The following is a 72,089-nucleotide window of genomic DNA, read 5'->3' on the forward strand; positions in this document are numbered from 1 at the left end:
GCTTAATAGGTGTAATTCTCGCTGAAATATTAAAGAAAATGAAACCCCACATTTTTCTTTTAACGATTCAGATAGCAAGCCCTGGACGGCACCTATGCAGGGGAAGGTCATTTGACCTCTTTATAGGTGAAGAAGAGGGATAATTTGGTGGAGTTAGGGGGAGGAAACAGGCGGGGCTTGAGGAAGAGGGAAAAAATGGTGGGGGTGGCCAAAAAGTGTGCCAAAAAAGTGGGAGAGAGATGGTAAGTGTGGAAGAAAGCTCCCTCCCCTATTTAAGAATTGGATGTGATTGTCGCAGTTGTGTTGGCGGAGTGCTTGCTTGGTGGAATAGCATTTGTATGGGTATCTCCTGATTTCAGGAGAGGAGTAGGTGGAAATTTTATCTGGTGGAAAATGTGGCTGCTATGGGGTAAGCACTAGTTGGGGTTTTAATATGTTCAGTTATTTATGGTTGTAATGTAATTGTTAAAGAAATAAAATCTGCGGCCTTTGTAACCCAAATTTCAAGTTTTTATTGGGAAAGTACCTATTAGACGGGTCAAGAGCCTGCAGTTTTAAACTACTTTCCAATGCACTTCTATTATCATTATTCTCCTGGTTTTCTTTGTTAAAGAGGGAGAAATGCACTATTGGGAACTAGCTGAAAACAACAGGGAAGCAAATAACAAGAGGCTTGTATGTGCAGACAACAATAAGCATGCTAGATTCCAGTAGTGCATTACAGCCTTTGAGTTTCCTTTTCATCAAAGGAAAAAAAAGCAAATTAGATAATAGAACTAAGCTGGAAAGTTGTTTAAAAGTGCACAATATACTTTACCATCCCTGTAGTAAGCTGTGAAAGACTATATTTCAAAAGTTTGTTTCTACTATGTCTAGGAGGACTCCCCCCATCTTTCAAATAAGGGTCGACTCTCTAAATACTTGAAACAGCAAATACATCCAGTTGATATAAGGAGGGTGGTGCATATAGAACATACACCACACTCCTAGGGGGCGCTAACAATAAGCAGCAAACAGTAAGCAGATATATACAGATAATTACGAGAATATACAATAAACCTAGCACACTTATATCTCATTATTAGAGATGATATGCTCACAAGTGGACCCAGATGATATTGGTATAATCAAATAACAAAATGTCCACACAAAGAATAATCCAAAAGAAAGAAGGCAGCTCTCTGTCATAGGACGGTCATCCTGGTGTGGCGTGATCTATAAGAGAAAGAAGCACAGAGGCGCCAACATGGCCTAGTAACGTCACGGCAGTCAGATACAAAACATCAGCAGGATAGGAAATATACTCACAAGCGTAGCGCACCCAAATGGTGCTATTGTGGCAGCCTGGAACATCAAACAGTGGTCCAGCTCACTGGTGTCTCCAGCCAGATAGAGATGATCCTTGGTAAGGGCCTATCCTATGATGCAGGAAACAAAGCACCACCAGGTGCAATATCAGCAGTACTGGGACCTCTCAGCCGCCCAGTGGACTGTGGAATCCAATTTGCAGGATGCAGAAAATCACCACTTTGGAAGATAGAACTAACACACACACTCTGCCCCCAAACAGGAGCAGAATAATTGTGATAAAGCAAGTGTATATTTAAAAACTTTTATTTTAAAAACAGCGACATGTTTCTCAGCCACCACAGGCTGTTTCCTCAGGCTATGTTAAAATGTTAACAACACTTGCTTTATAAAGACAATAGAACACATAAAACTAAATCTGATAGGCTAATTAATTTCTAAAGTGTGAACACCTGTTGCACAGGTCAGCAGTTGGTAGGCATGGAAACCCCTATATACAAAGCTCTCATATGTAACACAAACCATTATGAGCAAATCCCAAATAAGAATAGATATCTCTGTATTAACCTCCATACCATTGCCATACCCAAAATAGACAATAGCAATAACCTTGTAACCCTTCAAATTAAGATTAAAAAATGGAAAACAGTAATATAACAATCATATTCTACATATAATCATATAGGTTTATACTGTCTTACAATGAAATAATCTTTCTATGGCTTAGGTGCTCTAGAGTTGCATTTTACATTTTATTTAATTTGCTCAAAATGGTTTGTGTTACATATGAGAGCTTTTTTGTTAGGGCAGAGAAATAAATGTCACACTTTAAAGGAGGGTACAATGTAGATATAATACCAATTAAGGTCTATAATACTAAAGGAAAAATATAGATCTATTGTGATATAAACATACATGTGGTCAGGCATATTATGTGATTATATGTAGAATAGAGACTATTAAAATACATGTATCCTGCTTATGTTTTTTATGTGGGTATATTATATTGTTGTACATATTGTGATTATTTTATTTTGAGGTGTATAACAAATGTTTTTATTGTGATTGTTATATTACTGTTTTCCATTTTTTAATCTTAATTTGAAGGGTTACAAGGTTATTGCTATTGTCTATTTTGGGTATGGCAATGGTATGGAGGTTAATACAGAGATATCTATTCTTATTTGGGATTTGCTCATAATGGTTTGTGTTACATATGAGAGCTTTGTATATAGGGGTTTTTATGCCTACCAACTGCTGACCTGTGCAACAGGTGTTCACACTTTAGAAATTAATTAGCCTATCAGATTTAGTTTTATGTGTTCTATTGTCTTTATAAAGCAAGTGTTGTTAACATTTTAACATAGCCTGAGGAAACAGCCTGTGGTGGCTGAGAAACATGTCGCTGTTTTTAAAATAAAAGTTTTTAAATATACACTTGCTTTATCACAATTATTCTGCTCCTGTTTGGGGGCAGAGTGTGTGTGTTAGTTCTATCTTCCAAAGTGGTGATTTTCTGCATCCTGCAAATTGGATTCCACAGTCCACTGGGCGGCTGAGAGGTCTGAGTACTGCTGATATTGCACCTAGTGGTGCTTTGTTTCCTGCATCATAGGATAGGCCCTTGCCAAGGATCATCTCTATCTGGCTGGAGACACCAGTGAGCTGGACCACTGTTTGATGTTCCAGGCTGCCACAATAGCACCATTTGGGTGCGCTACGCTTGTGAGTATATTTCCTATCCTGCTGATGTTTTGTATCCGACTGCCGTGACGTTACTAGGCCATGTTGGCGCCTCTGTGCTTCTTTCTCTTATAAATACATCCAGTTTACTTATAAATAGGCTTACCAGAAGTCCCACTTTTACTGGGATTGTCCCTGTTTGGAGGCGCTGTCCCAGTGTCCCACCCGGTTGTTCATTCTGTCCCAGTAGGGTTGCCACCTCTGGGTTTCAAATCATGTATCCGGGTTTCAGACCGCCTGAAACCCAGACACATTATTCAAAATGACTGGACTGTGACTCTCCAGCATAGTTGGATGCTGGTACTTTGTTGCATACAGCCCTGCTTAGCTTAACGTTCGTGTCCATCAAAATTTACATTTAGTAATACAGACTCAGTGAGCAGCATAGGTTTTTTAATTTTGTATTACTACTTGGTTTATTTTTCTAAGAATTTAACAACCCTCTGACCCCTGGTGACATCACCAGTGATACACGTTTAGGGGAATCATATGTGCATGACCAGGAAGTGCAGACAGGTAGGATTTTTGGCGTGAATCTTGCTTTACTTTATGCAGAATAGCATTTTGGCTGTAAACTTCTTGTGTTATGGTATAGTGTAGGCTCTTAAACAGCTTTAGCAGGAATGTGTTTCTTTTTTACTTATTACATTCAATGTTGTATTTATGCCTAATCAGTATTCAGTTCTGTTCCTTAATTAGATACATAAAACACATATTACCCTGCAGAAATTAAATTGTGTGATGTATATGCTTGTCACTATTTTATGAAATTGGTAATTATGCCTGATGTTTAGCATTATTTAGAATCTGAGATTTAGATGAATGATTTATTTGGTAATGTTGTTTATGGGTTGCCATGACAATTTAATGGTGCCTTTTTCACTAGGGGTAGTGTTACTGTCTATTTAAACTGTGTGATTGACTTGTTGTTTGACTGAGGAAGGGTAGAGTACCCACAAAACATTACGCACATAAAAGCTACTACTTTAAAAGCACCGGTAATCGCCACTTCCTTTGACCATACCCCTGACCACACCCCCACTGGCACCGCACCAGGTGGTCCCAGTTTCACCTTTAAAAATTATGGTAAGCCTACTTATAAAGACAAATCATAAGTTAAAAGTCAGTCTATTTCAAACTTCTCCCCAGATCTTCCAGACTGGTAAGTAATATGAATGTGCGTAATAAAAGCAGGACAAGTGCAATTATTTGTAGTTCCTGATTTTATTAAGAAAGTTATAATTATTAACCATCTTACCAAGCTTCTTATTACTGCCTTTTTGGGATGATTTTTTTTAATTATAATTCTCTGCCAGTTTGTTTTTAAAAGTTCTATTGGACACACAGGGAGACACTAATCCCAAACAAGGGCTCATTTCCATTTAGCCGTAATTAAGTTTACACAAGGTCACCAAACGATAAATATGCTGTCAGAAGTAATTACAGTTATCGACAGCTTCCAATGGTGTGTTATGGGAAATTAATGACGTGTCTCATAGACAGTATTAAAAGCTGTAAAGTTCTAAATTACAATTAGAAAAAAGAAGGTAGAAAAAACTTGCGGTGAAAACACTTAGATTATGCTTCACATTAAATAACAGGCAATCCAAAACCTGATACAAAATGATATAGCAAAAAGAGGGAATATATAATATGCGGCGTCCAAAATAATATTATTTCCGGCTTAAAATCTAAAAATATACAAGCAATATAAAATGAATAATATACATACTATAAAAAAGATTTAATTGATATATCAAGTAAAGTAAAAAAAATAATAAAATAAAATACCGAACCTACTGTGTTACACCATGCAATATCTGGATTAATTAGTAAGCCTCTGCGTTTTCTAATATAATAGTATCAATAATAGGTGGAAAGTTAAAGAAACACCCCAAACAACCAGTGTTTTAAAATTGTGATATTTTATTGAAATGGATTAAATCGAAAATAAAATTAATTAGTTTAATTCATGCATGAATTTAAATAATGTTACTATAAATATTACTAAAATCTCCCTATTTGAAAATCTCTGAGGGAAGTTCAAAGAAAACAGTATGCACCTTTAGAGTTCAATCATATGTTTTGAAACAGTTCCAAAGTGAAATATATGGCCACAGTCCTTAAAATTCTTTTGTATCCAAATATGTTATTTAGCGTAGTTAACCATCCAGAATTACCTTAGGTATGTAATCCTCCTTAATGGTAAAGTCTTACCGCATATCCTTCGTGTTAAAGTGAAGGTAAAGTCAAACGCTCTATTATAAACAATTAGAGATACACAAAAAAGGAAAGGAAAGATAGGGGCTATTGCAGCACTCATTCTTACTTAAGTTATTATAGAGTTAGTTAAATAAAACTATACTTTAATTGAATATATTAAAAAACAGGGGGTAAATACCCCTACCGTTTACTACACCTACTACCAAACAGTGAATAAACTAAAAACAAGCCCACAGTCACTTCTCTGTTTCCTGGCCGATAGCAGGAAACGTCGGCATCAGGTGGCTGAAGTGACTGAAATGGCAAGATTATAAGTATATGGAGCAAACGCGTTTCGGCTACGACCTAGCCTTTCTCAATGCTGTATTTTACACTGACATTTGGTAAAACCCGAGGCTACCGAATGCGCGGACTTAAATACTCATTTGAAGGCCACAGTTAGCCAATCACGTGGATTACAGGGAGAACGCCCCATTATTATCCAATGGTTGTACAAGGGAGACAACGCCTACTAACCCGACTTTGCTGTATGGCTATAGGAACTAAATGATATGCCGCGCATGCTCAGTGTTCCGCTGCTAGCGTGTAAGAAGTAATTCCATATAACAACACTGCTAAATTAGAAATACGAATTTATACATTATACGGACAATGTTTTATCCAAACAATGAAGATCTTACATTTCTAAGTAATGTTTACCATAAGCTATAAGGTTTATATTTAAAAGGTTTCCTTATATTGATTCAAAATATAACGATACTTACTGGAGTAGAAGAGTACAAAAGTTTTAGAGACTATGGAAATACTATTATTAATATATCCATAAATTTACCTGCATTATATTTACCATTGTACAAATACTGCCATACTGATATGATTTAAGATCATGATATGGATATCAAACAAAGAGTAAAGTAAGCTGTCCACTTATACCTCACTGTTGTTTTTCATATTTATAAAATCACACCCAATATGCCTGAACATGTACCGGTAATGCAGTATATATGTGATTTAGGATTATATTGTGATTACCCAATAGTCAAGGTTACAGTTCTTCTTTATGAAGTATCACTACCATTTTGAAGGATCGATTACTATGAAACCACAAAAATTACCTTATAGATGGAAGTTACTTATTTGGATTATGGTCTATATTGCATGAATGCATAAATATATATTATTTCTTCTGGGTCCCAATCTTTAAATATATAACGTTGACTCAAGATCTTTGATATACTAGATCTTGAATATACATACATTATACAACGATTGGGACAGAAGAGCAGACTAATAGTCCAAGAATGTATATGCTCATTTACATAACAGTATTCCTATAATTTTTATGAAGTGATACAAGCTCACCAAATTATAGAATTGAATACAGTGGGCTATGTTAATAACTACATGGAATAAACTTTTTGCCAGTCATAGCAGATCAGATATACACCCAGTAATTGTTATACTCATTCATGCCATGGGGCATGACAGTATTAAGATTGAAAACCCATTTGGTTTCCATCTGTAACAATTTATCCTCAGTGTTACCCCCTCTTATTCCGGGCTTCAATTTTTCAAGACCCCAACATTTTAAGGCACTGGTTTTCCCATTATGATAGCGTAGAAAATGCCTGGCAACACTAGTAATTTGTTTGGATTTGTCTACGTCTCTTTGGGCTGTTCTAATATTGCTGAGGTGTTCAGTTATGCGTGTGCCCATGCTCCTTGTAGTCATTCCAATGTAATATAAATTACAGCTACAGGATATACAGTAGATAACATTAGTACTTTGACAATTTATGTGTTGTTTAATATTCCAGGTTTTTACAAATCTGTCAACTATTTTTTGTTTTTTAACCATGTGTTGACATACTGAGCAGTGTCCATATGCAATAGAGCCTATATATGAAGCCCACAATAGTGAGGATATCCTCCTGAGAATATACCTATAATATACAATTTGATAATTCCTCCTTAGGAGCAGCATTCCCTCCCCTCACACTGTTTGTGATTTTTAATGTGTTGTAATGATTTTAACAATTCTAATAAAAGTTAAGTTTTAATCCGCCCTTCTCTGGGCTGCTTTACCTATGGTAGCATTGGACTTAAATTGATTATTTGCTGGTGAGTGCTATCTAAGTACATCCTTTCAATTGCTTCCTGCAATTGATATTTGCTACCATAGTAAAGGCCTACTAATATCAGAATCCTGCCCTCAGGGTCATTAAACTGCTGTAATAGATCAAATGATGTGTTGTGTTTAAATAGAGTACAGACACCATTATGCCTGGATGGGCCTGAGCTAAGATAATGTTTGTCATAATATTTGGATGAGAGTGTGGCATCGTGGTTTCTTTTAAAGTGAGTTTCCTGGATCATAATAATATCCAGATTCTTTTTGTGGAAGTCATGAAGCGCTATAGAATGCTTTTCAGCCGATAAGAAGCCTTTTTGGGTAGCAATAGTTATTGACTCTTCATACAAACGAGTAGACATTGCTGAAAATGTGGATATAAATACTATCTAAGAGCAAATAAGATATAAGTGCAGGAGGGGCACTGGGTTAGAAAGAGGGAGGTTTGTGATTTAGTATGGAAAAAAAAAAAAGTTAAATTTAAAAATTGACTGTGTTGGTAGGAGTCTTTTAAAAGAAGTAGTTGACTGAGAGTTGGTGGAGGCTTCTGGGCAAGCTATAGTAGTGGAGGTATAGGGAGAGGGGGAGAGGGAAAGGGAAGAGAGAGGAGGAGAAAAAAGTAAAGAAGCAAATATAATATATTAGCAAGTGGACCATTATAGAGCAAGGTTAGGTGAATGATACAACATAATATCTTGTATTGAAACTATAGAAGCATAAGTCAGTTTCTCAACTCCAAACCACTTTTTAACATACAGAAACTTGTCAATATTTCTCTAAGGGGGTTCTACTTAAAGAATGCAAAATTTTTAGACTCAGGCTAAGCAAGTTATATACATCAAAACCAAAAGAAAATTTATTAGAGAATCTCCGTGTATTCCATAGTGGCATATCATATTTAATTGTGACATATGGAGGCCTAGTTATCAACGTGTCAACTTACCTGCCTTCGCTGGCCCAATACGCCCGCCTAAGCTCGCCTACCATTGCCGCCGTGGACCTGCAAAATTTTGCCTAAGTTATCAATAAATCTGTCAAAAAGCTGCGCACCAAGTACGGGGCGATGAGCAGCAGACTGTGAGAGTTATCACTCATCCGATCTCGCTGCTCTTCGGCTTTTTTACAGCTTTATTGATAGCCTGTCACTAAGCACCCACACTAACTCTACTGTTCTACCCCCTATACCGGCGCCCCCGGAGCCCCCCGCAACTCAATAAAGTTATTAACCCCTAAACCGCCGCTCCTAGACCCCGCCGCAACTCTTATAAATGTATTAACCCCTAAACCACCACTCCCGGACACCGCTGCCACCTACATTATACCTAGTAACCCCTATCCTGCCCCCCCTATACCGCCGCCACCTATAATAAAGTTATTAACCCCTATCCTGCTGATCCCGGACCTCGCCACAACTAAATAAATAGTTTAACCCCTAAACCGCCGCTCCCGGACCCCGCCGCAACCTATATTAAACTTATTAACCCCTAATCTGCCCCCTTACACAGTCGCCACCTATAATACATTTATTAACCCCTATCCTGCCCCCCTACACCGCCGCCACTGTAATAAAATTATTAACCCCTAAACCTAAGTCTAACCCTAACCCTAACACCCCCCAACTTAAATATTAATTAAATAAATCAAAATAATATTTCTATTATTAACTAAATTAATCCTATTTAAAACTAAATACTTACCTATAAAATAAACCCTAATATAGCTACAATATAAATAATAATTATATTGTAGCTATCTTAGGATTTATTTTTATTTTACAGGTAACTTTCAATTTATTTTAACTAGGTACAATAGCTATTAAATAGCTATTAACTATTTAATAGTTTACCTAGCTAAAATAAAGAGAAATTTACCTGTAAAATAAATCCTAACCTAAGTTACAATTACACCTAAAACTACACTATACTTTAATAAATTATTTCTATTTAAAACTAAATACTTACCTGTAAAATAAACCCTAAGATAGCTACAATGTAGTCTTCATCCAAGTGGGAGCTGAAGAGGTCCATGATCCGGATGAAGTCTTCTATCAACGGCATCTTCAATCTTCTTTCTTCCGGATCCATCTTGCAGACCTCCGACGCGGAACATCCTGCTGGCCCGACGGACTAACGACGAATGATGGTTCCTTCAAGGGACGTCATCCTAGATGGCGTCCCTCGAATTCCGATTGGCTGATAGGATTCTATCAGCCAATCGGAATTAAGGTTGGAATATTCTGATTGGCTGATGGAATCAGCCAATCAGAATCAAGTTCAATCAGATTGGCTGATCCAATCAGCCAATCAGATTGAGCTCGCATTCTATTGGCTGATCGGAACAGCCAATCGATTGCGAGCTCAATCTGATTGGCTGATTGAATCAGCCAATCGGATTAAACTTGAATCTGATTGGCTGATTCCATCAGCCAATCAGAATTTTCCTACCTTAATTCCGATTGGCTGATAGAATCCTATCAGCCAATCGGAATTCAAGGGATGCCATCTTGGATGACGTCCCTTAAAGGAACCGTCATTCGTCGTTAGTCCATCGGGCCAGCAGGATGTTCTGCGTCGGAGGTCTGCAAGATGGATCCGGAAGAAAGAAGATTGAAGATGCCGTTGATAGAAGACTTCATCCGGATCATGGACCTCTTCAGCTCCCGCTTGGATGAAGTCTTCAGCCGGATCATGGACCTCTTCAGCCCCCCGCTTGGGCTTGGATCAGGACATCGGAGGAGCTCTTCTGGACAGATCGTTGAACCCGGTGAGGTGAAGACAAGGTAGGAAGATCTTCAGGGGCTTAGTGTTAGGTTTATTTAAGGGGGGTTTGGGTTAGATTAGGGGTATGTGGGTGGTGGGTTGTAATGTTGGGGGGCTTGGGTATTGTATTTTTTTTTTTACAGGCAAAAGAGCTGAACTTCTTGGGGCATGTCCCGCAAAGGGCCCTGTTCAGGGCTGGTAAGGTAAAAGAGCTTTGAACTTTAGTTATTTAGAATAGGGTAGGGCATTTTTTTATTTTGGGGGGCTTTGTTATTTTATTAGGGGACTTAGAGTAGGTGTAATTAGTTTAAAATTGTTGTAATATTTTTCTTATGTTTGTAAATATTTTTTTATTTTTTGTTTTTTTAAAAAAAAACTAACACTACCCCCCTGAAGATCATCCTACCTTGAGTTGTATTCAGCCAGCCGACCCACCGATGGAACCGAAGAGGAGATCCGGAGCGGCAGAAGTGATCCTCCAAGTGGCGCTGAAGAAGTCTTCCATCCGATGAAGTCATCATCCAGGCGGCACTGAAGAAGTCTTCCATCCGGGCGATGTCATCTTCCAAGTGGCGCTGAAGAAGTCTTCCATCCGGGCGATGTCATCCTTCTTAAGGAGCCTTCATTCGTCGTTAGTCCGTCGGGGAAGAAGGATGTTCCGCGTCGGCGGGATGAAGATGGATCCTGAAGAAGAAGATTGAAGACCCCGCTTGGAAGATGACATCGCCCAGATGGAAGACTTCTTCAGCGCCGCTTGGAAGATGACATCGCCCGGATGGAAGACTTCTTCAGCGCTGCCTGGATGATGACTTCATCGGATGGAAGACTTCTTCAGCGCCCCTTGGAGGATCACTTCTGCCGCTCCGGATCTCGTCTTCGGTTCCATCGGTGGGTCGGCTGGCTGAAGACAACTCAAGGTAGGATGATCTTCAGGGGGGTAGTGTTAGGTTTTTTAAGGGGAGTTTGGGTTAGATTAGGGGTATGTGGGTGGTGGGTTTTAATGTTGGGGGGGTTGTATTTTTCTATTACAGGCAAAAGAGATGAATTCTTTGGGGCATGCCCCGCAAAAGACCCTTTTAAGGGCTGGTAAGGTAAAAGAGCTTTGAACTTTTGTAATTTAATAACTATTCTAACTAGCTAAAATAAATACAAAGTTACCTGTAAAATAAATATAAATCCTAAAATAGCTACAATGTAATTATTATTTACATTGTAGCTATCTTAGAGTTTATTTTAAAGGTAAGTATTTAGTTTTAAATAGAAATAATTATAGTGTAGTTTTAGGTGTAATTGTAACTTAGGTTAGTTTTTATTTTACAGGTAAATTTCTCTTTATTTTCACTAGGTAAGCTATTAAATAGTTAATAACTATTTAATAGCTATTGTACCTAGTTAAAATAAATTGAAATTTGCCTGTAAAATAAATATAAATCCTAAGATAGCTACAATATAAAAATTATTTATATTGTAGCTATATTAGGGTTTATTTTAAGGGTAAGTATTTAGTTTTAAATAGGATTAATTTAGTTAATAATAGAAATATTATTTAGATTTATTTAATTAATATTTAAGTTGGGGGGTGTTATTCTACAAAATAATATTGTATCATCTATTCATTTATAAGTACCAGGATGTATATACTTCTTTATGAAATTTGTCTAAGTACAGGGAGTGCAGAATTATTAGGCAAATGAGTATTTTGACCACATCATCCTCTTTATGCATGTTGTCTTACTCCAAGCTGTATAGGCTCGAAAGCCTACTACCAATTAAGCATATTAGGTGATGTGCATCTCTGTAATGAGAAGGGGTGTGGTCTAATGACATCAACACCCTATATCAGGTGTGCATAATTATTAGGCAACTTCCTTTCCTTTGGCAAAATGGGTCAAAAGAAGGACTTGACAGGCTCAGAAAAGTGAAAAATAGTGAGATATCTTGCAGAGGGATGCAGCACTCTTAAAATTGCAAAGCTTCTGAAGCGTGATCATCGAACAATCAAGCGTTTCATTCAAAATAGTCAACAGGGTCGCAAGAAGCGTGTGGAAAAACCAAGGTGCAAAATAACTGCCCATGAACTGAGAAAAGTCAAGCGTGCAGCTGCCAAGATGCCACTTGCCACCAGTTTGGCCATATTTCAGAGCTGCAACATCACTGGAATGCCCAAAAGCACAAGGTGTGCAATACTCAGAGACATGGCCAAGGTAAGAAAGGCTGAAAGACGACTACCACTGAACAAGACACACAAGCTGAAACGTCAAGACTGGGCCAAGAAATATCTCAAGACTAATTTTTCTAAGGTTTTATGGACTGATGAAATGAGAGTGAGTCTTGATGGGCCAGATGGATGGGCCCGTGGCTGGATTGGTAAAGGGCAGAGAGCTCCAGTCCGACTCAGACGCCAGCAAGGTGGAGGTGAAGTACTGGTTTGGGCTGGTATCATCAAAGATGAGCTTGTGGGGCCTTTTCGGGTTGAGGATGGAGTCAAGCTCAACTCCCAGTCCTACTGCCAGTTTCTGGAAGACACCTTCTTCAAGCAGTGGTACAGGAAGAAGTCTGCATCCTTCAAGAAAAACATGATTTTCATGCAGGACAATGCTCCATCACACGCGTCCAAGTACTCCACAGCGTGGCTGGCAAGAAAGGGTATAAAAGAAGAAAATCTAATGACATGGCCTCCTTGTTCACCTGATCTGAACCCCATTGAGAACCTGTGGTCCATCATCAAATGTGAGATTTACAAGGAGGGACAACAGTACACCTCTCTGAACAGTGTCTGGGAGGCTGTGGTTGCTGCTGCACGCAATGTTGATGGTGAACAGATCAAAACACTGACAGAATCCATGGATGGCAGGCTTTTGAGTGTCCTTGCAAAGAAAGGTGGCTATATTGGTCACTGATTTGTTTTTGTTTTGTTTTTGAATGTCAGAAATGTATATTTGTGAATGTTGAGATGTTATATTGGTTTCACTGGTAAAAATAAATAATTGAAATGGGTATATATTTGTTTTTTGTTAAGTTGCCTAATAATTATGCACAGTAATAGTCACCTGCACACACAGATATCCCCCTAAAATAGCTAAAACTAAAAACAAACTAAAAACTACTTCCAAAAATATTCAGCTTTGATATTAATGAGTTTTTTGGGTTCATTGAGAACATGGTTGTTGTTCAATAATAAAATTAATCCTCAAAAATACAACTTGCCTAATAATTCTGCACTCCCTGTATAGTTATAAACTCTTTTATGAATTGATTACTTATTTTAGTGTTTATAATATTTAAGGTTTCTTTGATCTGCCTTACAGTTTATAATTTGTACATATCATGTTTCAATTGTCTCAGAGAATATACAACTGTCTATAATGTTTTAAACTTGAAAAGCCACAATGAAATATCTAACTGTATCCACATCTTTTATTACTATGTATTGTTTTTATTAAGGTGGTCACTATAGTGTGAGAAACATTATGTTGTATAGGCCTTGTGCAATAGCTACATATGATCACAAGAGGGAACCATTACCTCATTGTAGGTGCATTTTGGTGCCTTATAGAGGGTATTTAAATGTGTATGTGTGTTATTAATTAATATAGAGCATGAATAAGGGGCTGTGACCCCGGAACATTGCTTTCTAATAAACATTGCCTTTTAAACTATTGGAGTGCTGGAGTCCTACTTGTATATCTGATGTAACAGTAGTGTAAAAAAAAAAAAAAAAAATTTTGACTGTGAAACATCAGTCTGATTGTGTAATCTAATTGCAGTTGCCTGCCTGCCTGCCGGTGTGTGTGCCAGGCCCACTTGCCCAGTGCCACACCACTCATATCTGTTGTAACAGTAGTTTAAATTTAAAAAAAAACAAATGTTTTTGACTGTGAAACATCAGTCTGCTAGTGTAATCTAATTGCAGTGGCCTGCCTGCCAGCGTGTGTGCCAGGCCCACTTGCCCAGTACCACACCACTCATATTTGGTGTAACAGTAGTGTAAATAAAAAAAATAAAAAATTTTGACTGTGAAACATCAGTCTGCTTGTGTAATCTAATTGCAGTTGCCTGCCTGCCAGCATGTGTGCCAGGCTCACCGCGTACACTGTGCCCACTTGCCCAGTGCCCCCACTCATATCTGGTGTAACAGTAGTGTAAATTTAAAAAAAAAACTTTTTTGACTGTGAAACATCAGTCTTCTTGAGTAATCTAATTGCAGTTGCCTGCCTGCCAGCGTGTATGCCAGGATCACAGCGTATACTGTGCCCACTTGCCCTGTGCCACCTCTCATATCTGGTGTAACAGGAGTGTAAATTAAAAAAAATTTGACTGTGAAACATCAGTCTGCTAGTGTAATCTAATTGCAGTTGCCGTCCTGCAAGCGTGTGTGCCAGGCCCACTTGCCCAGTGCCTCCACTCATATCTGGTGTAACAGTAGTGTAAATTAAAAAAAAAAAAATTTTGACTGTGAAACATCAGTCTTCTTGTGTAATCTAATTGCAGTTGCCTGCCTGCCAGCGTGTATGCCAGGATCACAGCGTATACTGTGCCCACTTGCCCTGTGCCACCTCTCATATCTGGTGTAACAGGAGTGTAAATTAAAAAAAAATTTGACTGTGAAACATCAGTCTGCTAGTGTAATCTAATTGCAGTTGCCGTCCTGCAAGCGTGTGTGCCAGGCCCACTTGTCAGGTGCCACCACTCATATCTTGTTTAATAGTAGTGTAAGTGTACATTTAAAAACAAAAAAACTTTTTGGACTGTGAAACATCAGTCTGCTTTTTTGTGTCAGGCTCACAGCTTATACTGGTCCCACTTGCCCAGTGCCACCACTCATATCTTGTTTAATAGTAGTGTAAGTGTACATTTAAAAAAATAAAAGCTTTTTGGACTGTGAAACATCAGTCTGCTTTTTTGTGTCAGGCTCACAGTGTATACTGTGCCCACTTGCCCAGTGCCACCACTCATATCTTGTTTAATAGTACTGTAAGTGTACATTAAAAAAAACTTTTTGGACTGTGAAACATCAGTCTGCTTTTTTGTGTCAGGCTCACAGCGTATACTGTGCCCACTTGCCTAGTGCCACCACTCATATCTTGATTAATAATAGTGTAAGTGTACATTTAAAAACAAAAAAAAACTTTTTGGACTGTGAAACATCAGTCCGCTTTTTGTGTCAGGCTCACAGCTTATACTGGGCCCACTTGCCCAGTGCCACCACTCATATCTTGTTTAATAGTAGTGTAAGTGTACATTTAAAAAAATAAAAACTTTTTGGATTGTGAAATATCAGTCTGCTTTTTTGTGTCAGGCTCACAGCGTATACTGTGCCCACTTGCCCAGTGGCACCACTCATATCTTGTTTAATAGTAGTGTAAGTGTACATTTAAAAAAAAATGACAGGCAGAGGCAAGCCACCCCGCAGGGGCCGTCATGGTCATGGTGCTGTGATTCCCTTTGGCCCTAGAATAATGCCCAGTGTTCAGAGGCCACATCCCATGAACTTGAAAAGTTCTGAGGACATAGTTGACTTTTTAACACAGTACAACCAATCTTCTATATCTTCCGCTCCGAACCTTGACACACCATCCTCCTCCAGCTTATCTTTGGGCACCTCTCAAGTTACCACTCGCCCGCCTGCCACCACCACCAACACTAGAACCACAGCCGCTTCACTTTATCTGTCAGAGGAGTTATTTACACATCAGTTGGAAGAAATGAGTGATGCACAACCATCATTGACAGAGGATGTAGATAACAGTGATATGTCTCAGTCAGGCAGCATTACAGACATGGACGTACGGTGTGATGATGATGATGATGTTGTACCTGCTGCTGCTTCCTTTGTTGATTTGTCAGATACAAGTGAAGCGGTTGATGATGAGGATGCATCCGTGGATGTCATGTGGGTGCCCGCTAGAAGAGAAGAAGAACAGGGGGAAAGTTCAGATGGGGAGACAGAGAGGAGGAGGAGGAGACGAGTTGGAAGCAGAGGGAGGTCATCACAAGGAGCTAGTGGCACAGTCAGAGAGCATGCATCGGCACCCGGGGTCAGCCAGAGAGCATGACAATCAACGCATGCTGTTGCCACCACCAGAATGCCGTCATCGCAGAGCTCAGCAGTGTGGCATTTTTTTTGTGTGTTTTCCTCTGACAACAGCGATGCCATTTGCAACCTGTGCCAAAAGAAATTGATTTATGGGAAGTCCAACACCCACCTAGGTACATCTGCTTTGCGAAGGCACATGATCGCACATCACAAACGCCTATGGGATCAACACATGTGTAGAAGCAGCACACAAACTCAAAGCTGCAATCCTCCTCCTTGTCCATCATCTTCAGCCACGTCAACCACTGCTGTCCTCCTTGCCCCCTTTCAACCATCTGCCACTCTGTCTCTCTTCCGAAGCAGTTCCTGCTCATCTGCCCACAGTCAGGTGTCTGTCAAGGACATGTTTGAGCATAAGAAGCCAATGTCACAAAGTCACCCCCTTGCCCGGCATCTGACTGCTGGCTTGTCTGAATTCTTAGCCCGCCAGCTTTTACCATACAAGCTGGTGAAGTCTGAGGCATTCAAAAAATGTGTAGCTATTGGGAAACTGCAGTGGAAAGTACCCGGCCGAAATTTCTTTTCACAAAAGGCAATCCCCAACCTGTACTCGATTGTGCGAAAGGAAGTAATGGCATGTCTGGCACACAGTGTTCGGGCAAGGATCCATCTGACCACTGATAGCTGGTCTGCAAAGCTTGGTCAGGGCAGGTATATCACCTACACTGCGCATTGGGTAAATCTGCTGACGGCTGCCAATCATGGAATGCGTGGCTCTGCAGAGGAGACCGCCACGACTTGCAGGCAGGCCTGCTGCCAGATCCTCTACTCCTCCTACTCCATCCTCTTCCATAACCTCCTCGGCTGAGTCCTATTCTGCTGCTGCATCTTGCTCCACATCAACGGCACCCCCCCAGCTCCCCATGTACTATTTCACGTCCCGGATATGGCAGTGTCACGCCGTCTTGTGGTTGACTTTCCTGAAAGCAGAGAGTCACACCGGACCAGCACTCCTGTCCGCCCTGAACACACAGGTGTATCAGTGGCTGACTCTGCACCAACTGGAGATCGGCAAAGTGGTTTCTGACAACGGAAGTAATTTGGTGGCGGCATTGAAATTGGACCGACCGACAGGTAGCAGACTACCTTGCCTTAACTGCAGATATCGACACTCTGAGGATGAACCCCTTGACTACTGGGTGTGCAAGCTTTACCTGTGGCCTGAGCTATCCCAATTTGCGATACAACTTCTGGCCTAACCCGCTTCAAGTGTCCTGTCAGAAAGGACCTTCAGTGCAGCAGGATGTATTGTCACTGAGAAGAGAAGTCGCCTAGGTCAAAAAAGTCTAGATTACCTCACCTTTATTAAGATGAATGAGGGATGGATCCCGAAGGGACTGACATTGGGCTAAAAATGGTCCAAACGCTGCTGTATTTTATCTTCGAATGTCGGATGACTTGAGTGACTTATCCGCCACCAACTAGGGTTCAAGCCGCAATGTTTAAAGCCACTTTCTGCCTGGGAAACAAGCGTCAATTTTTTTCTGGCCGCTGCTACAGCAGTGGCTAAAACAATAGTGAATTTTTCAGGCATGTGTACATGCCAAATTTTTCTGGCCTCTGGTACTGCACTGTGGCTTCAAAAACCAAAGCAAAAAAAGCCACGTAACAGGGATTAAACTGATAGGAATAGTACTACTTAACACACCACTCCTATCTGGTGGCACATTAGATTGCACGCGCAGTGCCCCAAATTTGAAGTAGGAGGACCGACCATGCATCTTTTTCCATCTCCCGGTTCCTAAAATCCATGCCATATACACGTCCCCTGGCGCCGCAACTGCGTCTGGGAACATTACCATGGGTCTCAGACCGCACGTCTTATAATTCTCTGTCTGGGAAATTATCTATCAATCAAATCTATCTATTTATCTATCAAATATATCTATATATCTATCTTTCTTTCTATCTATCTATCTATCTATCTATCTATCTATCTATCTATCTATCTATCGTATCTATCAAATGTATCTATTGCATCTATTGATCTATCTATCTATTTTATGTATCTATCTATCTATCTATCAAATATATCTATCTCATGGCCGGACTGTTATCTAACAGCCACTTGTGTTTCGGCCAAATGTCCGTCAGCAAAATGTCCATCAGCCAAATGTCCGTCGGCTAAAAGTCCAGCCACGATTGCACGCGCAGTGACCCAAATTTGAAGTAGGAGGACAGACCAAGCATCTTTTTCCATCTCCCGCTTCCTAAAATCCATGCCATATACATGTCCCCTGACTGGGGATGTAACAGGGATTAAACGGATAAGAATAGTACTACTTAACACACCACTCATATCTGGTGGCACAGTGGATTGCACGCGCAGTGCCCCAAATTTGAAGTAGGAGGACCCACCAAGCATCTTTTTCAATCTCCCGGTTCCAAAAACCCATGCCATATACACGTCCCCTGATAGGGGACGTAACATGGATTAAACTGATAAGAATAATACTACTTAACACACCACTCATATCTGGTGACACAGTAGATTGCACGCGCAGTGCCCCAAATTTGAAGCAGGAGGACCGACAAAGCATCTTTTTCCATCTCCCCGTTCCTAAAATTGATGCCATATACATGTCCCCTGATAGGGGACGTAACAGGGATTAAACTGATAAGAATAGTACTACTTAACACACCACTCATATCTGGTGACACAGTAGATTGCATGCGCAGTGCCCCAAATTTGAAGTACGAGGACCGATCAAGCATCTTTCTCCATCTCCTGGTTCCTAAAATCTATGCCATATACACGTTCCGTGGCGCCGCAACTGCCTCTGGGAACCTTACCATGGGTCCCACACCGCACGTCTTGCAATTCTCTGTCTGGGAAATTATCTATCTATCAAATCTATCTATCTATCAAATCTATCTATCTATCGTATCTATCAAATGTATCTATTGCATCTATTGATCTATCTATCTATCTATCTATACTATATATCTATCAAATCTATGTATCTCGTGGCCGGACTGTTAGCTGACAGCCACTTGTGCTTCAGCCAAATGTCCGTTGGCCAAATGTCTGTCGGCCAAATGTCCGTCGGCTAAAAGTCCGGCCACGATTTCACGCGCAGTGCCCCAAATTTGAAGTAGGAGGACCGACCAAGGATCTTTTTCCATCTCCCGTTTCCTAAAAGTGATGCCATATACATGTCCCCTGATAGGGGACGTAACAGGGATTAAACTGATAAGAATAGTACTACTTAACACACCACTCATATCTGGTGACACAGTAGATTGCACGCGCAGTGCCCCAAATTTGAAGTACGAGGACCGATCAAGCATCGTTTTCCATCTCCTGGTTCCTAAAATCTATGCCATATACACGTTCCGTGGCACCGCAAATGCCTCTGGGAACCTTACCATGGGTCCCACACCACTCATCTTGTAATTCTCTGTCTGGAAAATTATCTATCTATCAAATCTATCTATCTATCAAATCTATCTATCTATCTATCTATCGTATCTATCAAATGTATCTATTGCATCTATTGATCTATCTATCTATCTATACTATGTATCTATCAAATCTATCTATCTCATGGCCGGACTGTTAGCTGACAGCCACTTGTGCTTCGGCCAAATGTCCGTCGGCCAAATGTCTGTCGGCCAAATGTCTGTCGGCTAAAGGTCCGGCCACAATTGCACGCGCAGTGCCCCAAATTTGAAGTAGGAGGACCGACCAAGCATCTTTTTCCATCTCCCGGTTCCTAAAATTGATGCCATATACACATCCCCTGATAGGGGACGTAACAGGGATTAAACTGATAAGAATAGTACTACTTAACACACCACTCATATCTGGTGGCACAGTAGATTGCACGCGCAGTGCCCAAAATTTGAAGTAGGAGGACCCACCAAGCATCTTTTTCCATCTCCCGGTTCCTAAAATCCATGCCATATACACATCCCCTGATAAGGGACGTAACAGGGATTAAACTGATAAGAATAGTACTACTTAACACACCACTCATATCTGGTGGCACAGTAGATTGCATGCGCAGTGCCCCAAATTTGAAGTAGGAGGACCGACCAAGCATCTTTTTTCATCTCCCGGTTCCTAAAATCCATGCCATATACACGCCCGTGGTGCCGCAAATGCCTCTGGGAACCTTACCATGGGTCACAGACCGCACGTCTTGTAATTCTCTGTCTGGGAAATTATCTATCTATGAAATCTATCTATTTATCTAGCAAATCTATCAATCTATCTATCTATCTATCTATCATCTATCGTATATCTATCAAATGTATCTATTGCATCTATTGATCTATCTATCTAATCTATGTATCTATCAATCTATCTATCACATCTATCTATCTCATGGCCGGACTGTTATCTGACAGCCACTTGTGTTTTGGCCAAATGTCCGTCGGCCAAATGTCCGTCGGTTAAAGTCCGGCCAGGATTGCACGCGCAGTGCCCAAAATTTGAAGTAGGAGGACCCACCAAGCATCTTTTTCCATCTCCCGGTTCCTAAAATCCATGTCATATACACGTCCCCTGGCACTGCAACTGCCTCTGGGAACCTTACCATGGGTCTCAGACTGCACATCTTTTAATTCTCTGTCTGGGAAATTATCTATCTATCAAATCTATCTATTTATCTATCAAATCTATCTATCATCTATCTATCTATCTATCTATCGTATCTATCAAATGTATTTATTGCATCTATTTATCTATCTATCTAATCTATGTATCTATCTATCTATCTATCTATCTATCTATCTATCTATAAAATCTATGTATATCGTGGCTGGACTGTTATCTGATAGGGGGCGTAACAGGGATTAAACTGATAAGAATAGTACTACTTAACACACCACTCATATCTGGTGGCACAGTAGATTGCACGTGCAGTGCCCAAAATTTGAAGTAGGAGGACCCACCAAGCATCTTTTTCTATCTCCCGGTTCCTAAAATCCATGCCATATACACATCCCCTGATAGGGGACGTAACAGGGATTAAACTGATAAGAATAGTACTACTTAACACACCACTCATATCTGGTGGCACAGTAGATTGCACGTGCAGTGCCCCAAATTTGAAGTAGGAGGACCGACCAAGCATCTTTTTTCATCTCCCGGTTCCTAAAATCCATGCCATATACACGCCCGTGGCGCCGCAACTTCCTCTGGGAACCTTACCATGGGTCCCAGACCGCACATCTTGTAATTCTCTGTCTGGGAAATTATCTATCTATCAAATCTATCTATTTATCTATCAAATCTATCAATCTATCTATCTATCGTATATCTATCAAATGTATCTATTGCATCTATTGATCTATGTATCTATCAATCTATCTATCACATCTATCTATCTCATGGCCGGACTGTTATCTGACAGCCACTTGTGTTTCGTCCAAATGTCCGTCGGCCAAATGTCCGTCGGCCAAATGTCCGTCGGCTAAAAGTCCGGCCACGATTGCACGCGCAGTGCCCCACATTTGAAGTAGGAGGACCGACCAAGCATCTTTTTCCATCTCCCGGTTCCTAAAACCCATGCCATATACATGTCCCCTTATTGGGGACGTAACAGGGATTAAACTGATAAGAATAGTACTACTTAACACACCACTCATACCTGGTGGCACAGTAGATTGCATGCACAGTGCCCCAAATTTGAAGTAGGAGGACCCACCATGCATCTTTTTCCATCTCTCGGTTCCTAAAATCCATGCCATATACATGTCCCCTGGCACCGCAACTGCCTCTGGGAACCTTACCATGGGTCTCAGACTGCACATCTTTTAATTCTCTGTCTGGGAAATTATCTATCTATCAAATCTATCTATTTATCTATGAAATCTATCTATCATCTATCTATCAATCTATCTATCGTATCTATCAAATGTATCTATTGCATCTATTGATCTATCTATCTAATCTATGTATCTATCTATCTATCTATCTATCAAATCTATCTATATCGTGGCTGGACTGTTATCTGACAGCCACTTGTGTTTCAGCCAAATGACCATCGGCCAAATGTCCGTCGGCTAAAAGTCCGGCCTCGATTGCATGCGCAGTGCCCCAAATTTGAAGTAGGAGGACCGACCAAGCATCTTTTTCCATCTCCCGGTTCCTAAAATCCATGCCATATACACGTCCCCTGGCGCCGCAACTGCCTCTGGGAACCTTATTATGTATCTATCTATCAAATCTATCTATCTCGTGGCAGGACTGTTTTGTGACAGCCACTTGTGTTTTGGCCAAATGTCCGTCAGACAATTGTCCGTCGGCCATGATTGCATGCACAGTGCCCCAAATTTGAAGTAGGAGGACTGACCAAGTATCTTTTTCCATCTCCCGGTTCCTAAAATCCATGCCATATACACGTCCCCTGATAGGGGATGGAACAGCGATTAAACTGATATGAATAGTACTACTTAACACACCTTATAATAACGCAGAGAGAAGCAACACAGAGAGAGGAGTCTGAAGAAGAAGTGTCAGAGGAGGAAGGTGGCTTTTAATAGGTGGAAGACCAAACACAGCAGGTGTCCCACGGGGCTTGTTGTCACCTTTCGGGGACCCTTGGTATTGTACGTGGCTGGGTGGAGGAAGAGACCTTCAATGACATCAGTGAGGACAAGGAACGGGACATGGCTAGCTTGGTATCCAACCTTGTACAAATGGGGAGTTTGTGGTTGTGCAAATGGACTGTTTGCGGTTGTTTGCGGTGCGTTAAACTGGGAGTTTGGTCTGTCACTGTGAAGCGGGCGTAACTTAGGAATCTTAGGTGATTTATGCTCTTTATGGATTAAAACCAGACTCTGCATCAACTATTTAATTTTATGTGGGAGTTTTGCCATGGATCCCCCTCCGGCATGCCACAGTCCAGGTGTTAGTACCCTTGAAACAACTTTTCCATCACTATTGTGGCCAGAAAGAGTCCCTGTCGGTTTTAAAATTTGCCTTCCTATTGAAGTCAAGGGCGGTTCGCCCGGTTCACCCGGTTCGCCCGGTTCTCCCGTTCACGAACATTTGCGGACGTTCGTGTTTGCCGTTCGCGAACGGAAAATTTTAAGTTTGTGACATCACTAGTCCCTAGCATGTTTGACATAGCTATCTTTGTTGGTACGATTTCTTTTTAATCATATAAACTGGCCTCTTATTACTGATTTAAATACCCTACTCGGATTGTTACTTTGAGCATGTAATAAAGTATTGCCTGAAATAGGCTTTCTGTATATTTTAATATCCATTTTCCCTGAATCATCCCCTTTCAAGGTCACATTCAGGTAGTTTATACTTTTAGTGCCAAACTCAACAATGAATTTTATTCTGATGTCATTTTTATTGAGACCCTCCACAAATTTATCTGCCTTAGAAGGACCCCCACGCCAAATGAAAATAAGATCATCTACATACCTTCGGTAATAGACTATGCGTTCCTTATCCGGGTAATCACCTCCAAAGATGTGGGACAGCTCCCACCAACCCATAAATAGGTTTGCGTAGGATGGGGCAAGTGTAGCTCCCATAGCAGTCCCATATCTTTGGAGGTAAAACTCTCCCTCAAAGGCAAAAAAATTGTGGGTCAACAAAAATTCCATTACACGTAAAATAAAATTACACAGGTCATGACTGAAAAGCTGTGTCTACATAGAAAATAATTAAGGGCTTCTAAGCCCTTCTCATGTTTTATTGAGGAATAAAAGGATGTAACATCTATGGTAAGCCAATTGTAGTCTCTCTCTCATGTAATCGACTCTATCTCAAGAAGTAATTGTTTGGTATCTTTCAAAAAACTTGGAAGCTGTTTAACCAGAGGCTGGAGTATTTCATCCAGCCACTGTGAGAGATGTTCAAATACTGATTTAATGCCACTAATGATTGTTCTGCCTACCACGTTTGAGAGAAATGTGTGAACCTTGGGCAGGGAATTGTAGATGGGAATCACTGGATAATCCACCAGAAGATGATCCTTGGTTTTATCATCTAAAAATCCTCCCTGAGTGTAAGTTTTGTATATTGTCTAGGGTCACTTAGTTGTCCGAGTGCCTCATTCACAAAGTAGGATCTGTCCATAACCACAACTGACCCACCCTTGTCAGCTGCCCTGATCACTAATTATTTGCGTTTTCCTAGCTTAGTGAGTGTTTGCTGTTCTTCTTTTGTAAGATTCCTTCTTTTATACTTATTTATACTGTAGGATAATTGATTTAGGTCTCGTTTGACCCATTTTTGAAACTTTTCTAGGATTTCTCCTCTAGACTGGATGGGATAAAACCTAGAAGCTCCCTTCAATGAGGGACCTTTAGTATATAAGTGGTTACTTTGATTCTGTAATGTTTCCAGGCTTTCTAGATCACATTCCTCCTGGAAACTAAGACCCCTACTAACAAAAGCTTTGTCTCCTTTAGACTGTATTAATGTAAATTTTTCCTCAATATTTTTACTTTTAAAGTGCTTCTTTAGAGTTAAAATCCTAATCAATTTATTTACATCAATCAAAGTCTGAAAGAGATTGAAGTCTTCACTCTGAACAAAATTTAAAAATAAACTTAAAACCTTCAATTCTATTTCACTAAGCAGGTGTGACGACAAATTAATAACCATATTTAGCTGTACTTTGTCTGTGACCTCCCCCTCCTTGTCAGATGGCGCCAATGGGGCTGTGTTGGCTCTTGTCAACTCCCTCTAAGGACTGTGATGCACTCTTTCACCTTGTCAAATGGTCCAATGGGTCTGTGTTGGCCCTTGTCAACTCCCTCCAGGGACTGTGATGCAATCTTTCACCTTGTCTAATGGCTCCAATAGGGCTGTGTTGACCCTTGTCAACTCCCTCCAAGGACTGTGATGCACTCTTTCACCTTGTAAAATTGCTCCAATGGGGCTGTGTTGGCCCTCTTCAACTCCCTCCAAGGACTGTGATACACTATGGCATCTGTTCAGGTGGCTCCAATGGGGCTGTGTTTGCCCTTTCAATTCCCTCCAAGGACTGTGATACACTATGGCACCTTTTCAGATGGCTCCAATGGGTCTGTGTTGGCCCTTGTCAACTCCCTCCAAGGAATGTGATGCACTCTTTCACCTTGTCAAATGGCTCCAATGGGGCTGTGTTGACCCTTGTCAACTCCCTCCAAGGACTGTGATGCACTCTTTCACCTTGTAAAATTGCTCCAATGGGGCTGTGTTGGCCCTCTTCAACTCCCTCCAAGGACTGTGATACACTATGGCACCTGTTCAGGTGGCTCCAATGGGGCTGTGTTTGCCCTTTCAACTCCCTCCAAGGACTGTGATACACTATGGCACCTTGTCAGATGGCTCCAATGGGTCTGTGTTGGCCCTTGTCAACTCCCTCCAAGGAATGTGATGCACTCTTTCACCTTGTCAAATGGCTCCAATGGGGCTGTATTGACCCTTGTCAACTCCCTCCAAGGACTGTGATGCACTCTTTCACCTTGTAAAATTGCTCCAATGGGGCTGTGTTGGCCCTCTTCAACTCCCTCCAAGGACTGTGATACACTATGGCACATCTTCAGGTGGCTCCAATGGGGCTGTGTTTGGCCTTTCAACTCCCTCCAAGGACTGTGATACACTATGGCACCTTGTCAGATGGCTCCAATGGGGCTGTGTTTACACTGTCAACTCCCTCCAAGGACTATGATGTACTCTTTCACCTTGTCAAATGGCTCTAATGGGGCTGTGTTGGCCCTTGTCAACTCCCTCCAAGGACTGTGATGTACTCTTTCACCTTGTCAAATGGCTCCAATGGGGCTGTGTTTGCCCTTGTCAACTCCCTCCAAGGACTGTGATGCACTCTTTCACATTGTAAAATTGCTCCAATGGGGCTGTGTTGGCCCTCTTCAACTCGCTCCAAGGACTGTGATACACTATGGCATCTGTTCAGGTGGCTCCAATGGGGCTGTGTTTGCCCTTTCAACTCCCTCCAAGGACTGTGATACACTATGGCACCTTGTCAGATGGCTCCAATGGGTCTGTGTTGGCCCTTGTCAACTCCCTCCAAGGAATGTGATGCACTCTTTCACCTTGTCAAATGGCTCCAATGGGGCTGTGTTGACCCTTGTCAACTCCCTCCAAGGACTGTGATGCACTCTTTCACCTTGTAAAATTGCTCCAATGGGGCTGTGTTGGCCCTCTTCAACTCCCTCCAAGGACTGTGATACACTATGGCACCTGTTCAGGTGGCTCCAATGGGGCTGTGTTTGCCCTTTCAACTCCCTCCAAGGACTGTGATACACTATGGCACCTTGTCAGATGGCTCCAATGGGTCTGTGTTGGCCCTTGTCAACTCCCTCCAAGGAATGTGATGCACTCTTTCACCTTGTCAAATGGCTCCAATGGGGCTGTATTGACCCTTGTCAACTCCCTCCAAGGACTGTGATGCACTCTTTCACCTTGTAAAATTGCTCCAATGGGGCTGTGTTGGCCCTCTTCAACTCCCTCCAAGGACTGTGATACACTATGGCACATCTTCAGGTGGCTCCAATGGGGCTGTGTTTGGCCTTTCAACTCCCTCCAAGGACTGTGATACACTATGGCACCTTGTCAGATGGCTCCAATGGGGCTGTGTTTACACTGTCAACTCCCTCCAAGGACTGTGATGTACTCTTTCACCTTGTCAAATGGCTCTAATGGGGCTGTGTTGGCCCTTGTCAACTCCCTCCAAGGACTGTGATGTACTCTTTCACCTTGTCAAATGGCTCCAATGGGGCTGTGTTTGCCCTTGTCAACTCCCTCCAAGGACTGTGATGCACTCTTTCACCTTGTCAAATGGCTCCAATGGGGCTGTGTTGCCCTTGTCAACTCCCTCCAAGAACTGTGATGCACTCTTTCACCTTGTCAGATGGCTCCAATGGGGCTGATTTATCAATATGACTTTTTGTAATGTTATCTTATTTCTTTATGTTTTATGACATAATAATAAAAAAAAAATGTCCTTAATATATTATTTGTCCTCTTTATTCATGTCATTTATTAAAATCTATATTTTATGTGGCTAATCCTTAAAGGGACATGAAACCAAAAAATGGTCTTTCATGATTCAGATATATAATACAATTGTCAATAAATTTAATATTTACATCTCTTATTTAATTTGCTTCAGATGTTGGTTGTTGTTTGTATACACGTATATATATATATATATATATATATATATATATATATATATATATATATATATATATATATATATATATATATATATACGTAATGTTAAACATAACAAGATAACTCATCCGGGAAAAGTAGCCAGGATGAAAAAAGACAGGGAATTCAGCACTCTTTTGAAAATAATCAATTTTTTACTAGCACAATATTTTTCATAGATTACAAAGGAGATGGCATATGCGGCCCTCCCCCTACCCACGCAATGCAAAGAAAGGTAGTATTTATAATGTGAAAAATCAAAATCAGTTTGCAACACAAATATATTACAAAATAATGACAGAATACTCCTCCAGAAGGAATGCAGGTGGATCTCTATCTTGGGTACACAGCTTCCTGCAGGCCTCAATGACAAATTGGATATGGCCTGTTTTTTGTAAATACATATACTTAGGGTCTTGCACAATGTAAATAGTAAACTAAAGTCAAATTAAAGGTTGCAACATAAATATAGTTAATTTACACTTGTTTTTATAAATATGTAAAGTATAGTAAAATAAATAAGTTTTTAGGTCACTATAATATAAGTATGGTTACTAGGGCCTAGATTTGGAGTTTGGCGTTAGCCATGAAAACCAGCGTTAGAGGCCCCTAACGCTGGTTTCTTACGGACTCCGGTATTAAGAGTTCAGTTACCGACACTCAAAAATCACCGAACGCTCAAATTTCTACCGACAGCTCAGACCCAGTAGTTAACATATACAAACAAAATAAACATTCACGAATCACAAAACAAATATTACACAAAGTACACTTACACTCATACAAACACTACACTATATTTATTTTTCAGATTTAATATTTTTTCAGCAAAATACAAAGGATCAAAGTTGCGAGATCTCGGGTGTTTGAAAAAAAACAACACAAATCCATTTTCCCATTGACTTACATTGACACACGGGAAAAGACCCTCATATACCTACATCTAACTAATAAGCTTATCACAAATATACACTCATCGATGCATACAAACAATATACACCACATGACATACAAAAAAAGTTATTTATTACAAAAACAACACGATTTAGTTACTTTTTCACACAAGCTCATGACGTCACTCACTTTACGAGGAAAACCAGTCTTTGAAAAAAAAAAATACCAAATTTTAGAGCCTCCATTGACTTCTATGGGGAAGACGTGCTCGTGCACGCGAAACACACATTTCCCTAACGCACGCAAATAGCATAGACCGAAAAACTCCAAATACCAGCGCTAGAAAATACATGCTTTTATGCGTTACACCCAGCTATGATAAATAGATCAAGAAATGACTATTTCCATATGGTGGACTTATGGATTGTACTTATTGAATATTCACAACACCATTAAATTGTTTCAGACTTTTATATTACATCAACTACAAATCAACATCACTAGTAACAAACATTTTTGTTCAAAATATTACATTTAAACGGACACAAAAATAAATTAAACTTTTCAGGATTCACAAACAGTACACAATGGGAAACACTTCTCATTTACCTTTATTATTGCATTTCATTTATTCAACTCATATGCTTGCAGCAACTGCATATCTACATAGGCTTAACACATGATCAGTCATGGATGCACATACATTACTTTTACCATTCACTCATACATGTGCATTCAAATGATGGGGGAAAAACACATTACATTCTCTATAGGAATCACAAAACAGAACATATGGATTTTAATGTACTTTTAACATCATGATTCCATCACAATAAACCATTAGGAATTACGTACAACAAGAACATCATTACACAAGATTACAGATGTCACTTTATGGGAAGGAACAACAATGCCAGACCGCTATATAGAAGTCAGCATATGTGGGACACAATCACAATATATACGTACATGTACATAACACGCATCACCCATCACGCAACCACAAAGCACACATTTATATTTTATTCAGCACACAATAACAATGTAGCACAATACAACAACACAATGAGGATTTCTGAACTACATAGGCAGGTTAATAATATGATGACGTCATTAGACGATTCAACCATACACATCACAGATTCACGACTGTACCGCCCCTTTCATAACTTTAACACTCAATACTACAATACAACATATACGTAAATAACAGTTTGGAACAGCATTATTAGGGAGATTTGAATGGGACAATTAATAAATATTGTCAGATCGCAAATCACTTATATATATAATACTACAGATGACAGCCGGAAGTTATTCAGTATTAGTGCCATTTGAATGGGACAATTAATAAATATTGTCAGATCGCAAATCACTTATATATATAATACTACAGATGACAGACGGAAGTTCTTCAGTATTAGTGCCATTTTAAATGGACGAGTACAATATTGACAGCTCGGCAATCACTTATATATACAATACTACAGATGGCAGACGGGAAGTTCGGAATTATTATTGCGATTTGAAAGGGATGCGTACAATATTGACAGCTCGGCAATCACTTTTATATACAATACTACAGATGACAGATGTTAATTTATCTTTTACAAACAATGTTGCAGCAACATTGATCGATCACATTCGATGCACATTATACACAACTATGCACTTTCATTCATATTAGCCTGGACGTGTGCTTGTTACTATAAGATCGCGTTTAAGAAATATTTATTACGCATATGAACAAACATTACAAACATGCACTGTATGTGTGATATTTGACACTTTCACATTGAGATTCATTGGGGGAAAACAACATTTCAGCAAACAACAAAAAAAAGCCCACTGTGAAAGCATTCGCGCCGCTCACATACAAACAACTGAATACAATCAGCAATCATTACAAACTCACTACCATTGGACCAATTGTACTATAAATCGCCCAAACAACATGGCCAAAGCATCACTTGTGATCCACATCAGATCAAGTGCATACCTTGTTACGCTGTTTTGAAAGATGGATGACGATGACATGGTAGGCGCTGCTGGTGCTGCTATTGGCGAACTAGCTGTTCGTCGAATCAGGCAGCCTCGGCGGCTCAGACTGAGACGAAGGGGTCGTCTGGTTCGAGGTCCTCCTGTCTACAGGGTGAGACCCACCTTGGAAAACATGAGCGACTTTGAGGTTTATGATAAGTATCGGCTCAATCGCGAACAGCTCATTGGCCTTTACGATCTTCTTAAACCTCATTTGGAGCCACGTATAAGAATAAGGACTGCTGTTCCCGCCATGAGTAAGATGCTAAGCTGTCTATACGTCCTGGCCTCCGGGAGTTTTCAATCCGGAGAACTGTACATGCATGGCCTGGCTCAAGGTACATTCTCTGTGGTGTTTGATAACTTTCTGGACGCCATGGTACGTATCAGTAAGCAATACATAGGATTCCCACAGAATGATGGTGATTGGAGGCGCCTGAAGCGGGAATTCTTTGATATTGCTCAATTGCCCAATGTCTTGGGAGCCATAGATTGTACCCACATTGCGCTGCGTGCTCCAATTGATGACTTGCCCTTCAGAAATCGCAAACATTTTCATAGCCTCAACGTGCAGTATGTTTGTGACGCACAGATGAGGATTATGCATGTGTGTGCGAATTTTGGAGGGGCTAGTCATGATGCCCGCATCCTCTCTCTGTCGTCCCTGTGGAGACCGTTTGAGGAAAGACAAATGTCCCCTGGTTATCTCGTTGGTGAGTATTTGTGCACAACATGGTTAATTAGTTTGACAATTGCCACTGTATTTTTAAAATGTTAGCGTAATGTTCAGCTATAGGATGCAATGTAACCATTAATTTTATTTTCCCGCTAATGTCTACTTTTAGTTCAATGCAGATATGTAGCATGTCTTACCTTAAATGCTCAGATAGAGAATGCAATGTAACCATTTAGTTTGCATTTTACACAAGGTTTGTTTTAGGAGAAATACGCACATGTAGCATGTCTTAGCTGAAATGGCAAGATATTAGCTAATGCAATTTAACCATGTCATTGTCTCTTTCCATTAATGTCTACTTTTAGTTCAATGCAGATATGTAGCATGTCTTACCTTAAATGCTCAGATAGAGAATGCAATGTAACCATTTAGTTTGCATTTTACACAAGGTTTGTTTTAGGAGAAATACGCATATGTAGCATGTCTTAGCTGAAATGGCAAGATATTAGCTAATGCAATTTAACCATGTCATTGTCTCTTTCCGCTAAAGTCTACTTTTAGTTCAATGCAGATATGTAGCATGTCTTACCTTAAATGCTCAGATAGAGAATGCAATGTAACCATTTAGTTTGCATTTTACACAAGGTTTGTTTTAGGAGAAATACGCATATGTAGCATGTCTTAGCTGAAATGGCAAGATATTAGCTAATGCAATTTAGCCATGTCATTGTCTCTTTCCGCTAATGTCTACTTTTAGTTCAGTGCAGATATCTAGCATGTCTTACCTCAAATGCTCAGATAGAGAATGCAATGTAACCATTTAGTTAGCATTTTACACAAGGTCTGGTTTAGGAGAAATACGCATATGTAGCATGTCTTAGCTGAAATGGGAAGATAGAGAATAAGATTGAACTAGATTATTCTTATCAAAAATAAACATTTGTTAGTGGATTATTGTGTACAAAAACTTTTATTGGAATCAAATTAATATTTTGAGGATTCAGTTTGAATTATGTTCTGTTCATAATTTATAGGTGATTCTGGGTACATGAGCCGGCCTTGGCTTATTACCCCCTTGCGTAGCCCGACTGATGTGTCTGAGCAGCGCTACAATAGGGCTCATAAGAGAACCAGGGTGGTGGTTGAACGAATGTTCGGGCTCCTGAAGATGAGGTTCAGGTGCCTTGACCGGTCGGGAGGAGCCCTCTAGTACAACCCAAAGAAGGTGGCTAAGGTCGTTGTAGCCTGTAGTGTCCTGCATAATATTGCACAGCGGGCTGGGATGCTGCAGGGCGTCCAGGCGCACCAAAACCTCCTCAGAGATGAGGAGGATGATCCTGTTCTAGAGGGGCCATTCCGGGACAAGGGGCTCAATGTCAGAGCAGACATCATCAACTGCCACTTTAGACGGTAAATAATAGAAGTTAGACTGGAGTATTGTCAATAGATGTGAACTCTAGGGAAATGACAAGTAAAGAATTGTGCAAACAGGTTAGGATTGTTCATCAAATGCTAAAAATTTGTTTCATTTATTAATATAGGTGATGCTCTGGGCATTGGGTCCTGTAGCGAGTCTTTGCCACCTGGTTTTTAAAGAGGACAGCAGCTGGTAAGTATAAATTTATGGACTGTTGCTGGCATGAATTGTACACAAATACATCATATGGCATACATTTTCAAAACTAGTATTTAGTTTACACATTACTTAAAATGTACATACTCAGAAAGGGATCCTCTAGCATTACTATCCTCTAGCATGACTATGGTTCAATGTCACACATTAGAGGTTCGTTCTGCTCAATATGACTCATCTTCACACTTGATAGAACATAACACAAGATGCTACACACGCTTAGTAAGCTAGTGACAGAAATTTATTCTGAAATGGGGGGTGGTAGAGGGGTACAGAACTGATTCACACACTTGTAGTAATTTTTATTAAACTTTTTCTGCCATTAGGCAGCTGACTTAATCTAAAGACTGAAAGGGAAGAATTAGAAGCCTGACAGTGAAGAATGCCCAGACTGACAGTGGAAAAAGCCAAGATTGAAATTGAAGTATACCAATGGGATCATGTCTGGCATTATCTTTCCAATCTGCTGACCTTGAAAATCATACAAAGACATGTTCACATGGTAAGTGCCAACTATTTGATAGAATAAGGCTGTGGAGGCATCCTATTGGAGACACTTAGATTATTTTCTAATTTTTAGATGGTATTTCACAGTCCTCTATTTTTGAACTGATGAATCAGACACCTATTGAAGATCAACTGTTTACCCCTGAATTGACTTTCAAAGACCATGCATTATCCAGGTTGGTGTACCAATGCATGCTAGTTAAGAATCACAGGAACAATGTTGAATATTAGTAGCTTACATACATTAGTCATATTTAGTTCATAATTAGATATTTAGGGATCACAATCAGACACTTAGATGATTTTACTTTTTTAGATGGTATTTCAGTCCTCTATTTTATGAACTGATGAATCAGACACCTATTGAAGATCAACTATTTACCCCTGAATTGACTTTCAAAGGCCATGCATTATCCAGGTTGGTGTACCAATGCATGCTAGTTAAGAATCACAGGAACAATGTTGAATATTAGTAGCTTACATACATTAGTCATATTTAGTTCATAATTAGATATTTAGGGATCACAATCAGACACTTAGATGATTTTACTTTTTTAGATGGTATTTCAGTCCTCTATTTTATGAACTGATGAATCAGACACCTATTTAAGATCAACTGTTTACTCCTGAATTGACTTTCAAAGACCATGCATTATCCAGGTTGGTGTACCAATGCATGCTAGTTAAGAATCACAGGAACAATGTTGAATATTAGTAGCTTACATACATTAGTCATATTTAGTTCATAATTAGATATTTAGGGATCACAATCAGACACTTAGATGATTTTACTTTTTTAGATGGTATTTCAGTCCTCTATTTTATGAACTGATGAATCAGACACCTATTGAAGACCAACTGTTTACCCCTGAATTGACTTTCAAAGACCATGCATTATCCAGGTTGGTGTACCAATGCATGCTAGTTAAGAATCACAGGAAGAATGTTGAATATTAGTAGCTTACATACATTAGTCATATTTAGTTCATAATTAGATATTTAGGGATCAAAATCAAACACTTAGATGATTTTACTTTTTTAGATGGTATTTCAGTCCTCTATTTTATGAACTGATGAATCAGACACCTATTGAAGATCAACTGTTTACCCCTGAATTGACTTTCAAAGACCATGCATTATCCAGGTCGGTGTACCAATGCATGCTAGTTAAGAATCACAGGAAGAATGTTGAATATTAGTAGCTTACATACATTAGTCATACTTATTTCATAATTAGATATTTAGGGATCACAATCAGAAAAAGGAATACATATTATAGTTGATATAGAGGTATTTGAATGGACATGAAATATTACATTTATGTTCAGGATACATATATATTATTGAAATGTGATATAGATTATTATGTATAATTATAAATTCAGATATTTACATTTAATTTTTATTACACAATATAATGGTGTATGTTTATTTTATTAATTTTTAAATCATAGACACAAGATGATTGTAAATGTATTTTATGAATATTTGACAACGTGTGTATTAACTTTGTTAAAAAAAAAATTTTTATTTCAGATTGTCATCTGATGACTTCCAGGAATATTTTTTTTTGTTTTAGAAACTTTTGATTTTTTAAATGGTAATAATAATCATTTTATTATTAAATACACTCTTTTGAACAGATTATAATAAATATCCATATAATCTGTCAATAAAAAACAATTTGACTCCCATGACTGGTAGTTGTCTATTTGACAAGCACATGCATAAGATCAAATAATGCATTAATTTTAGAAAATCCACTGATTCAGAGAATATTACATTAAACTATCTTTTTTAAATTAATTGGGGAGTGAGATCCATCGATGCTTTTCTTTTGAAATTCTTAGATGTTAAAATAATTTCGGATATGTAGTCAAAATTTGACATAAATTATTTTGTTTCACTTTTAAGAAGGGGAAGTGGTTCAATTACATTAAAGTGCAGTGTTGTTGAATGTAAAATTAATTTTATAAGATCTTGTATCTTCCTTAGGTATCTCAAAACATTATTTTCTAAACTTTTTAAATTTTTACATTTATAAATGGTAGGTCATTTAACTTCATATTTTTCACAAGCTAGTTATTGGATGCCAGGTTAATAGATTTAATTTTCTATTGGAGTCATTTAACTATAGTTATTAATATTATGTAGTTTTTAAAATCTTACCTCTTGGGTTAGACATCACATATCTATATAAAATTTTCATTCCCCTTTAGTTTATTTTGACAATGTTAAATCAACATTCCAAATGTTTTGGTCCTTAAAGGGACATTCACAAAGTATATTGTGTATTGATTTTTTTAAAAATTCATAAAAGAATTTAAACATATTTAGAAAGTACTATAGAATTACATTCAGTCTTTAAATATACTTCGAAAAAGATACATCAATGCACATGTCTTAGTCAATTACATAAGGCATCTATGTGCAACCAACAATCAGCATCAAAATAGCCTATGTAGATATGTATTTAATCCAAGAATATATATAATTACAATCTAATGATTGAATACCAAAACATATTAAGTTGTTCAAATATTATAATCTTATCCAAAATGCATAAATAACATATAGCTTAATGTCCCTCTAAGCTGAAGACTCCGAAATACATCCTTTACAATATATATTTCAGTCAGTGTGTAAAACAATCCGGAAGTTAATCTAAATATGCTTTACTCATGTTATACTAATTTAGCAAAAGGAAGGTGCCTAGGTTTCTGATATTTCAAGCATTATTGTGAAATGTCTCTTTAAAGGGACATGAACTCAAAATATACTTAAAGGGAGACAGTTAAAAAATTAATGATTTATACATTCTGAATGAGTATTCTATTTTAAGCAACTTTAAAAATTGTCTCATATTATGAATGTTCCTTGTGATGTTGCCATCATTACTTTAAAAATAAGGCATTAAATAGATAATTTATTTGCTTCAGTACTCTGGACAGAACTTGTTTTTTTTGGTTGGATTAATTTATCCAACAATCATCAAGGACAACCCAGGTTTTTTGCAACAATTGTCCGTAATCTAAAATATCATTATTGATTTGCAAAGAAAGATAACAAGATAATTCTTAACATTTGAGAATCGGATTAAATTATAAAGTTGCTTAACAATTCATGCTCAATCTGAATCACGAACGCTAAATTTGTTTGGACAGTGTCCCTTTAAGAGATTTAAAGAGTGTATTTACTTCTCTTCTTATCTTGACATACTTTGCTTGAAAAGCATATCGAGATAGGCTCAGTAGATGAAGATTGGTGGATGCACAGAGATGCCTTATGTGATTGGCTCAACCATGTGCATTTAAATTTCTTCTGTTGAGGATATCTAAATACAAAGATAAATTGATTTACATTTTAAAGTCTAAACAATTTTCTATCTCTACAGATCATTTGATACAATTGTTTGTTTGTAATGTCTATTTAAAAATAAAGACGCCATTGCACAATAACATATATGAGCACTTCAGACAAATACAAGCTCAAGGTTTATTTACTAATAACAAACAAACCTGTAGTTTAACATTTATTTTATTTTAAATTTATTTTTATTGAGGTCATTAGTGATGATAACAACAACACAGAAAAAAAAACTTAACAGACATCAATGTACAGGTATGATATTACATCACCATTCAAAACAATGTACATAGGCCAACTTCATAGATAAACGTTGTGTGCCCCTTACATGTAAGTAGCCATTAGGCAGGAGAGTAATAGTCTAGACAATAACAATAATGAGAAGTTTGAGTCTCTCTTTAAACTAGTCATGAGTCTCTTTAGTTACTCACTGAGGTACTTACAAGGCTAATGAGGGAAACATTTTTGAGGATGGAACCAAAAGAACATCTATAATCATGTTGAAGCTTCGAGGGCAAATATTACATATCGCAAGTCAATATTACAATAATGATTTGTGTAATAAATGGTGGTGTACAGTGCTGAGTGAGAAGTACAAGTGTCTAAGAATGAGACCTCATTTTTATATATTAGTCAGGGTTCCCTACTTTATTCAGAGGAGAGGTCACTTTTGGACCTGAAAAGTCTAATGGCAAATGAGAAGGGAAATTGGCATTTGTGAGGCCACTTTTGGGCCTTAGTAGTGATTATGGGGGGGGGGGGAAAGCAGCGGGCAAGAGCCGCTCGAAATAGGAATAGGGGAGGGGGGGCGTGGCCAGTTAGAAACAAGTATCCATTGAAGTATTAGGGTATAGCTGATGAGGAATAGCCTGACGGTTCCTTGCACCTCTTTTTCAAATTTAATCTGTAATTAATTAAGTCCTCCTAAAACTAACCGCAGTTCCCTTGGGCTTTACTAAGCTTATAATTTGAGGTGGATTAGGATTTAGAGTGGTCGCTCTGGAACCTAGGAAAGGCTAGTAAGTAATTTGATACTTAAGCAATAAAATAAGTAGATAGAGCTAAACAGTCATGAACTGAATGCATGAACGGTTAAATAGTTAACAGGTGATCAGACAATACTAAACAGCTAAGCCAATGATTTCCTATATTCAAATATGAGGATTGAGTATCTTAAAAGTATAGAGATGCTCATATATACCTCATTGCTGCTGCAGTAAACCCCCAGAGGAAGTGGTACATCATTATGGGGTCACAGGAACCATCTGCACTTATTTCTGTCTAACACTCTTATGCTAGATTATACTCAAATATATATGTATAATTAATCTATAGGGTATAAGTTGCAGAGTTGTGGGTGTGTGTTTGTTAGAAAGTGCATAAGTCGCTTGTACCTCTCATCCCTTTACTAACTGTGGGGTCTAACACGTCTAAGGTGTAATGGTTATGTTCCTATCTATATAGATCAAGGGGGCTACCTGCAAACCTCTCTATTTGTAATGCCTGATTGTGATATAGGGTAAATCTCACTGAGACCTATTTAATTATGAGGGAAGTTATTATATTAGCAATGGCATAGGGAGCTGCTGATTTAACAGTAGAGAATGTTAAAGAGATGTTAGCAAGGAGGGCAATGTGAGGGGAGCCTCCAAATGGAGTGACCAGATCAATCGGCGGGTACTGTGTTGGAATTGATCTGTAGGAGTCAGTATAGACCTATATGGAGAGCTTGAAGAAACATGGCAACCTCTAAAGTAGAATTTAAGCATTTATCCTGAAAACAACAGGAAGAAAAGTTTCATTTATATGTTAAAATTAACATAATGCACAACAACAGAATATGCCACACCAAGACTGGCCAGTTATTAGGCCATTTAAGATGCATAATATATTAACCTAGAAATACGCAGTGAGGAACAGGTATCACAGTTGTGATGCATTTAACAATAAATAGTTGGCTTTTAGACAATAGTTTCCTATAAATCTCTAGTGATCTTGAAGCTCTACAACGGAATGTACAAGTACAAAACAGAAAGTAACTAGATATTAGGTCAGGTAACATATAATATGTTGACATACAAATATGCGGTGGAAGACAGATATCACAGTTATGATAAGAACTATAGTTAAATAGATTATAGATATTTATAACTGATAGATAAGGGAACATAACCATAGACAGGTTAGTCCTGTTGTATTCAACCTGTCTCCCAGGGTACTAACTACTAAGTACTATTGTTCAATTGCAAGATGTAGTTACCGCTTATGGAGGGTCAGTATACAGTAGTGTCTATCAGGACACCCTATAGGGCTATAGACCTCTAAGCTATCTCCTGTATTATATAAAAAACAATAGAAGTATATATGCGTTAAGACCTTCAGATTACACTACTAGCCATCCACTATCAGGTTTTCAAAGGAAACATTTAAAGCAGATATCATTAGAACTAAAGTTAAATATATAGGTATTAAACAAATAGTTCTCAATTGTTGAAACAGGTTGAAATGAACTAATGCTTTAGTAAAGTCATTGTCGGACATAGCTGTCGTCATTAATGGAGCAACTGGAAAGTCAATGTCACAAAAACAACGTTCTGTGAAGGGATAAGGTATCTCAGATGATCTCACCCGATGCCAGATTTGTAGCAGCACTGCAATCGGGTCATGGTGGGAGGATTGCGAACCATCTCAGGTAAAGACCCACATTGTGTTGGAGAGCCTGATGATTGCCACTGGCGCCAGCATCGGGACCATTTGTGGAGCCGGTATTCTGTGAAGGACGGATCAGGGAGATGCATCAGAGGGCCGGCCGCATCCCCCGACACAAACCCCAGTACCCGTGCTGAATTGTCTCCAAAAAGGGCTCGTGCACACTGAGCGGTGATCGCTTCTGCTACAGCACTCCATACTAACGACAGGGAGCATGGCTGGACTTCATCTGTTATGACGACTTGGGGTAGCGGTAAGATGTGTAGGTCCGGCTCGAGCTCCACCTTCAGGGTCGGCTTTGAAGCTTAACTCGGCTTGGGTGGTTGGAGCCATGAAGAGGGGATCTATCGGATTCGGAAGTCTATCTGAGCACTCCACCTCAAACCTCAGCACAGATCTCAAGTCCTCCATTTTTGCGCAATAATCTTTTCCAAAGTCCTCTAACAGAGCAAATATTAGGCAGTGTAGCTCCTTCATAATTGCTAGTGGAACAGGTCCTTATCAATGATATTATAACTCCTCACTTGTTTCAATCCCTGTTTATGTGTTCGGGATTTAGGTGCAAGTACAGCTTAACCCACGCTGTCGGGGGAAAAGTGGAAGGCTTGCGTAGTAGGCCACCCTCTTGTAGATTGATAAATAGGAAGAGAACCCAGTGAAATATTCACGGCATTCTGTGTAGAGGGTATTTAGGATCCATAATATAGCAGTATGCACACAAGAAGTTGGGTATTTCGAGTGATAGATGGTGGGTCTCTTGATCTGCTCTCGGAGCCTTAGAAATTGTGACCGGCCATGTTCCCTGCTTAGCCACCTAGTTTAACATTTATAAACAGATTATACAAGTTACCGACATTATAACCTGAATTTGAACATTCAGAAAGATTGCGTGAGAAACGGATCTTGAAACACCAGATTAGCATCTTTAAACATTAGAGTCTAATGTCACGCAATAGCACACAATCAATGTGCATTATGAAATACATTTAATAGAGCAATATCAATACTTCACAATAAGTAAATAAATGGATTTTATGAACAATAAAGACATACAATATTAAATGTGTATTTGTATTAAAGAAACAGACCGTTATTAAACCGAAAAATGTATACAACATTTAATAATGTGACAGTATTAGATTTTAAATAGAATTTTATCATTAATATTTAACGGATCACGGATATTAAATCTGCGTCACACATATCCGCATGACAGGCCCATGAGTTACAAATAAGTCTACATGAAAAATGAAGTAACAGCACCACCAGGACGTATATGTAAGGAAGTTACTAAGATATGAAACATTAAGGAACGGCCAATCAGAGTTCATCACACAAACACAACTTGAGTCAGGATGGTCTCACAGACATTCTAACAATATTTCAAACTTTTATCCAATCAGATGTACAGATAACTTGTGCCATGGTGCATCTCATGTTTACTTCACCATATAAAAGTCCATTACACGTTGCCATCTTTGTCAGTTCTCTAATGCCTGCAGGCAATATATATTATTATTATTATAATTATTATTATACAACCCAGCAGGCATGAAATCTCCCAGGTTCACCAAGCAGGAGAGCGCTGCACTGATCCACGCCGTCAAGGACTTTTATCCCCAGCTGTTTGGGAACAAGAAGAGGTCGACAGATGCACCTGTTAAGAAGGCCCTCTGGGAGTCTATCACCAATGTGGTTAAATTGGTGTGTGACGTCCAGAGGAGCCAGGATCAAATCATGAGGAGATTCGGAGATATGAGGTTGCGCTTAACAAAAAAAGTCAACCTCATAAGGGACTGGGTACAAGCCCGTAAAAGAGGGGGCCAAAGAAAGGCCCAGCGGAAACTATACCTACTCCCTTATGAAGTGACTTTATTCGAGCTCCTCAATCTCCGGGTCCCCAAAAGATTTAGATCCTCGCCATCCTCGGCCTCCTCTTCTTCCCTCCCAGCTGCGGGGTCTGAAAGTCCTGACGCGGGGGCCAGGGCAGCTGCTTCTCCGTCCGGTGGCCTGGGAGGAGATGATGGAGAATCTGAACCAGGTAACTATCCAACTTCATATAATATCTTAATATTTGAAATTTTTTTAAAAAATGTGTATATAGTCAGATACTAAACCTATACAGATCTCACAACATACACTACATATGATGTTTAGATATCTGATTTTAGATTAGTGACACATGAAATAGGAATGATGTTTCTTGCGCTCTACAGAATATGCGTCACAGAGCGAAAATGGAATTGCGCATACACGTTAACATGGGTTTGCTGTAAGTGGCATTGCTTTATACATGTTGGTCAAATGACGGATGCGTAATTCCGCTTGGAATCATTGCGCAATGATCGCGAAAATGGAATTGCGCATACACGTTAACATGGGTTTGCTGTAAGTGGCATTGCTTTATACATGTTGGTCAAATGACGGATGCGTAATTCCGCTTGGAATCATTGCGCAATGATCGCGAAAATGGAATTGCGCATACACGTTAACATGGGTTTGCTGTAAGTGGCATTGCTTTATACATATTGGTAAATTGAGGAATGCGTAATTCCGCTTGGAATCATTGCGCAATGATCGCGAAAATGGAATTGCGCATACACGTTAACATGGGTTTGCTGTAAGTGGCATTGCTTTATACATGTTGGTCAAATGACGGATGCGTAATTCCACTTGGAATCATTGCGCAATGATCGCGAAAATGGAATTGCGCATACACGTTAACATGGGTTTGCTGTAAGTGGCATTGCTTTACACATGTTGGTCAAAATGAAATGTGAATTATTATATATGTGAAGAATACAGTATTCTTATTTTCAATATTATACATAATAAAAAAAGAAAAAAGCAGAATCCAAAAAAATTATAACATATGCCCATCAATTGATGAGAATGAAATAACACAAAAAAATAATTTAAGCTACAGTAAATAACACAACTGATTGAAAATAAGAGTACAGGATATATTTATCATGAATTTAATTGAGGAAACAATTAACTCATGGGACTACCAAAGGATTAATAGTTTTTAATTGATTTGCTAATAATGTAAAGATTTTAAACATGGCATGATTTGTATTAATGATATCCAATCCTCATTTAATATATTACAGATCTGGATGTTGGTGCTGGATCCTCAAGGCAGGGCTTGTCACTGTATGGTATGTCTCATTTTAATTGACATTTGTCTTAGAAACATGGACAGAACATTACATACTAAATCCACATTGTTCAATATTTATATGTATCTGCAAAATGGATTTTAAAACTTTTTGCAAATAAGAATAAATAAAACCAAAAAATAGGATTACATTGTAAGACTACTCTGATTTTGTTTGGAATTTAAGATATCCCATCTATTCTGGATGTCTTAATTTTAATGTAAGATTCTTTGAATGTCCAATTTATATTCTTCCCTTGTGTACTGCTTAATCTTATTTGTATACATTTTTAAAAAATACACACACTTTTGCATATGTTTAGATTTTAAAAATATATATTCCATTTTTGAAATTGATCACGTCATTTAAGGGACATGCCAACTAAATTTTACATAGAATGATTTTTAAACGTGATTTTATTGTTTTGTTTAAACATTTTATGAGCTACATTGGTTCATTCTATTGTTTTAGTTCTTAAAAAAAAAGATGGATTTTGGTTTAGGTTAAACAATGCATTACTGGTATTATCCGGCTGTTTTTTTATGCATAAATTGGCATTTTTACAAAAGTTAAAATCATGTGTTCAGATAACAGTAGTACATAGTTTCAAAAAGTATACAATTACACATTTAGAGCTTCATGTCCCTTTAATAGATGAAAATTAAATAATTCTTAGGATATCCTTAAATAACATATTAGATTGGAATTGCATGCTCAATCCCATTCATTACATCAACATATGGAGTAGAGAATTCATTAACACCAACATTGTCAGATCAACATATTTTTATATTAAAGGGACACTGAGCTAAAATTATTAATGTTGTCATTCAGATAGAGCATGCAATATTAATCAACATTTAAATATAATACTATAATCATATGTGAAATATTCTATTGCTAAATGTATTTTAAAATCAAGAATGTACGTTTATCTGCAGCTCAATTTTGGTTGACCAACCTGGGTTTTGATTGATGATTGGTGGATACCTTCAACAAACAATATTTATTGAATCCAATATTGCTTATCTGCCTTTAAGATTAAAATGTAGCAACATTCCAATTATAATAGGAGTCAATGTAAAATCATTTGGAACAGTTTGAACAGTGAAATCAATGATTGAAATAAATTATGTCAGTGTCCCTTTAATAAACAATAGATTCATTCATCTTTACATTCTTTGGATTATACAATATTGATATATAATTCACATATTCACTGTTGGAGTTACTTTATAGATATCAGCATACTCTAACAGCACCATGATTACATATTTGTACTAATCATTTTGGTTTTATATTGTGATAAATATGTGTTGTGTCCTAAACAAGATTACTGTACATTGCACAAATGGCTCGATGTGCCACATGTCTTTGTTTATATTTGTCAACAGCTGTTATTCAAAATGTGGTTTGTGTGTATTCGTTTAAGCACATTGATCAATGGGTATATTTAGATATGCAATAGCATCGTATGAGATGAGTTTGATGTCTAATATAGTCAGAAATTAAACATATGTTCAATACATCATTTTTAACAGAATCCCCTTGATTCAATCAAGCATTTTTTAGGATAATGACTGCTCTATTCTTCACATTTTCAAGTTGATTATTCTTAAAAATCGCTAAAGATGTGATTTAGTGCTATCCCAAATGTGTTCACTAATATATATCTATATCATTCATAGAGAGAGTTGGTGTGGGGAGCCCAGAGGAATCCAGCACTGACACAGAGCCGCATTTGCGGTCTTCTGGTAAGTCCATTGACTCATTTATATGTCATTGAAGGTGTATTGGTAATCAATATTATAAGCATGATTCTCATGAAGCATAACATTTGAAACAAACATATAATTTACTCCTCTGATTATATATTAATTTTCTTGGAATATTGAAAGATTAATAATTAAAACTTTCTTAGTCTACACCTTTGTTATTCAGAAGATGTATAGCATATGTTTGTTTCCATGTTCATTTTTGACAACAGTCATCAAGTGATACACACATGAGAAATCTTAAATGTTCCATGTACTATGCTTTTATGTTTTTAAAATTAATACAAACAATACATTGGAAATCTGAATCATTGAGAATAACAAATCTAATGTCATTTGTATGCTCCATTAAAATGATGTAAATCATAACTTTGGGTGTGTATATCTTTAATGCAACATTGATGTGTGTCTTTGAGCAACAGTAACATATGTTATAATATCTGATCTTAACGTGTACACAACATGTTATGTTTTACAGAGATTGATTTAACATGTGTGACGGAGGAGGAAGAGGCTGCCTTGAAGTCTGATGGTATGTGAAATATATCTATCATGTTTACAACATGTTGCTTTATTGGAAATCATTTTATTGAAGACATTCAAAGTCTACAGCTTTTGCACTTTAAAAAGGAATATTATTTGTCTGTTCAAATACACTACTGCCCCCTTTCTATATCAGGCAGCATGAAAATATGCTTGGATGTTTTTTTATTTTATTTTATTTATAATTCATGCCATCATTATGTCACATGCATATTCCAGGCCAAACCACAATAATAATGTTATAATTGTACAGGCAGTCATTGATATTCATCTGAGTGCCTATATGCATACCATATCCTCATTTCATAATTGTTTAGAAATTCAAACACACTTCTAAGTATATTGAAAACATAATCAATTTTAAATGTGTTGATTTGATTTCATGATGTATGAGATGTTAATATATTTGTATTATTTTTTTCAGATGGATCCTCCACCTCTGGTCATCTGTTTTCCGCCCCTGCCCAGTCCCCTGGCCAGTCACAGACCCCTGCCCAGGCCCAGACCCCTGCCCAGGCCCAGACCCCTGCCCAGGCCCAGACTCCTGCCCAGGCCCAGACCCCTGCCCAGGCCCAGACCCCTGCCGGCCCTTCGAATTTTTCCTTTCCTGTCCCTCCCAAAAAACAGCCCTTCGTCCCCCTTCACCGCTCTCCCCGTATTATGGGCCGTACAGCTACCCCAGCTGCCCAGACCCCAACTCACCACTCTCCAGCTGTATGGCCTACCCCGGAGCAGCAGCTCATCCCTCCCCAACCCAATCCCATCCCTCCCCCCTGTCTCAACCTTCATTGTCCTGGGTGTCGGATTGTCCTTCCCATTCACAGCTGTAAGTATCATTCAAAATCCACATTATAAGATACTTAAAGGTACACTGAAGGCAATTTTTTTCTATTGTGATTCAAATAGAGCATGCAATGTTAATCAAATTTATAATTTACTACTCTTATGAATTATTCCTCATTCTCTTGCTATCTTTATTGAAACAAAGAAATGCCTAGAATTAATTTTAAATAGAAAATAATTGTGGACATCATTTCTTTATTGTTGGATGAATGTATCCATCAACCAGCAGGGACAACCAAAGTTGATAAACAAATATGGCCTGCCCTATAAACCTACATTCTTGCATTCAAAATCTAGCTAGAGAATTCTAACATTTAAAGAATATGTGTAATATTTTAATATTTGTAATGTCATGCTCTATCTGAATCAGTCAATTAAATATTTAGGTTCAGTGTCCCTTTAATTTGATATCACTACATATACCAATCACCACTACTTGGATCCAACAATTTATGTACAAATGTTGATACATTATCTCTTTTCTAACCCAGTGGGAATGTAATTTCTTCAGGTTGCTATGTTTACACAGCTTGTCCTCAACGCCAAAATGTTTAAGGATAGGTGTGCCTACCACAGTATAATTAAAATATTTAAATAGCTAATGTAAGTACAATGTAAATCCTTTAACAAGATTTTATACACTCAAGCTGTATAAGTGGATCATCGAAAACCAATTAAAGGGCACAACATGTTTGAGGAAACTGTCCCTTTAATGATTTCGGTCTGTCTGAATAACATATTTAATGTGTAAAGAATCAATTTCAACAAATTGATGTAAAGAATGTTTTGTCTTTATGATGACAATGTATCTTTGCTTATTTTTTCTTCTGTTGTGTAATTATCCTTAATATTTGATTTATTCTTTATTTTAGGCTGTGACTCAGCATGGCTCATGCTAGAAGGTATAGCACGAGTAGAGCAGGCCGTGTTGAGGAACGCAGCTGTCCTGAGAGGGATGAACGACACCATGCAGGCCCAGCTCCGGGTTCAGGATTTGACTCTGCGTCAAATCATGCTATTACATTCAAGGCCTGAATCTGGAGCTGGACATGCACAGGACGATGAAGAGGATGACCAGTAAGTGGAGGATCTGGAGATGCTCCAAGGGCGCAGATAAGAATCCTCCGTCCACATGTTGATGTTTTTGTTATTGTTGCCATTTGGCCTTTTTTTCAGTTTATTGTTGTGCCTGTTGCACTCTTTTACCTTGTCATATGGCTCCAATGGGGCTATGCTGGCCCTTGGCAACTCTCTTCATGGACTGTGATGCACTCTGTTACCTTGTCATATATCTACAATGGGGCTATGCTGGCCCTTGGCAACTCTCTTCATGGACTGTGATGCACTCTGTTACCTTGTCATATGGCTCAAATGGGGCTATGCTGGCCCTTGGCAACTCTCTTCATGGACTGTGATGCACTCTGTTACCTTGTCATATGGCTCCAATGGGGCTATGCTGGCCCTTGGCAACTCTCTTCATGGACTGTGATGCACTCTGTTACCTTGTCATATATCTACAATGGGGCTATGGTGGCCCTTGGCAACTCTCTTCATGGACTGTGATGCACTCTTTTACCTTGTCATATGGCTCCAATGGGGCTATGCTGGCCCTTGGCAACTCTCTTCATGGACTGTGATGCACTCTGTTACCTTGTCATATATCTACAATGGGGCTATGGTGGCCCTTGGCAACTCTCTTCATGGACTGTGATGCACTCTGTTACCTTGTCATATATCTACAATGGGGCTATGGTGGCCCTTGGCAACTCTCTTCATGGACTGTGATGCACTCTGTTACCTTGTCATATGGCTCCAATGGGGCTATGGTGGCCCTTGGCAACTCTCTTCATGGACTGTGATGCACTCTGATACCTTGTTATATATCTACAATGGGGCTATGGTGGCCCTTGGCAACTCCCTTCATGGACTGTGATGCACTCTGTTACCTTGTCATATGGCTCAAATGGGGCTATGCTGGCCCTTGGCAACTCTCTTCATGGACTGTGATGCACTCTGTTACCTTGTCATATGGCTCCAATGGGGCTATGGTGGCCCTTGGCAACTCTCTTCATGGACTGTGATGCACTCTGTTACCTAGTCATATGGCTCCAATTTTCATGATCTTTACCATATTATTTATAAACGTTGTTGTTTTCTGACATACTAATAAAAGACATGTCATTGCACGATTCTTTGTCCTCCTTATTCATGTCATTGATTGAAATCTCTATTTTATCTGGTTGATCCTTAAAGGGACCTACCCAAAACAATGTTGTTTCCTGAATTATATATGTAATACAATTGTAAATGACTTTAAGATTAACATCTCCAATGTCATTTTTATTTTTGTCTTTATATTTTTTTCTAAAAGCTTTATCATTGCATGATTATGATTAGCATAGTAATTGTTTTATATATGTATATATAGATTGTTATATATGTATATTTCAAATTTCACATCCATGTGTGTATTTATAAACTCTGCATGAATTGATGCACCTTTAACAAATGATCTGAGGATTGATACAATGATATAATCCCTGTAAAGTGTTCATTTAATTGAAATAGTATTGTCTCTGTGTATCCTCTTTTTATAAATAAAAATCATGTCCCTTTAAGTGATGGTGAGCACAATTGTTAATGAATGTATTTCCATTTCTAAAGCGTTTTTGTCCTTTTTACATGAACAAGGACATATAATCTTAATAATAAAAAATCTTATTGTAATGTTGACAGCACATGTATTTCATTTTATATTCTATCTTATTGTAAAAGTGTAACCAAATCAATCTCTGTGTGTAATGCGCATATTTTAGATGAGGAATATGTTTTTCTAAATATTGTTAAAAAATACTTTTCATCCCATATATGGCTATAGGTAGTCTGACCATATTTCAAATTGAATAAATGACACGTTTGATCAATACATGTGTCATTATTGTTATTCCAAAACAATCTAAACATATATTAAAACATCAATGGCATATGTATTTCTCATGTGTATCTTTTAAATGTTAAAGATATACACCATAGCTATAGTTAAAGGGACAGTCAAGTCCGAAAAGATGATTCATGATTTCGTGACATTCCTAGATAGCAATCTAGACACATACTAGATACAAAAATATAAATACGTTTCTTAGTGATATGCCAAGCTGTCAACTGAGTCCTTGTATTGGCTGCGGATTTTCTGCGATTGCGGATGCGCCATGTTGCTTAAGACGTCACCTGCCAGGCTGTCCAATGATTCCTTGTATTGACTGACGTTTTTACGCGATCAAGGATGCACCTTTTATTGGATGGCGTTTTTACGCGATCAAGGATGCGCCTTTTTTTGTTTGCGTTCTTACGTGATCAAGAATGTGCCTTTTATTGGATTGCGTTCTTACGTGATCAAGGAAGCGCCATGTTAATTAAGACGTCACATGCAAAGGTAAAAAAAAGTCTGATTGTATTACGTAGTCCCGCAATATTTGTTTGTGCACGTTAAACACGTTTGTGAATGAAGCCAAGTTTAAAAACATTGCGAATATGGATTGTTTGCATCATGTTACATTGTTGACCCATAGCTGATAAAGACCACCACATTCTCTTTTGATGGATGTCTGGTTGAATAAACGAACGAAAGCAAAATGTTTTCATGCATATGATATTTCGAGGCAAGTGCAAATCTCTATAGTCCATGTTGTTTAATATGTTTGTCAACAATATGTTCCTTTTTCTTAATAATGACTGTTGTGTTTAATGTTAACGATATCTAATTCATAAATATGCGCTATTGTGTTAGAATAAAGTAATCAATATGCATTTATCTTTATCATATGCTAAATATATGATGCCGACTTCTTCTAAATGTAATTTCGTCGTATTTTATTAAAGGTTCATTAGACACTCACATTATAAATCAAAATATTTTATTTGGTCTCTAGTTAGATAGTCCATTGTTTACCAAATACACGTTTCATTTTGCTTCTGTTCAAAGAAAATGTAAGTAATTTTCAGACTCCTCGCCAAGCCTCTAAGTTTCATGTGAGTACCATCTCCAGCTTTCTCCTGTTTGTGTAAAGGGTCTTTTCATATGTTAATGATGGGGTATTGTCTTGTTTTACGGTTGTAATGGGGGTTCATCTATATTTTCAATAGAGATAACCCGATTTTCTTTCAAAGTGTTTAAAGCTTTGTAATATTGATATCAGTATATGTTAATCTTGTTGTTTCTAGTAGTGTCTATTACATACAGTTCTGTTAAAAAGATACTGTCCCTTTAATGCAAATGTTTATTTTTGTATCATGTCTGAGTTCCACATTGGTTAATCTCCAAATATATTATTGTTAGCATATTTTCACCCCCCACTCTTAAAAGGACTTTAAACCATATTCATTGTTAAAACAAATGTCTTTCTAAAAATAAATTAACACAATAATGTCTCTTTAAGAAAATAGACTTTATTTAACACGTCAATATAAATCTGTTTTCAATATTTATTGTTTGAACAAGTACATGTAGATATACCAACAATCTGCAAATATATGTTAGCATATGTATTTTTGTTAAAGGGACAGTTTAGAAAACAAATAATGTTTTGCATTATTATAAAAGTAAATTTTGTAATATCAATGATATCAAAGGTTTCTCACCAATTAATCATTTGTCTGTGTTTATTTTAATTTGCTAGCTAAACCTATGAGGTTTGTGTGCTCATTTCTTAGAGCTTGAAGAGTGCATGTAATCATTATGCAATTTGACCACTAGAGGGCATTTGGATAGCATTTGTATATGTAAAACCTTGTGCTCATACAGCATATTATTTACCATGTATTGATCATTGATATCTAAAATGTTGTTATGTCAGAACAACAAATAAGTGGTCATTTTTCATAGTCATAGATACAAGTGTAAGCACATAAGTCACACGTATTTCTCCATGTTTTGTTGTTTCCAACTTGATAATGCGTAATACAGTGTTTTCTTTGTAATCAATAATTTTCTGACTGTCCCTTTAAGCTGTGTTATTGGCATTCAAACAGTAATATGCCATCATGGATAATTGTAATGGTAATTTTGTTTGCGATTCGGGAAACATTTTGGACATCACATCACAGAAACCAATCAATATCATGAACAAGGATAGGTACGTGATGATGTGATTGTCACACACCTATAACCCACACTCTGCAAACAATCTGCCTCCATGGACCCGGTCCCATAGAAGTAGATTATATACAGAGTGTGGTCCACAAGTGTATGAAAACCACATCATCACATACCTATCCATTACACATTAAATAAAAAAAACATTAAACATGAAAACAAATACTTACTACCTCTTCCTTCCCCTCTTCCCACGGGGCTGAGGCTCTAGGAGGGGCAACTGCCAACTCCGACGAGTTCTCCTTGGAGATGTTGTGGGAAGAGTGGAAGGAAGAGTACTGGGACGACCAAGGTGAGGAGGAGGAGATGGCTCAGCAGGAGGAGATGGCCCGGCAGGAGGAGATGGCCGGGCAGGAGGAGATGGCCCGGCAGGAGGAGATGGCCCGGCAGGAGAAGATGGCCCGGCAGGAGAAGATGGCCCGGCAGGAGAAGATGGCCCAGCAGCAGGAGGCCCAGCAGCAGGAGGCGGACCAGGAGGCAGACCAGCATGCGCCTCCCGGAAAAAATTAAACATCTCTTGGTGTAGATTAAAGGTTCTGTTTTGCCCTTCTTCTATTCTAGTAAGTATGTTTATTATTTGGTTTTGACCTTCAATTATTTTGTTTTGTCCTTCAAGAATTCTAGTTCGGCCTTCTATATTTTATATCCGGGAGTTACGCATCTGGTCTATGTAGTCTAGTAGAACCCGCACCTCCGCTATTTCCTCTTGTTGTGCTTGGCGGGGTACCCGTGCACGGCAGGGTGCCCGTGCACGGCGGGTTGCGGGTCTTTGAGGGGCCTCTGGTTCCGCGGCCTCCTCCTCTGCTTCCGGGGCCTCTTCATCTGCTTCCGTGCCCTCTTCGTCACGGGGGGCCTCTTCCCTCCGAGGTGGAAATTCCTCCCCACCACTCTAATCCCGGGGAGAAGGAGGAGGCTGTATTTGTTGTGCTGCCTCCTCCCCAGACTCTGTATATTTGAAAAATAAAAATATGTATATATTAGCATATTTCCAAATCAAGCTTTAAATGACTTAGCTTACGATACAATTACAAATGCAGAATCATTAATCCACTTTGAAATCTAACAATCAATACGATTTCCGCATTTTCTAAACCGTGTTTGTGATATGTCTGTTCAATCTGAATGTTTTAGCATTTGTTTGCAGTCTGTTTAAATGCACACCTAACCTATAGCCTAGATACTGATGTAACTGCAAAGTAATTGTGAATGCGTGTAAACAGCGTAATAGCATTAATCTGATCCTTAAAGGGACATGAAACCCAATGTTTTATCTTTCATGATTTAGAAGCATACATTTATAATCAACTTTCTAATGTACTTTTCTTATCTAATTAGCTTCATTCTCTGGATATTGTTTGCTGAAAAGCATATCTAAATATGCTTAGAAGATGCTGATTGTTAGCTGAATATAGCTGCCTCCTGTGATTGGTTCACCGTGTGCATGGCTATTTCTTCATTAAAGTATATCTAAAGAATGAATCAAATTAGGTAATATAAGAACATTTGAATGTTTTGTCAAATTGTATTCTCTACCTCAATCATGAAAGTAAAGGTTTGCGTATAGTGTCCCTTGAAATACATTCGTATGTGAATTTATTCTTAAATGAGCTTACCGTCAGATGAGAGTGGCAAGTTCCCGGTATCAATTCCTCCGATACCGACTACATCCACCTCGGAGATGCTGGGACGCAACATTTCCTCTCATCGGCAGTACTCGATTTCCAGTGCAGGGCCGCCACCGGTTCCTGCGGCATGTCGGGCCTCCAGGCTTAACTTTTTCTTGAGATCCATCTTGCAGTCCCGGTATCGATGTTTTATAGAGTCCATATCTCTATTCCGTCCACCCACTGAATTGACTGCATTCCTTATCTCATGCCAGAGCTTCCTCTTCTCAGTCGGGGTGGTCTTCTGGTGCTGCAGCCTCCTATACCTGGCCATATAGGCCTCTACGAGGGCCTCCTTCTCCTCCATCGAAAACCTCTCCTCCCTAGTCGCCTTGGCCTTCCCCTGTGACGATGCCCTCTGTTTCCCGGACTGTGAAGCCCTACTCTGTCCGCCACTGGGCCCAGCCACTTGTTCATCTTGAACAAAGTGGCTGGGTCCACCCACCGCTTCCACTCCCGCTTCCTGCCCCGCTTCCTGCCCCCCTTCCTGCCCCCCTTCCTCTCCCCCTCCCTCTCCTCCCCCCTCTACCTCTCCCCTGCCTGCCCTCCATCTGTTCCCTAAACTAAACCCCAAATAATCAAACAAAAAGTGAGTGTGATGAAATGAAAGGGGGTCAAAATAAAGAACTAAAAAGACAAAATAAGTGCTGAAAGTGTGAGAGGGATCTAAAAAAACAAAGAGGGTAAGGAGTATTTAAATAAACCAAAAGAAGAAGAAGACTAAAAGGAGGATATGTAAACTAAATGTAACTAGGGGATGGGTATGGGATGGGGATGGGGATGGGGTATGGAATAAGAGTAAATGGGATGAAAGGGAATGGAACTACAGGGAATGGGGTATGGAGTGTAGTATGAGGGGGTATGGGGTATGGAGTGTATGTAGTGTTATTGATAAGTGTATGTATGTATTGAATGTGTTTGCGTGTAAATGTGTTAAGTGTACAGAAAAATCACTCGCTCGCTAACTCACACTACTACTAATTCTCACTAACTCACACTACTACTAATTCTCAATAACTCCCACTCCCACTAACTCTCAATAACTCCCACTAACTCAATAACTCACACTACCACTAACTCACGCTCCCACTAACTGACTCTCTCACACTACCACTAACTCTCACTAACAACTCCAACTACCACTAACTCACTCACACTCCCACTAACTGACTCTCTCCCACTACCACTAACTCCCACTAACTCACTCACGATAACACAACTGACTCTCTCACACTAACTCACTGACAATAATGCACAAACTCTCTAATCTTAAACCTCCAATCTCCAAAGACCCACCAGCAACACAGTCAAAGAAGCCATGCTTGTGTGGTGCTTATATACCCTGTGTAAATGTTTAATGATGTACCAATTTCCGTTGTAAATTGTGTTCATGTGTGCTTTATTAGCAATTAATATTAGTGCAATGTGTATTAGTTGTGTGAATTTGCGCATGCTCATTTGGAGTTATTATTTGTGGAATGTGTAGAATGCGATGATGTCATATTGGTCGTTTTCTATAACATTGTCCAATAGTATTATGTTTAAATGTGAATTTGCGATGGTGTGGTATTAGTGAAGTGTTGTATATGTATGTTTGTCCTAATATATAGTGATATTGAATGCGATTATTTTGCTAGTGTATGTATACATTTTTATTTCCTTGTTGTTATTTTGCGTATTTCCGCATCTTAAAGTATGCGTATTCCCTGTATTAAATTTTATTAAAAATCCCCCCGCTTGTGAATGTGTAATGCTTCTGTGCTTTGTTGAGTGATTGTTGTTGTGACATTTGCGGCGTGTTATTGTTGTGCATGATGTGTTATGCGTCATATGACCGAGCTGTGCGTATTTCTCGCGAGATCGAGTGTTAGGTGAAAAAAGCGTGTTTGTTTGTTTTTCCATTGATCTCTATGGGAGACTGTCTAACGCGGGCCGGATTCCGCGTGTGAAATAAACGCGTTAGGAGTATCGTTAGAAGGTTTTGTTAGAACTCTAAATATCGGAGTCAAACAATGCCGTGCGTTAGACATAAACCACGCGTAGCGTTAGCAGTCCATCTACCGCCAAACTCCAAATCTAGCCGTAGGTTTCTAAGTTTGACACTTAGATCAACTTGCAATACTTTCACCCATCAGTAGAGGTGCTAACTACATTCTATATAAATATGGAGGTAATGACACCTTGGATATTACGCCCTGACGAAGACCGTTAAGCATTTTGGACGTACGGGTAAAACGCGCGTTGGCATAGGTCCAGCCGACCGGATCACGTGATGTGCGTGTGTGGATCTCGGAGAAAGTAACTACCAGCACGTCTTCACGGTTACTTTACAGGCATCCCGAAGCAAAATTCGGATCATCATTTGGCAATACTTGTCATGGATTAACAGCTACTTGGCATGGCTTACAGTCACTGAATCACTGAGGTCGTATGGTTCCACATTGTTATTACTTTTATTGCCACTAACTGCACTAATCAGTTCTGGATACTGTGCATTAACTTTGCACCCTGGCAAACGCTGCTCTGTCGAGAGGGCGTCCAGCTTTCCTTTAGGAACTTTCAAGGATCACAGCTTACCTAATAATAATGGATGGATCCATGCTTAGCACTGCTTACCTTTATTGCATGTGCTTACGTTATTGCTTTAAGGTTTCTGTTTTGAATTCAAGCTTTGACCATCTATACCTTGATAAAAAGTCTATATATGCCATTTCATATGATGATCCAATGTTATGTTTATAAACTTATGTACATATCCTGAGGGTGTGTCGCCATTGATCACTTAGATCCCATTCTATTACCTGCCCGACAGCGTATACCTCCAAGGTGAGGTGTCGGTTGCAGCAGGGTGTAGTTGATCTTTGAAGTACACTTTCCCTCTGAATATACTTTCTATATTGTACATTATCTCTAAGCATGCCTGATACTTTTATATCGTCTATTTTAAGATTGTCACTACTTTCTTAGATCCCACTTGCCGTTTAACCTGCCCAGCAGGAACCTCTCTACAGGGGTGCTGTGTGCAGCAGGGTGTAGAAAGTGTGACTGGTCTTTTTATGGCCAACTCCGCATTTCGCTGAATTTATGTTTCTTGGCAAATTGTACCGCATATCCCCTGACCGGTCAGGTTTAGTGTATTGAATTTGATATATCCAATATTTTTTGTAATATATTTGTGTTGCAAACTGATTTTGAATTTTCACATTATAAATACTACCTTTCTTTGCATTGCGTGGGTAGGGGGAGGGCCCCATATGCCATCTCCTTTGTAATCTATGAAAAATATTGTGCTAGTAAAAAAATGATTATTTTCAAAAGAGTGCTGAATTCCCTGTCTTTTTTCATCCTGGCTACTTTTCCCAGATGAGTTCTCTTGTTATGTTTAACATTACATTTTTCTATAAGGGTCTGCACCACAATTATCTATAAGTAAAGGTAGAGCCGATTACGGCAACCTTCTTAACACTAGCCTATAGCAAATGCTTCTCTCCTGTATCTATTTCTTGATATATATATATATATATATATATATATATATATATATATATATATATATATATATATATATATATATATATATATATATACATACATACATACACATATATATATATATATATATATATATATATATATATATATATATATATATATATATATATATATATATATATATATATATATATATATATGGTTGTTGGCTTATCCATGTGTTAATTTCTGAACTATTCCTGAATTGATTCATCTTTAACAAATGATCTCAAGATTATTAAACTGAGATAATCGATGTAACTTATGAATTTGATGGAAATAGTATCCTCTCTGTGAATCCTGAACTTAAATGTTTGTATTCCATGTCCCTTTAAGTGATGCTGACCACAATTCTTAATGAAAGGATATTCATTTCTAATGTATTTTTGTACTTTTTACATCAACATAGACATATAATATGTTTAAAACAGACTATTTTTTGAATGTTGACAGCACATGTATTCCAATTTCATTTATATCTTATTGTAGTAGTCTAACAAAAGCAATCTTGTTTTTTCTCTTTAATGATCCAACAATACAATGCTATAGGTAGGCTGATCATATTTCAACTTGAATAAGTGACACATCTGATAGATACATGTGTCATTATTCTTATTCCAAATAAATCTTTAAACATATCTGAAAACATCCCTGACATATGTATTTCTCATGTGTCCCTTTTTAAAGCGTAAAGATGGACACCATAGCTATAGGTAACATATAATGTATAACCAATCCCGATTTTCATAATGTATCTCGTAGCATTATTTCTCATTTAAAGGGACATGAAACACAATAATCTATTTTCTCATTTATGTATAACATACGATTTTTAAATAATTTCTTTCCATAAATTCTCAATTTTACTTCAGTCTCTTTGTATCATTTGTTTAAGGAGCAGCAGGGCACTACTGGTTTCTAAATGAACACATAGGTAAAACCAATGACAATCGGTATATATATGTAGCCACCAATCAGCAGTTAGAACATCGTATTTTTCTGCTCTTGAGATTACCTCTAAACACATTTCATCAAAAAATGAAGCCTAAATTTTAAAATGAAGTTCAAATTGCAATGTTGTACATAATCGTGTAACATAAAATGCTTGCTAAATAGTTAATAATCCTTCGATTCTAATGAAATATATCCTTATTACCAACAATGGATTCTATTTCATATATCACAGTATTACTTTATCTAGCGTGACATTCATAGATAACAATATAGCACATACTAATTATTAAAATATAAATATGTTTCTTATTGACATGCTAAGCTGTAAAATGAGTTATTGGATTGGATGCCATTTTTACGCAATCTTGGATGCACCTTTGATTGGATGCCGTTTTTACACGATCTCAGATGCGCCATGTTGCTTAAGACGTCACATGCCAAGCTGTAAAATGAGTTCTTGGATTGGATGCTGTTTTTACGCGATCTCGGTTGTGCCATGTTGCTTAAGACATCACATGCCAAGCTGTAAATTGAGTTATTGGATTGGATGCCATTTTACACGATCTTGGATGCGCCTTTGATTGGATGGCGTTTTTACGCAATCTTGGATGCGCCATGTTGCTTAAGATGTCACATGCCAAGGTGTTAAATCCGTCTGATTGGATTACGTTGTCCCGCAATATTTGATTTTGCACGTAACCCATGTTTGTGAATGAGAAGACAAGTTTAAAACCATGACGAGTATGGATTGTGTCAATCATGTACATTGTTGAACCATAGCTGATAAAGAACACAAAAATCTCTTTTGATGGCTGTCTTGTTGAAGAAACGAATGAAGGCAATATGTTTTTAATGCATAATAATTTTGAGGCAAGTGCATATCCATGAATATACTCCATCTTGTTTAATATGTTTGTCAACAATATTTTCATTTTTATAAATAATTACTGTGTTGTGTTGAATTTTCTACATATCAAATTCCTAAAGATGCGCTTTTGTATTTATGTCAAGTAATCAATATGCATTGACCTTTATCATATGATAAATATATGTGATGCCTACTTATTCTAGATGTTATGTGCTGATCTTTTATAGTTTTGCTTATTTTTAAATACCATTGCTGTGATTTTCAGACTCCTAACCAAGCCCCAAAGTTTGATGTGAATACCGTCAGCTACCTTCCCCAGCTTGCTCCTGTTTGTTTAAAGGGTCTTTTCATATGCAAAAGAAGGGAGACTGGGTAGTGTTTTATTTCCCACTTGCAATGTGGGTTTCCAGCTAACTTTTCAACAGAGCTAAACTAAAAGAGTTTCTAAGTAAGTCTTTAAACTGTTTTCTCATGGATTTTTATATAAGTATCTGTGCATCTTGTTCTTTATAGTAGTGTCTATTAAATGCAGTTCTCTGAAAATTAGTGTATACTGTCCCTTTAATGTAAATGCTCAGTATTGTGTCATGTATGACTCCCACATTGTTAATCTACAAATATATTACTGTGAGCATATATTTCTAATGTAACTCTTAAAAGGACATGAAACCAGATTCCTTCTAAATTAAATGTCTTTCTTAAATAATTCAACACTATAATGTATCTTTAAGAAAATAGACTTTATTTAACATGTCAAGAGAAATATGGCATACAGGATTAGTATCCTAATCAAATATTTTCTTATTTGAACAAGTATGTGTAGATATACCAACAATCCCTAAGGATTAGTATATGTTAGCATATGTTCTTGTTTAAAGGGACAGTCAAGTCAAGCAAAACAGTAAATCTCAAAAAATGCAAATTTTATAAAAATATATCGCAAACTTTTATCACCAATTTATATTAGTTCTCTTGGTGTTCTTAGTTGATATCTTAACCTAGGAGGTACATCTGCTCATTTATTTGAGCTTGAAGAGAGCATCTAATCTGAATGTATTTTGACCACTAGAGGGCATTATTTATTGTGTTTTATATAGAAAACATTGAGCTCATGCAGTATAGTTACCCTGAATAAATCAGTGATTAGCTGAAATGCCGGTCTGTCAAAAGAACAGAAATAAGTGGTCTTTTTTCAGAGGTATAGATACAAGGTTAATCACAGAAGTAAAACGTGTATTTCACTAAGTCTTGTTTTTCCAAACTTGATAATGCATAATAAAGTGTTTTCTTTGTAACCAACAATAATTAATGTTATGACTGTCTCTTTAAGCTGTGTTGTTGGCATCAAAACAGGGATATGCCATCATGTATAATTGTAATGGTCATTTTTTGGAGATTAAGGAAACAGTTTGAACATCACATCACAGAAACCAATCAATGTAATCAACAAGGATAGGTATGTGATGATGTGGGCTCCACACACTTGTAAAACACACTCTGCAAATAATCTGCCTCCATGTACCCGGTCCCATAGAAGCAGATTATATACAGAGTGTGCTCCACAAGTGTAAGAAGACCACATCATCACATACCTATCCATTACACATTAAATAACTATATATATATATATATATATATATATATATATATATATATTACTTCCTCTTCCTTCCCCTCTTCCAACGAGACTGAGGCTCTGGGGTGGCAACTGCCCCCTCCGACGAGTTCTCATCGGAGATATATGGGGAAGAGGGGAAGGATGAGTACTGGGATCACCCAGCTGAGGAGGAGATTGAGGATAAGATGGAGGAGGGCCAGGAGCAGATGGTCCAGCAGCCCCCTCGAGAGTTTTCTTTTGAGTTCCATTTTGCAGTCCCGGTAGAGATGCTGTATGGACTTGACATCCCTGTTATGGACCCCCACTGCATTAACGGCATCCCTGATCTCCAGCCATAGCTTCCTCTTCTCCTTAGGGGTGGTTTTCTGAGCCTGCAGCCTCCTAGCCCTCTCCATATAAGCCTCTATGAGGGCCTCCTTCTCATCCATATTATATCTCGCCTCCCTAGTCAGCTTAGCTTTCCCCTGTGATGTGAGCCTCTCTTTCCCGGACTGTGAAGCTTTACACTTCATGTCACTGGGCCCAGCCACTTGTTCATCTTGAACAAAGTGGCCGGGTCCACCCACCGCTTCCTCCCCCCTTCCTCTCCAACTTCATCTCCCCCTTCTTGTTCCCCTTCCTGTCCTGTTCCTCTTCCTCTCCCTCTCCCTCTCCCCCTCCTCCTCTCCTGCCTTACCTCCTCTACAAGCTCTTCTCTGACCTCCTTCCTGATGAGCTCTAATAGCTGCGGGCAAATGAAAGGGGGTCAAAATAAATAACACAAATTAAAAAGTGCTCAAAGTGTGAGAGGGATATAAATAAAAGAGGATAAGAGGTATTAAACAGACAAAAATGTAGAAAAAGACTAAAATGAGGATATGTAAACAAAATCTAACTATGGGATGGGTATGGGCTTACAGATAATGGGGTATGGGATGAAAGGGGAATTGGGTATAGGCTTACAGGGAATGGGGTATGGGATGAAAGGGAATGGGGTATGGGATGAAAGGGAATGGGTTATGGAGTGTAGTATGAGAGGGGATTGGGTATGGAGTTTATGTAGTGTTATTGATAAGTGTATGTATTTATTGAATGTGTTTGCGTGTAAATGTGTTAAGTATTCAGAAAAACCACTTGCACACTCACCCAAACTCTCACTCAATACCGTTCTCTCACAATCTCACACTACCAATAACTCACTATCTCACACTACCACTAACTCACTATCTCACACTACCACTAAATCACTATCTCACACTACCACTAACTAACTCACTCTCTCACACTACCACTAACTAACTCACTCACTAACACTAAATCTCACAATACCAGTAACTCACTAAATCTCTCTAATCTCACAAAATCCTCCAGCAATACAGTCAAAGAAGTCATGCTTGTAGCGTGCTTATATACCCTATGTAAATGTTTAATGATGTACCTGTTTGCAAAGTAAAGTATGTTGAGGTGTGCTTTGTTAGTAATTAGTATGTGTGCAATGTGTATTAGTTGTTTGAATTTGCACATGCTCATATTGAGTTAGTATTTGTGGAATGTGTATAATGTGATGATGTCATAGTGATCGTTTTGCATAACATTGTCCAAAAGTATTATCTGTAAATGTAAATACATATTTATAATAGTGTCGCATTTGTGAAGTGGTGTAAATTTTTCTTTGTACTAATGTTCTGTAATCTTGAATACGAATGTTTTGTTTGTGTATGAGTGTTGTTTTGTTCCGTACATAAGGTATTTATGTATTACTCTTTTAATGTAAATGTTGTGCATTCTTTTTCTTTTCCGATTGTGAATCTGTAATGCGTATGTGCTATGTTGCGTGATTGTTGTTTGTGCATTTGATATGTGTTTTTGTTGTGCATTATTACATATATGTAATATGCCAGAGAAGTGCGTATTTCTTGTGAGAGTGTTAGCTGAAAAATCTGTGCTCCTTTCATTTATCATTGATCTCTATGCGAGAATGTTTAATGCTGCCATGGTTATGCGTAGAAAATAAACGCGGTAGTCATGTTACCGCAACGTGTTACAAGGTTGTTTTGAGACTCGTAATACCAACGTTAAGAAAAGTGTGCAATGGAAATAAAGTACACGTAACTAACGCACCCATCTTAACGCACAACTCGTAAGCTAGACAATATTTTCTTTCTAAATAAGCACTAAATTCTCTGTTAAGCCCTGCCTCCGGTGTGATTAGGGAGCTACCATTACAAAATGTAAACGGACATTAAACACTATCGGCTAGGTGAGCTGCTCGGTGCTAACTTGCAGGTTATTGCCACCGCTCACCTGCCTACAGCGCTGCTATTACAGGTTTGCATAAACCCGGTGTAAGCAGGTAATAAGTGAGCGTTGAGCAAAATTTAGCTCCATACCGCACTCCAATACCAGAGCTGGTTTTACATGCTCGTGCACGATTTCCCAATAGACATCAATGGGGAGAGCCGGCTAAAAAAAAGCCTAACACTTGCAATAAAGGAGCGTAAAGCTCCGTAACACAGCCCCATTGACACCTAACACCGTAAAATAAACCCAGAGTCTAAACACCCCTAATCTGCCGCCCCCGATATCGCTTACACCTACATTACACTTATTAACTCCTAATCTTCCGCCTCTGACACCGCTGAAACCTCCATTACACTTATTAACCCCTAATATGCTGCCCCGACATCGTCGCCACCTACATTACACGTATTAACCCCTTATCTGCTGCCCCAACATCACCGCCACCCACCTACACTTATTAACCCCTAATCTGCCGCCCCCAATGTCGTTGCTACCTACCTACACTCATTAACGCCTAATCTGCCGCCCCCAACGTCGCCGCCGCTATACTAAAGTTATTAACCCTTAAACCTAACCCTAAGTCTAACCCTAACACCCCTAACTTTAATATAATCAAAAGAAATCTAAATAAAAATTCCTATCATTAACTAAATAATTCCTATTTAAAACTAAATACTTACCTATAAAATAAACCCTAAGCAAGCTACAATATAACTAATAGTTACATTGTATCTAGCTTAGGTTTTATTTTTATTTTACAGGCAAGTTTGTATTTAATTTAACTAGGTAGACTAGTTAGTAAATAGTTATTAACTATTTGCAAACTATCTAGTTAAAATAAATACAAATTTACCTGTTAAATAAAACCTAACCTGCCTTACACTAACATCTAACATTACATTACAGTTAAATAAATTACATTAATTAAATACAATTAACTAAATTACAAAAAATAATAAACACAAAATTACACAAAATAAAAAAGAAATGATCAAATATTTAAACTAATTACACCTAATCTAATAGCCCTATCAAAATAAAAAACCTGCAAAAAAGCACCACAACGCTGCTTTTTCACTCATACCACAAAACTCGTAATCTATCCGTAAATGAATGCTAGATATAATTATGCATTCAAAGAAAGGATTAGTCTGAGAATAACATGTAGATGTATTTTTTAAAAGTTTCATTAGATGTTTAAATATTGATAAAATAAATGTAAAGTTTAAGGGCCAGATTAAGAGTCAAGCAGTATCTAATGCTCCCGCTTGCACGCTAACTCCGCTAGAAGTAAGATTTTTGCTTTTAGATGAACATGGACACTAAACTAATTGCAGTTAGTAGGGATGCGCTTTTGGATCTTTTATGAGGATCTGAATGCGGAAGTAAGCCGCAGCTTGTGCCCTTTAGATATTTTCATAGCCAGATTGATTCCTTTAAAGATCCCCACACTTAAATCTCTGCAAATCCAGATCTTAGAGTGGGGATCTTTTACATGCATTAATCAGGCAATAAAAATATCTGTAGGGCATGAGGTGCTTCTTACTTCCGCCTTTGGACCCTCACCAAAGATTAGAATGTGCATCCCTAACAGATAGGTGTCACATCAATCACTTGAAAGGAATAACAGCTAAATTGCATTCCTGCAGGGCCCCCCTCCTCCTTGTGGGGCTGTGACAGGAAGTAAGGAACCCTGCACAAATTAAGTTAAAAAAAGTTATAAAAAGGCAGAATCCTTTTTAAAGTATTGAATAATACATATTACAAGCATCCTTTTAACATCCCTAACTCTAACCTCACTAGCTTCCCTAACTACACTAAAATCCTTATCCATAAATAACCTAGACTCAAACTAACTAAACTATCAACACCCAACCTATATCCATGAACAACAATAATAAAATAAAATAAACAAATGAACCAAGTGTGAAAAAAAACAGCAACAACAGGCGGTAAAAAAGTTTGTAGGGAAAAAAATAGGGATGTTTTAAAAAAGTGATGGGAGAAATATAGAAAAAAACTATAGTAAAAAAAGAAAATGTAATAGGGAAGGATAGTTAAATGTAATATTTGAAGAGATATAGGGTCAATTAAATGAAATGAAATTATTCAAAAAGAAAAAACATAATTTATACTTGCACAATAAGTTACAAATGGGAATAACATTCCTACCTCTAGAAGGAGGCAAACTTTACCCAACCCCAAGAGCCCTATAAAACCCCTCCCCCCTCAGACATACCTTAGTCTAACGTATAGTCAAGTAGTGAGGATGAAAAGGAATAAGAGCCAAAAAGGAATAGAGAAAAAATATGTGCTTAAAACATACCAACCCCAAGAAAAGGGTTGGGGCACGTGGACTCTCGAGGGTCCATGATCCTTTATAAATGGAAACTAGTACCCAAGCTGTGGAAGTCCACAAGTTACCATAAAGGGAGGGATTTAAAAAAAAAACCCAGCTTTTTTTCACTGAGAATTTAAATTTACAACCCAAAAAGAAGAAAATCTCCTATAATAAACTAAATAAACAGGCTTAATCAGTAAACTGAGACAACTGCCTGAAGGACCTTTCTACCAAAGGCTGCTTCAGAGGAAGCAAAAACATCAAAATGGTAACATCTTGTAAAGTTATGCAAAGAAGACCAAGTGGCTGCCTTGCAAATTTGATCAACTGAAGCATCATTCTCGAAAACCCAAGAAGTGGCAACTGACCTATTAGAATAAGCCATAATCAACTGTGGTGGAGGCTGACACGCCTCCAAATAAGCCATGTGAATCAAAAGTTTCAATCAAGAGGCTAAAGAAATAGCAAAGGCCTTCTGACCTTTCCTAGGGCCAGAAAAAGGAAAAAATAGAATAGACGTTTGTTTGAAAACCTTAGTAGAATTAACATAATATTACATTACTCTAACAACATCCAGAAGCATTCTTAGGAATCTGGCTCCTACATGATTAGCTCTAGTGGTGCTCCTCTTCATTCATGGGAGTGGTCTTCATCCATCTTCATCCATGATGCAGTCTTTATCCATCTTCATCCATGGCGGCAGCCAGCTGGGGCTATCCTCCATTTGGTCTTCGTCCATCTTTAATAGGATTTGTCTTGTTTTCTTCGTATCTTCCTCCCTGACATCCTCTTCAAGTGTTCACCACTTCACACTGAACTGATGTTAACACCGGGGCTTATGGGAGTAGATGGTATATATATATATATATATATATATATATATATATATATATATATATATATATATATATATATATATAATGTTTATATATAGTATATGCAGTATGTATTGGGGTATGCAATAAGCAAGTAAAGAAGTAAAGAATATATATATATATACAACAAAACTTATCCTATAGAGCAAAGATAGGGCTTTGGTAATTCCCCAGCTGGAATGGAAATTATATGTTAAAAATCAGAAATAAAACAAGAAAAAAAAAATAAACAAATCCTTGCTTGACAGAGAATAATAGAAACATTACAGTTAATCCACAATACTGGCAGCGCACTGCAATACAAATTTGTACTTCTAAATCTCTCCTATGTTTTGAGAACTAGCTTGAACTGGAACAACTACAAAAAATACAATATTAGTTTTCGCTGATTGTATTTGAAGCAATGGCAAATAATTCACATGGGCACACAAAGGCACTTACAAAAGATTTAGTTAAAACTATTAAAAATGACTGTGCTTCCCTTAGGCTCCCACCAACATTTGCTAAGTTTAAACTTTATTGGACAGGACTGTATGACATTTAATGCCTAACTGGCTGTCTCTAATATCAATCATTAGTAATACTCTGGCAAGATTAGACAGGGGATGTCGGGCACATAAATGTTTAGACCCCTGGTATGTCCTTACAAATGAATGAGCTAACTAGCCAAAAAAGATCAGCTCCTTCTTGCTTTCCACAGTTTTCTGACCCTTTTTAATAATGCTCTTTTATTCCCCATGTTATTTGGCTATTTGGGGTTCTGACTAATGCCTGAATCCGCATAAATTTAAAATAATCTGTATTTGCTTCAAATCTGAATGCACATAATAGGCTTTCTGCTCTGAATCATGTTTTTTTTTTAGAATGTTATTGTGCTTGATGAACAACAAGTTTTAACAAGCAGCCACATGACTTGAGAAAATGTAAGGGAGAAAGTAAGGTCATACGTGATAAAAGAATTGTTGCAATTTGAAATTAGGCACAAGATAAGTTTTATTGTTGAATACGTTTTTTTAAGTCAAATTGTAATGCTTGTGGGATATTCCTCTATCAGACCAAACTTGGCAAGTAGTCTCCTTATAAGGGTGTCAAGTGGAATGATAGGAAATATCCCAGAGCAGAGTGAGTTTGTGAAATGAGCTAAACAGTACTCACAGTAGGCAGTGTAGTCCTTCATAGAAATAGAATGAAGGTAGAGAAGGGTTAAGACAGAGAGAGTCCAGTAACAGGAAGGCAATACAGCAGAATAGCAGTCCAGGGGTAAACCAATAGAATGACCAGGAACAGGCAGGTGTTAGCAACAAAATAAAATCCAGCCGTATAACCGTTCAGGGGTAAACCAATAGAATGGTCAGACAGGCAGAGTTCAGCAATGGTAAGGCAATCCAGTACTTTAGGAGTTAAGCAAGCAGAGAGGTCATACAAGCAGAGTTCAGTAATGTTATAGAAATCCAGCACTTTAGGGGTTAAGCAAGCAGAGTGGTCAGGCAAGCAGAGTTCAGTAACAAAATAGCAATCCAGCACTTTAGGGGTTAAGCAAGCAGAGAGGTCAGACAAGCAGAGTTCAGTAGCGTTATAGCAATCCAGCACTTTTGGGGTTAAGCAAGCAGAGTGGTCAGAAAAGCAGAGTTCAGTAATGATATAGCAATCCAGCACTTTATGGGTTAAGCAAGCAGAGTGGTCAGGCAAGCAGAGTTCAATAATGATAAGGCAGTTCAGTAATAGTAAGTAACACAGCACCCAGGAGAACACACAGTAACACCTATACTTAGGCACAGGTGAGAGCAACTGAGGTACTTACATAAGGCAAGATTCACGCCACAGGAGGGATCTGGGACCGGAAACAGAAGAGGGGCGTGTGGATGATCGCCGGTGCCTGAAGCCACCACAGCGTCCATGGCAAAGGCCATGGCAATGGACAGAGGATGCAGCGACAGGAACAGTGCAACAGCGCAGTGGCGTGACATAGCCCCCCCACTCAAAGGTTCCCTCTGGGAACTAGAGCCGGCTTTAAAGGATGATCAGCATGGAATCTGGAGACCAAAGATGAAGCATGGACATCACGGACAGGAACCCAGGAACTATCTGCCACAGAGTAACCCTTCCAATGCACGAGGTACTGTAGTTGCCTGCGCCTGTATCTGTAGTCCAGGATCTTAGCCACCTCATACTCAGGGTCACCATGTGGAGGTGGTCAGAGCTGAGTATATCTGTTCTTGATGTAGGACTTGAGTAGTAAGTTGTGGAAGACTGGGTGTATGTGCAGGGTTCTGGGCAAGGCCACTTTGTAGGCAACAGGAGACAGTCGTTTAAGGACTTTGTAAGGGCTGATAGACCTAGGCCCTAATTTGTGAATGGGTTGGGATAGACAAATATGTCGAGTAGAGATCCAGACACGTTAACCTACCGAAAAGGCACAAACAGAAGCTCTATGATTATCAGCAAACCTCTTGTATCTGGAGAGAGCTGAAAGTAACTGAGAGCGAATATGTTGCCAATGAGTAGTGAAGTTAGTAACGTATTGGTCTGCAGAATCCCTGTGGACTGAGCAGAAAGAGGAAAGACACAAGGTAGCCAGATATGGCTTGAAATGGATAACATTGTAGAGAAGAGTGCTAATGAGTGTTCTTTGCCAGCTCAGCTAGGGCAAGAATTCAGACCAGTTGGTATGAAGAGAATTAACAAAAGTTCTGAGATAGGCTTCGAGATCTTGATTCACTCTCTCTGAAAGCCCATTAGTCAGGGGATGGTAGCCAGAAGACAAGGAAACAGTGGTTCCAATGAATCTGCAAAAAGCTTTCCAAAAAGTAGAGATGAATTGTGGACTTCTGTCAGAAACAATATTCACGGGAATGCCGTGCAGTCGTACCACACGCAACAGAAAAAGAGACAATAATTCTTGGGCAGATGGTAGTTTCTTTAAGGGTAAAAAATGAGCCAGTCTGGAAAATTGATCCTCCACATCCCAGATAACTGTATGATGGTCAGAAAAAGGGAGGTATACAATGAAATCCATTGTTATGTGTGTCCAAGGTTGTTTTGGAATGGACAATGGTTGGAGTAAGCCAGGAGGCAAGGATCGGGGAGTCGTATTGGCAGCACAAGTCATGCAGGCTTTCAAATAATTCTGAGCATCAGACTTTATGGTAGGCCACCTCACATGTTGGGAAAGAAGCTTAAAAGTTCTTCTCTAACCAGGATGCCCTAAAATTTTGCTATCATGAGCCCAGGATAGCACAGGAGTGCATAGGTTCAGAGGTACAAATAAGATATTGGGAGCTGCAGGGACTTCAGGAGGCTTCCTAGACTGTGCATGTTGCAGTCTTTAAATAAAAGTGGTGTTAAGTTGAGCAGCCACACAGGAGGGGGGTATGATGTGTTCAATAGAAGCTTCAGGGGAATCACTAGACTGAGGAAACTGACAGGAAATGGTGTCAGCCTTTTTATTCTTGGTCCCAGGAAGATAAGAGACCACAAAGTTAAAACGGGAAAAGAATTAGGCCCACCTGGCCTGTCGAGGATTGAGTCGATGAACAGTCTCTAGGTACATCAGATTCTTGTGGTCAGTGAGAATCTGAATAGGGTTAAGACTGTGACAGCTCTAATCTCGGAGGTGTCAACCTCTAAAGTGAACTGCATCTCAGGATCAGGATGGCGGAGCACAGGAGCAGAACAAAAGGCCTTTTTTAGATGAGAGAAGGCATCAACAGCTTCTGGAGGCCAATTTTTGCAGTCTCTGTTCAGTTTAGTCAACTCAATGAGTGGAGCAACTATTTTGGAAAGGTTCTTTATAAACTTGCGGTAATAATTGGAGAACCCCAATAATCTCTGTAGTTCTTTTAATGAGGTGGGTTGAAGCCATTCCAGAACTGTGGTGGTGAGCTTAGAAGGATCCATGGCAAAACCCTCTTTCGAGGGGACATAGCCAAGGAACTGGATATGAAATTGGTCGAACTCACATTTCTCCAGTTTGGCTACAAGAGAATTGTCTCTGAGGTGAAGAAGTACCTGTCTCAAGTGTTCATGATGCTTCTCCAGGGTGGAGGAGAAAATAAGGATGTCATCCAGATAGATGATATGACAGTGCGATTGAGGAAGTCACGGAAGACATTGTTGACAAATGCTTGGAAGACTGCAGGGGCATTACACAGCCCAAAAGGCATTACAAGGTATTCGTAATGCCCTGATCTCCTGTTAAAGGCAGTTTTCCATACATGCCCTGGGAATATACAAATAAGATAGGCCCCACGTAGATCCAACTTAGTGAAGTAGTGAGAATTTTGGAGCGAATCATAAAGTTCAGTGATCAGAGGAATAGGATAGCGATTCTTGATAGTGATGTTGTTTAGGGCTCTTAAGTCGATACAGGGTCTGAGACCACCATCCTTCTTACTGACTAAAAAGAAGCCAGCCCTGGCAGGAGAAGAGGAAGGAAAAATATAAACTTTACCTAGGTTTTCTTGAATATAAACTTCTATGGCCATGGTTTCAGATTTGGAGAGCGGATAGGTCCTCCCTTTAGGAAGTGGGGCTCCAGAAAAGAGGACAATTTTGCAGTCGTAAGGACAGTGGCCCATCAGCTGCTTTCTTTTTAAACACATCTGTATAATCTGCATATACTGAGGAAAGACTTGATGGGGTCAGTAGACTGACTATGGGGATGTGGTGCAGAGGAGTAACCATAGCCAGGCAGGAGTGGAAGCAGGATGTAGCCCAGGAAGCCAACTGTCCCTCAGTCCAGTCAAATTGCGGGTTGTGTATATGAAGCCAAGGAAGACCAAGGATGACAGGCTGTCCTTGGGCAGTAATAGTAAGTAACACAGCACCCAGGATCACACACAGTAACACCTTTACTTGGGCACAGGTGAGTGCAACTGAAGCCTTACATAGGGCAGGATTCACATCACACAGGAGGGATCCGGAACCGGCATCAGGAGCGGGGCATGCGGATGATGATGTCATCACCGGCACCTGAAGCCACTGCAGAGCCCATGGCCATGGCCTTGGCAACGGACAAAGACTGTGGCGGCAGGAACAGCGCAACAGTGCAGCGGATTGACACAAATATCTGTAGCCAATAGGATTGAACTCACATTCTATTGGCTGATTCGAACAGCCAATAGAATGAAAGCTCAATCCTATTGGCTGATTGGATCATCCAATAGGATTGAAGCTCAATCCTATTGTCTGATTGCATCAGCCAATAGGATTTTTTCACCTTTAATTCCGATTGGCTGATAGAATTTTATCAGCCAATCGGAATTCAAGGGACGCCATCTTGGATGACGTCATTTAAAGGAACCTTCATTCTTCAGCGACTATCGAAAGAAGAGGATGTTCCGCGCCAGATGTCTTGAAGATGGAGCTGCTCCGCGCCGGATGGATGAAGATAGAAGATGCAGTCTGGATGAAGACTTCTGCCCACCTGGAAGACCACTTCTTGCCACTTGGATGAAGACTTCTCCCGGCTTTGTTGAGGACTCCTTGACGCTTGGATGAAGACTTCTCCCGGGCTTTATTGAAGATGGATGTCGGGTCTTCAAAAACAGTAAGTGGATCTTCGGGGGTCAGTGTTAGGTTTTTTTAAGGGTTTATTGGGTGGGTTTTAATTTTAGATTAGGGACTTTGGCAGAAAAAGAGCTAAATGCCCTTTTAAGAGCAATGCCCATAAAAATGCCCTTTTCAGGGCAATGGGGAGCTTAGGTTTTTTGGATAGGATTTTATTTGGGGGGTTGGTTGTATTTTTTTTTTACAGGTAAAAGAGCTGATTTCTGTTTTTTTTTGTAACTTAGTTGTTAGTTTTTAGTAACTTAGTAATTCTTTAAAGTAGATTTTTAAATAACTTGAGTAGGGTTAGGTTTTTAAATACATAATATAGTTAATTTAATTTGTAGTTTAATGTAATTTTAGTATAATATATAGTGTAGGTTAATTAATAGTTTAATATAGTTTAATTTAATTCTAAAGGTAAGTTTAAATGTATTATAAGATAGGGATGAGTTAATATTTAATATAAAGTTAGCAGGTTGTTAGGTTTAGGGGTTAATAGCTGAATTTAGTTTATGGCGATGTGGGGGGCTGGCTTTTTTTTTTTTAATGGTTTATTGGGTGGGTTTTACTTTTAGCTTAGGGTTTTGGCGGAAAAAGAGTTAAATGCCCTTTTAAGGGCAATGCCCATACAAATGCCCTTTTCAGGGCAATGGGGAGCTTAGATTTTTTAGTTAGGATTTTATTTGGGAGGTTTGGTTGTGTGGGTGGTGGATTTTACTGTTGGGGGAGTGTTTGTATATTTTTTTACAAGTACAAGAGCTGATTTCTTTTGGACAATGCCCCGCAAAAGGCCCTTTTAAGGGCTATTGGCAGTTTAGTTTAGACTAGGGTTTTTTTTATTTTGGGGGGCTTTTTTATTTTGATAGGGCTATTAGATTAGGTGTAATTAGTTTAAATATTTGATCATTTCTTTTTTATTTTGTGTAATTTAGTGTGTTTTTTTGTAATTTAGTTAATTGTATTTAATAAATGTAATTTCTTTAATTGTAGTGTAAGGTTAGGTGTTAGTGTAACTCAGGTTAGGTTTTATTTTACAGATAAATTTGTATTTATTTTAGCTAGGTAGTTAGTAAATAGTTAATAACTATTTACTAACTAGTCTACCTAGTTAAAATAAATACAAACTTACCTGTAAAATAAAAATAAAACCTTAGATAGATACAATGTAACTATTAGTTAGTATTAGTCAGGTAATATTTAGTTTTAAATAGGAATTATTTAGTTATTAATAGTAGGTTTTATTTAGATTTATTTTAATTACCTTAAAGTTAGTGGGTGTTAGGGTTAGAGTTAGACTTAGGGTTAGGGATTAATAACCTTAGTATAGTGGCGGCGACGTTGGGGGCAGAAGATTAGGGGTTAATAAATGTAGGTAGGTGGCGACGGTCTTGGGGGCGGCAGATTAGGAGTTAATAAATGTAGGTAGGTGGTGGCGATGTTAGGGCGGCAGATTAGGGGTTAATAAGTGTAGGTAGGTGGAAGCCATGTCGGGGTTGGCAGATTAGGGGTTAATAAGTGTAATATAGGTGTCGGCGATGTGAGGGATGGCAGATTAGGGGTTAATAAGTGTAATGTAGGTGTCAGCGATGTCGGGGATGGCAGATTAGGGGTGTTTAGACTCGGGGTTCATGTTAGGGTTTTAGGTGTAAACATAAATTTAGTTTCCCCATAGGAATTAATGGGGCTGCGTTACGGAGCTTTAAGCACCTTTATT

The sequence above is a fragment of the Bombina bombina genome, chromosome 3 (genome assembly GCF_027579735.1).
Source record: "Bombina bombina isolate aBomBom1 chromosome 3, aBomBom1.pri, whole genome shotgun sequence".
Classification (NCBI taxonomy): Eukaryota; Metazoa; Chordata; class Amphibia; order Anura; family Bombinatoridae; genus Bombina; species Bombina bombina.